Raw genomic sequence first — 72,089 nt, 5'->3', positions numbered from 1 at the left:
CTCCTGTACCAATGAATTCTAGGGTCTTCCCCAATTTTTCTTCTAACCAATTTAATGTGTCTGGTTTTGATCCACTTGGACTTTAGTTTTATGCAGGGTGTGGATCTATTTGCATTTTTCTACGTGTAGATATCTAGTTGGACCAGCACCATTTGTTGAAGATGCTATCTTTTTTTTCCATTGTATGGTTTTGGCATCTTTGTCAAAGATCAAGTGTCCATAAGTGTGTGGGTTTATTTCTGGGTCTTCTGCTCAGTTCCATTGATCCACCATTCTGTTTCTATGCCAATACTGTTGCTCTATAGTACAGCTGAATATCAGGGATGGAGATACCTCCAGAAGATCTTTTATTGTAGAGGATTGTTTTAGGTCTTTCCAGAGACTTATACTCCAACCAAGTACCATGCATGGAGATAACCTAAAACCCCTGCACAGATGTAGCCCATGGTTGCTCAGTGTCCAAGTGGGTTCCATAGTAATGGGAAGATGGGCTGCCTCTGACATAAACTGATTGGCCTGCTCTTTGATCACCTCCCCCTGAGGGGAGAGCAGCTCCCAGGCCACAGTAGAGGACAATGCAGCCACTCCTGATAAGACCTGATAGACTAAGATCAGAAGGAAGGAGAGGGGGAACTCCCCTATCAGTGGACTTGGGGAGGGGCATGCGTGAAGAAAGGGGAGAAAAAGTGGGATTAGGAGGGGAGGAGGGAGGTGTTTATGGGGGAATACAAAGTGAATAAAGTGTAACTAATAAAATTAAAAAAAAAGAAAGAAAACTGAGTCTTTCCTTGCCTGTAACTCTGTGTGTGTGTGTGTGTGTGTGTGTGTGTGTGTGTGTGTGTGTGTGTGTTTGTCTAGGCTTACTTTCTTAGGCTTAGGTTCTGGTGGGATAGCGATTGTGACAGAAGCCTTCTATATTCCTCTTTCTCAGCTGTGACTCTGCTCTAATGGATATTAGTGCAAATGTAGCTTTCTTGTCTTTTACAGTCAGCAGGAGTATGGATCATGGAATTCCACATGGTTTATGGCAACAGTATGGACCATGGACATCCATGTGATCTCCAGCATCAGCGCATGCCACAAATCTTAGCAGGGTCTCCATGGTAGCACAGACCATGAACATTAACACAGCCCTCTGCTGAAGCATGGGCCAAAGACTCTATCATTGCTCTTGTAGGCAACAAAGGTAAAGGAAACCAACATTACCTGAAGTGGCATCACAGGCTAGTCACATCAATATGGTCCCTGGAGGCAGCATGACTGGTGGACATCTACATGGCCTCTTGTGGCAGCACAGACCATGAATCTTGGCCAAGTTAATAAAAAGACCATGGCCTTCAGTGACAACACAGGTCACTGATATCAACACAGCCACAGTTGAAATAGGACCACAGATTTAGACAGCCCATGAACATCAACATGGTCTCTGGATACAGCAGGACTATACACCAAACATGGCTTTCAGTAGCAACATGACCTCAGGTGGGTGCACAGGCCACTCAAATCAACATGCTACTACAAGCCATAGCAGGACCATGAAAAAACTTTGTTTTTAATCATAGCTTAATTAAATTGTTCTGATATATGTTTATATAAACACACATTCTGTAGTTCTATTGCTGCATAATTTCTGAGTTAATGAGAGTAAGAGTTAAATGCTTGTCCTCAGCAGGACATGAGAATCCTAAATGAGGAGATAGCCTCCAAAATAAGACACATGAAGTCTATGAAGTCTTTTTCTTCACATCTGCTAAGAGTATGTACATTTAAGCACCCAAGTTTCTACCATACTTTCTTTTTCCAATTACACAAAATACTATTTTTTCTCCACATTCATATTGAGCTTTTTATATAATATTTACAATCATTTCTCTGCATCATCTGTGCCAGATATTTCTTGAGGTAAGGCTGTTCTTTAGTTTTCTGTTGATATGGTAGAATAACTTGACAAAAACCAACTACTAGGAAAAAGGGTTTACCTTGCTTGCATTCCAAAAGAGGATAGAGTTCATGATGGCAGTGAAGGCATGGTGGCAAAGTGTATGGATGGCATGGCAGTCAGGAAGCACTGATCACATTTCACCTATACACACAAAGTAAAGACAAATAACAGGAAGTAACATACTTCCTCCAGATATTTCCAATACTTCACCTCCTAAAAATTTCATAACCTTTATAAACAGCTCCCCCATCATAAGAACATATATTCCCATTCATAAGTCTGTGGAGGACCTTTAATATCAAAATACATACCAACATATGTTTGAATACTAAATATGGACTATATGCATATGTACACATATATATATATATGTATACACACACACACACACATATATATATATATATATATATATACACAATTACTGTTGACAATGAAAAAACAAACAAGTTAGAGAAATAAAGAATCTTTCTGCAAGATCTTTCAATCCTTTCTTGATGCTTTATGTTCCATTTTTTTCTACATATTCCACTTGGATCTTTCATATGTTGAAAGCGTACCAAGTGGGAATTCATTTTCACAGAGCTGTGTAGCTATTCTCAGTGGAAGTCAAGCCATACTTATTCTACCTTATTTTCTTTTTCAAGGTCTATCAATATACATCATACTCAAGTTACAGGCAAAAGGAATTTTGCCCCAAATCCCAGCACTTTATATAATACAGCATTGAAATCTATAATAAAGCTATGGAGGGAGGAATGCTGGTTTGTTGCATTTTTAAACATGAAACCAAGACTCACAGAATTGAGATAAGTTACTGAAGCCTGCATTGAATTCTAACTATCATATTTTACTTCCAAATCATTGTACCTCTCTGCAGAGATTAGTTGAAAGGAGGTAAATATATTTATTTCTACTACAGTGTATAAATGGGATAGAACTATTTGAGTCCATAGTTTATAAAAATTGCATGCAGGATATATCAAAACAACAATTGTTTCTTTGCTTTTTAATAAATCTTTCTTTATCTACTCTATGATACTAATTATACCAAATTTGGGGGGGGGGCTGCTGCTATTATTATTGTCATTATTTAAGGAGAAGGATAAAGAAATAAAATTTAATTCCTCTTGTCTCATATAAATAGAACTAAATCTAAGATCAGAAAGTAAAATGGAAGTATATATGTATATGTATGGGGAAATATATATGATCTGAGCACAGAAAGCAAGTTATTATTACCTACATTTATCATGTATGCAATTGTATAATATCTACTTGGTAAAAAAACAAGTCCCCATATCTGATGACTGGTCTCTTGGTTTTATTAGGGAATATGTTGATACTGTTAGCTTTCTCAGGAAATTATACATTTGATTTCTTTATCTATATGTTACATGAAATTCTGCAGTAAAAAACATTTGTCCCTTTAATTGTTAAGTAAATTTTGTTGCATAGCACTAGTAACTCTTTACTTTATAAAGATTTGAGGATAAAGGGATATAAGAGTAGTAAAATACTGTGTCAAGGCATGTTCTTCTCAAGTTGTGAATTTGGTCGTCATTACAGCTAGCTTTCCTTAAAATCACAAATTAGACTGAGGCTTCAGATATTTTTTATTAGGTTAATGTTATTTTTAAAGCTTTATTTTCTTAAATTCAGAAAGTTATACTCAGTTTTGTGTGTGTGTGTGTGTGTGTGTGTGTGTGTGTGTGTGTGTGTGTGAAAGAGAGAGACAGGTACAGAGAGAGGGGACAACTGGTTAATTTTTAATTCACTAGGTATATTGATTATTTTATTTAGACATGGTATTAGAGGAAAATTATAAGAATCATTATAGAACGAGACTGCAGAGTGAATGAAAAGGGTTCCAAGCAGGAAAACCAATTCAACAAAGATCTTATATTGGCTCAAGATCTGGAGAGAGAGATGCCAAGACTAGGAGTAGCACAGGTCTTTTCCCTGCCCTTTTTATTTTTCCGAATAAACTAATGTAATAGCCATTATTTGGGGATTAGCAAGGCTGGTAGACTTTGAAAGTCAAGATAGGGAATCACCTGGAAATAATTCTCCATGGTGGTAAGAGCCTTGACATAAAAAGACTTGAATTGAACACATAATGTACATTTGATATAAGAATATAAAACTTCTGCTTTCAATTCATAATGAGCATATAAATAAAACCACTACTTTAAACTTATAGTAAACAAATCTGCTTTGATTTTAGGATCAATAGTATTACTGTAGCTCCTTTCCTTCTCCCCTCCTAAACACATCCTCTCTCCCCCTTCTCCACCCATACCCCTCCCCCAGTCCACTGATAGGGGAAGTCTTCCTCCCCTTCCTTCTGATCCTAGTCTATCAGGTCTCATCAAGAGTGGCAGCACTGTCTTCCTCTGTGGCTTGACTGAATAAGACTTTCTGCTGTCTTTTCATTTAGAGGCTTTGGTGACCAGCAGCCCCAGGAAGTTAAACTGTATATTGAGTTAAACTGCACATATAGAATTAAACTTTTTATAGAGAAAGCCACAAATAGCAAGGCTACCCATCCTATAAATCTAAGAGTTAAAGTGTATATAGAGAGAAGCAAGGGTGTCAGAAGAAAGATTAAGAGTTAAAATATAGAAACACCAACTATCAGCTGGTAATTGCAGACTCTGTGACCAACCTTGGTTAACCATGTGTGCTAGAGCTGGTCTCTAGCAATATCATAAGCAAACATATCTGATAAAAACAGATAAAAATATTTTAAAATACATATGGACTGAATTAAAGAATACAGTAAAAATATATATCATGATCAAGTCATCGTCATCCCAGTGATACAGTGATGGTTTAACACAAAATCTACCAAATAAATAGACTATAAAGGACAGGAACTACATGATCATTTCATTAGATACAGAAAATTCCTTTGACAAAACCCAACACCACTTTGTAACTGAAGTCTTGGAGAAACTAGGGAGACAGGGACATACCTCAACAAAATAAAGGCAAATTACAGCAAGGCCACAGTCAACACCAATCTAAATGGAGAAAAATGGAAAGCATTTCCACGTATAACAGAGAAACCACAAGTATGTCTACTCTTGTTCAACATTACACTTAGTGTTAATTAGAGCAATAAGATTACTAAAGGTAGTAAGGATGATACAAGTTGGAAGGTAAAAAGCTAAAGTATTTTTAACTTCAGATTATAAAATTATATATGTAGAAGACTTAAAGGCTCCATCAGAAAATACCTACAGCTGATAAATATATTCAGTGAGATAAGAGGATACAAAATTAACACACACAGACACAAACATGGCTACCACCATCCCCACCAATAATAACAACAACAAAAACAAACACATAGATAATTAAACAAAAATATCTAGCAGTATACTTCACAGATATAAGCAATACGCATATTAAGAAAGAAATCAAGGACATAATAATACTCACAAGTGTACCAAAACGTCTTGGAATAAATAAAAACAAAGAAATTAATGATATGAGTAATTAAACTTTTAATAAAATTTTATAGAAATTTTCATATAGAAATAGGGAAGACTCAAGGAAGCTAAAACAATTTTGAATAAAAACATGGATGAATTATTAACATATCAGGTTTTAAATTACAACACGTAGATAATCTAATGAAAAATGATGTATTTAGCATAAAAATAGAATCATCAAACAACCGAACAGAATTGAAGATCCACGGATAAACCCACACTCCTACCATTTTCTTTGTATGTGTGTGTGTGTGTGCTTATTTTCTTTTTCCCTTTTATTTCTTTATTTTATCAATTTACTTCCCTATCACAGCCACCTCCTTCCTTTCTTCCCAGTCCCACCCACACCACTCCTCCTCATATTCTCCCATCTCCTTCTCCCCAAAGAAGAGGAAGCCCCCATGACTAAGGGCATTGAGCATTTCTTTAAGCGTTAGTTTGCCATTCGATATTCCTCTACAGAGAATTCTCTGTTTAGCTCTGTACCCCATTTTTTAATTGGATTACTTCCTTTGTTGCTTCGTAACTTCTTGAGTTCTTTATATATTTTGGATATTAGCCCTCTGTCAGATATAGGGTTGGTGAAGATCCTTTCCCAGTCTGTAGGCTATCATTTTGTTCTGAGAACAGTGTCCTTTGCTTTACAGAAGCTTTTCAATTTCATGAGATCCCATTTATTGATTGTTGATCTTAGAGCCTGTGCTGTTGGTATTCTCTTCAGAAAGATGTCTCCTGTGCCAATGAGTTCAAGGGTATTCTCCACTATTTACTTCTAAGAGATTTAGTGTGTCTGGTTTTATGTTGAGGTCTTTGATCCACTTGGACTTTAGTTTTGTGCAGGGTGATAAATATGGATCTATTTACATTTTTCTACATATAGACATCCAGTTAGACCAGCACCATTTCTTGAACATACTGTCTTTTTGTCCATTGTATGGTTTATCAAAACAACATTGAGATTTCAACTTAAAACAGTCAGAATGGCTAATATAAATACCTCAAGTGACAATACATGCTGTAGAGGATGTGGAGAAGGGGAAACTCCTCCATTGTTGGTGAGAACATAAACTTGTACAACAAATTTGGAAACCAATCTTGCACTTCCTCGGATGATTAGGAACAGTGTTTCCTCAAGATCCAGCTATACCACTTCGAGGCATATATCCAAAATATTCTCAAGAATACAACAAGGACATTTGTTCAACTATGTTTGTAGCAGCTTTATTCACAATAGCAAGAACCTGGAAACAAGCCTGATGTCCCTCAACAGAGGAATGGATACAGAAATTGTGGTACATTTACACAACAGAACACTACTTAGCAATTAAAAAGAAGTAAATCATGAAATTTTCAGGCAAATGGTGGGATCTAGGAAAGATCATCATGATTGAAGTATCCTAGAAGCAGAAAGACACATATGGTATGTACTCACTTATAAGTGTATATTAGATATATAATATATGATAAACATATTATAGTCTGTATACCTAAAGAAGCTAAGCAAGAAGGAGGACCCTGGGTAATATGAATAATTCTTACCCAGAAAGGCAAACAGAATGGAAATAAGAAGAGGGAGAAAACAAGGAACAGGACAGGAGCCTACCACAGAGGGCCTCTGAAAGATTCTACCCAGTAGTTTATCAAAGCAAATGCTGAGACTCATAACCAAATTTTGGGCAGCTTGCAAGGAATTTTTAGAAAGGAGGGGGAGATAAAAAAGGCCTTGAGGAGACATGAGCTTCACAAGGAGAGCAACAGAACCAAAACAAAAAAAATCTGGGCCCAGGGGTCTTTTCAGAGACTGATATTCTAACCACGGGCCATGCATGGAGATAACCTTAGAACCCTCGCATATGGCAGTAGACCATGAGTAGCCCATGGCAGCTCATTATCCAAGTGGATGTCCTATTAAGGGGAACAGGGATTGTCTCTGACAAGAACTCATTGGCTGGCTCTTTGATCACCTCCCCCTGAGGAGGGAGCAGCCATACCAGGCCACAGAGGAAGACATTGCAGCCAGTCCTGATGAGACTTGATATGCTAGGGTCAGATGGAAGTTCAGGAGGACCTCACCTATTAGTGGACTGGGGGAGGGGCATAGGTGGAGAAGAGGAAGGGAGGAAAGGATTGGGAAGGAAAGAAGTTTGGGTCTATATCTGGGATACAAAATGAAAAAATAATTGTAATAAATAAAAAATATAAATAAATAAATTATGAACAAACAATCTTTTAATTGCTCTTTGGCTGAGTTTCCTTATGCTGAAAAGAAATGATTTAATCTAATTTACTGTCCGGGCCTGCAAAATGCCCCCTTGAGTGTTTTCTGAAGCCAAAAGGCTTAAGTTGCCTATCTCTTGTTGATCTGCACTCATTCATCCAATGGCTGCCTTTCCCATACCTTCTGCATACTACTGAATGCTAGGACTTTCTTTTTGGATTATCTCTAGGAAAACCCTTGTTTCTAAGAAAGCCTTCTCTACAACAACTTTTCAAATGTATAGGATTCTTTTAGCTATTCTATTTTTTTCCATATGAGACTAAAAATTGTTTTTTCAAAGTCTATAAAGAATTGCCTTTTTACTTTGATGAGAATTGCATTCAATCTGTACATTGCTTTTGGTAAGATGGCTATTTTTACAATGGTAATTCTACTGATACATGGGACATCTTTCCATCTTCTAATATCTTCTGCAAGGTTTTTCTTTAGAGACTTGAACTTCTTGACATATAGGTCTTTGATTTGCTTGTTTAGATTTACAGGAAGATACTTTATGTTATCTGTGTCCATTATAAAAGCTGCTGTTTCCCTCGTTTCTTTCTCATTTTATCATTTTTATTTCAAAATAAGAGCCACTGATTTTTTTTTATTTGATTTTGTATCCAGCCATTTTCCTGCAGGTATCTATTAGCTGTAGGATTACCTGGGTGCAATCTTGTGGGTCACTATATACTATCATATCCTCTGCAAATAGAAATACTTTGACTTCTTCCTTTCCAATTCATATTCTCTTGATCTCTTTTAGGTGTTTTATTGTTCTAGCTAGAACTTCAAATACTTTATTGAAGAGATATTGAGAGAGTAGACAGCCTTGTCTTGTCCTTGATTTTTGTGGATTTGCTTTAAGTTTCTCTGCATTTAATTTGATGCTGGCTAATGGCTTGCTGTATATTGCCTTCATTGTGTTTTGGTATGGGCCTTGTATCCTTAATCTCTCCAATACTTTAAACATGAAAACGTAAAATGTGTTGAATTTTGTGGAAAACTTTTTCAGCATCTACTGATATGATCATGTGTCTTTTCACTTTTGTTTTTCTTTGGGTTTGTTTATATGGTGGATTGCATTGATGGATTTTTATATATTGAACCATCCCTGCAGAACTGGGATGAAGCCTACTTGATCATGGTGGATAAGGTCTTTGATGTGCTCTTGGATTCTGTTTTCAAGTATTTTATTAAGCATTTTTGCACCAATGATATTAAGGGAGATTCGTCTGAAATTCTTTCTTTGTTGCATCTTTGTGTTTTAGGTATCAGGGTGACTGTGAATTCATAGAATGAGTTTAGCAATGTCCCTTCTGTCTCTATTTTTTGGAATAGTTTGAAGAGTACTGGTGTTATCAAAAGACAGCATTTTCAACAAGTGCTAGTATTCAAACTGTACAGCTACATGTAGAAGAATGAAACTTAGTCATCACCTCTCACCTGGCGTAAAACTCAACTTCCACATAAGACCTAATATTTTGAACCTTATAGAGGATAAAGTCATGAATATATTTGTACTTGTTGGCATAAAAATGAATTTTCAGAACAGGACCATAGTGTCAAAAATAAGAACAACAAATAGAACTTAATGAAACTAAGAACTGTATATACAGCAAAGGACTTAATTGGTTGGGAAAAGTTGTAGTTTACAGAGTAGGGACAATATTTTCCAAGAGGTTATGAGTTTAAAAGAACTAAAAAAATTAATCATCAATTAAATACCCCAATTTAAAAGTTCTCCATAAAAACAAAGATCTCTCAAAAGATGAAATACAAGCAACTGAGAAACACTTTAAAGTGTTTAACATCTTTATCTATCAGGGAAATTACAAACTACTACTACTGTGAGATTTTATTTTACTCGAGTCAGACTCTCTCAAATGATAAAATTTGTTGGTTTAGATGGAGATTAAAAAGAGCTCCCTTTTACCAGTGGTGAGACTATAAACTGGTATAGCCACTGTGAATATCAGTGTGGATTCAAAAGGCCAAAACAAAACAAAACAAAACAAAAAAACTGAATCTAGCACACAATTCAGCTATATGACTCGGGTATACAGCCAAAAGTCTCCTTATCCAATGTTAAACAAGCCTCATTCCCATCTATCGCTGCTCTATTTACAATAGTCCATAAATTAAAACAACTTAGATTGACATAAACTGATAAGTGAACACTGAAAATGTGACACACACACACACACACACACACACACACATATATACACACACAATGGAATATTATTCAATGATTAAGAAAAATGAAATTGTGAAAATTTCAAGTAAGCGGAGAGAAATGTAATCATTCTGAGTGAGGTAACCAAGGTCCAGAAAGCTCAAAGACACATGTTTTCTCACATCTGTTGTTGTTAGCTTTGAATCTTCAGACATTTGTGTTTTATTTGAAATGTCCATAAAGTGATAAAATTACGACGTGGACAAAGGAAGGAATGTTCAAAGGAGAGGAAATATAACAAAGTAGTATAAAGAGTAAAAAATAAATTATTCCACAGCATAAGTTAGTCTTGGATGGGTAAGTAGAGGATAAGGTAGAAGACAAAGTTTGGGCATAGATAAGTAACACTAAGATACACAGACTTGAAGCTTCAATATATACATATACAATACATATACACATCTTCATATATACAGATAGTAGAGTTACCCTATATTCTAGAGGCTAAAAAATAATATCTCAGTGCCAATAACAGGTTAATTCTATTGAGGTTGTTGGAAATTGCTGGCCTATAGACCTTCAAACATTATAGGCTATTATTACCATTGTTATTGATTATACTCCAAACCCTATTGCTGAGACAACCACATATTTGTTTTAGAGAACATCAAAAAAATTACAATGATGTTGACCTGGAAGCTTATCCCATACCGGCTAGCATTCATAGTGCGGGAAGTACTATTTAAATTTAGTGGAGGATAAAAGTAATCACCCACTGTGAATGGTGAAAGCTAAAACAATCACTAGGTGGGTAAGATATACTCACTGGTACAATAGCTACACAAAAAAAATGTGAGTAATCAACCCCTTTCTCAGTGGATTTAAGCTCCACTACACAAAATGAAACCTATAATTGGGCCAAGAACCTATGGCTAGACAGTTCATAGACGCTAGAGGAGAGCCTATTATTAATATTTTTATATATTCATAGTACTTTATTAACTCCTAATAATCTTTTGTCCACATTAATCAATGCAACTCTCAACTCTCATCTGAGCAGCTCAGCTTCTATTTGCCTTAGATTATAATTAACATGGTTACCCACAGCTAGATAGTGTACAGATAATATGGGGTGTCACAATGCTCAGACTTAATCAGAGTATATACTGCAGTCTCCTTGGCCAGGCTCAAAGGCCATTTTGGAAAAGAGGGCCAATAGAGTATAAGAGCAACAAGTGGAGGAGATCCAGGATGGATGCGCCAGGAGGACACTGTGTCTGAGTAGCAGGACAGCAGTGTAGGTACAGCCACCAAAAGACTGAACTCTGGGCCCTAAAATAACAGTGATCATGTCTCTGAGGTGAGAGGAAACTCCATGGTGTGGGAATCAATTGGGTCCCTTCTCATTTCACCCCACAAAAACACCAAAAATATCCCAGGTACCCGCAGGCACAGCCTTCAGCCCAGAGCAGGGCTCCAGCCAGGAGCACAGAGACCTGCTGAGCGCTGAGACTCTCCCCCACAAACAGAACTGTGTGCCCCAGGGCACCAGAGACTGTGTTTCTCTGTCAGAAGAAAACCCCACAGCAAGGGAAACAACAGGTTCCAGTTTAGAGCACTCAGCCAACCCCACCACCCCCACCACACATGGAAAAGTTGTCAGGAAAAGTTCCCAGGTTCCTGTACAGTCAACAGCTTGGAGGCACCAACTGCTGGTGACTATGCACTCTACGTGCCACCCCAAACACCACAGACTGGGTCTCCTTATTGAGAGGAAACCCCATAGTGGGGAAAACGTCTGACCCTACCTCAGGACTCCCAGCTCCGGAAAAGTTTCTAGGTACCGGAAGACTCCAGGCTCTAGCCTCCTACTGCATACCTGAAAACTGTGCTCACCTGCCACTGATTACCATTGGGTACTAGGGCTAAGAGCTCCAACCTCAGAAATACAGAAGCCTGGGATCCCTGAGATCAACCCCAGATAATGTTCCAAGGGGCAATCAGTTATCCCTAACTAAATTGACCAAACCTCAGGGAGCCCAGGTTGAAGCAGTAGCTCACTAAATTTACAGCAAGAAACTCAGAAGCAGAGCAGCTGTCTTCAGGACTTCTCTGGGTGAGAGGAGAGCCTCCTCGACTAACAAAGTCCACAGTTACCACTCAGGTCTATATGCCTGAGGTGAGCTGTGGCAATTCCTAAGAAACACTGGCTTTCAATGACCATACACACACACACACACACACACACACACACACACACACACACACACAAAAAAAAAAAAAAAATGAGGAAGCCTCCTTCAGGAAAATTCATCTTTCTGCCAAAGCAGTTCTCCCCACCACTGGATTCCAGGAACTAACATCCAACACCTAAGATAGCCCAATGGGTAGAGGCCAGCGTAGAAGCTCAACCAACAAAAGACAGAGCAATATGTCATTTCCAGAACCCAGCTATCCAGGGGCAAGCAACCCTGAACACCCCAGCATAATTGAAATTCAAGAAGATGACCTTGTATCTATGCTTATGAAGAGGATAATAGAGGAAACAAATAAAACACATAAAGAACTAGAGGAAGATAGAGTCAAACAGAATATGGCCATCCATAAAGAAATACAGATGCAGCCAAATAGTTTGTGGCCTTTAGAGAGGAACTACTTAAATCACTGAAAAGAAACAGAGGATTGTTCAAACAACTGAAGGAAAAACAGGAAAATACAGTCAGACAGGTGAAGGAAATCAACAATACTGCTCAAGATCTGAAGATAGAATTGGAAAAATTAAAGAAAACACAAACTGAGGAAATCATGGAGAGAAAGTTCTTAGGGAAGGAAACAGGAACTACAGAGGTAAGCATAACCAACAGACTACAAGAGATGGAAGAAAGAATGTCAGATATGAAAGATATAATGGAAGAAATCAATGTATCCATCAAAGAAAATGTTATATCTAAAAAGTTTCTGATGCAAACAGTCCAAGAAATCCAAAACAACATGAAAAGACAAAACATAAAATTAATAGGAATAGAGGAAAAAGAAGATTCCTTCCTCCCAGGCACAGAAAATATTCTCAACAAAATCATAGAAGAAAAAATTCCCTACTTAAAGGAGAGGCCTATAAGAATACAAAAGCCCTACAGAACACCCAATAAATTAGACTAGAAAAGAATATACTTCTGCCATATAATAATCAAAACAGTAAGTATACAGAACAAAGAAAAAGTACTAAAAGCTACAAGGGAAAAAGGCCAAATAACATATAATGGCAAATCCATCAGAATCACACATGACTTCTCAAGAGAGGCTATGAAAGCCAAAAGGGAATAGACACATATCATGCAGACCCTAAGAGAAAAATATGTCAGCTCAGGCTACTAAACCCATCAAAACTTTCAGTCCTCATAGACAGAGTAAACAAGATATTCAGCGACAAAAATGAATTTCAACAATACCTACACACAAATCCAGCAATACAAAAGATGCTAGAAGGAAAAATACAACCCCCAAAAACTTACTACTTTCAAGAAAACACAGAACATAATTAGCTTCACTACAGCAAAACAAAAAGAAGCCAAGCACACAAACACACTACAACAGCCAAAACCAAAATCAAGGACTCTAACAGCCACTGATCATTAGTATCTTCAACAGCAATGGACTCAATTCTCCATAAAAAGACACAGGCTATCAGAATGGATGCATAAACAAGACCCAACAATCTGTTGCATACATGCAACACACCTAAGTCACAAGGATAGACATTACATGAGAGTAAAAGGCTGGAAGACAGTTTTCCAAGAAAATGGACCCAAGAAGCAAGCAAGAGTAGCCATTCCAATTCTAATAAAATAGACTTTCAACCAAAATTAATAAAAAGAGATAGGAAAGGACACTTCATACTCATCAAGGGAAAATTCCACCAGGTAGATATCACAATCCTGAACATCTATGCCCCAAATATGGTAACACCCACATTTGTAAAAGAAATATTAATAAAATTTAAACCATACATACATCCCCACACATTAGTAGTGGGAGACTTCAACACCCCATTCTCAGCAAAGGTAAGTTCAAGAAAACAGAAATTTAAAAAAGGAACAATGATTCTGACAGTAGTCATGAATCAAATGGACCTAACATACATCTACAGAACCATTCACCCAAACACAAAAGAATTTACCTTCTTCTCAGCACCTCATGGAACCTTTTTTAAAATAGGCCATATAGTTGGTCACAAAGCAAGAGTCGACAGTTACAAGAAGATTGAAATAATCTGTTGTATCTTATCTGATCACCATGGACGAAAGCTAGAGTTCAACAACGACAAGAATAGCAAAAAGCCTACACACACGGAAACTGAACAACTTCCTACTAAATGACAGCTGGGTCAGGGAAGAAATAAAGAAATTTAAGTCTAGATAGTATTCAATGAAAATGAAGGCAGAACATACACAAAATTATGGGACACAATGAAAGCAGTGCTAAGAGGAAAGTTCATAGTACTAAATGCCTTCTAGAAGAAATTTGAAACATCTCATTCAAGCAACTTAATGGCTCATTTAAAAGCCCCTGAAAAAAAGAATCAGACACACCAAATATGAATAGATGACTGGAAATAATCAAACTCAGGGCTGAAATCAATAAATTAGAAACAAAACAATTCAAAGAATCAATGAAACTAAAGAGCTGGTTCTTTGAGAAAAATCGACAAGATAGACAAACCCGAAGCCAAACTAACAAAAAGGCAGAGAGATCCTATCCAAATAAACAAAATCAGATTTGAAAGCGATATGTAACAACAGACATTGAGGAAATCCAAACAATTCTTAGGTCTTACTTCAAAAGCGTATGTGCCACATAATTTGAAAATCTAAATGAAATGTATAATTTTCTCGATTGATTCCACTTGCCAAAAATGAATCAAGACCAGGTAAATCAATTAAATAATCTATATCCCCTAAAGAAATAGAAGTAGTCATCAAAATTCTCACATGCAAAAAAAATCCCAGGGCCAGATGGTTTCAGAACAGAATTCTACCAGACCTTCAAAGAAGAGCTAACACCAATACTCTTTAAACTATTCCACAAAATCAAAACAGAAGGAAAACTACCAAACTCATTTTATGAAGCCACATTAGCCTTGGTAGACCCAACAAAGAAAGAGAATTTCAGGTCAATCTACCCTCATGAACATTGATGCAAAAATACTCAACATAATACTTACAAACCGAATATGAGGACACATCAAATATATCATCCACTATGATCAAGTATGCATCATTCCAGGCATGCAGGGATGGTTCAATATCAAAACAACCATGAGATATCACTGTACACCCATCAGAATGGCTAAGATCAAAAACTCAAGTGACAACATGTATTGGTGATGTGTAGAGGAAGGGAACCCTCCTCCACTGCTGGTGGAAATGTCAACTTGTTCAACAGTTTGGAAATCAATCTGGCACTTTCTCTGATGATTAGGAATAGCATTTCCTCAAGATCCAGCTATACCACTCCTAGGCATATAAACCAAAAAATGCTCAAGTATACATTACAACAAGGACATTTGCTCAACCATGTTTGTAGCAGCTTTATTAGTAATATAACCAGAAGCTGGAAACAACCCAGATGTCCCTCAGTTGAGGAATGGATACAGAAATTTTGGTACATCTACACAATGGAATATTACTCAGCAATGAAAAAAAAGAAAGAAAGAAAAGAAAATCATGACATTTGAAGGCAAATGGAAAAGATCATCCTAAGTGAGGTATCCCAGAAACAGAAAGGCACACAAGGTATATCCTCACTCATAAATTGATATTAGAAAAATAATATAGGATAAAAATACTAAAATCTGTACACCTAAAGAAACTAATCAATAAGGAGGACTCTGGCTAAGATGTTCAAACCCCATTCAGAAAGGCATAAGGATGGACATCAGAAGACGGAGAAAACGGGACACAGGACAGGAGCCTATCATAGAGGGCCTCTGAAAGGCTCTACCCTGCAGGGTATCAGAGCACATGATGAGATTTATAGCCAAACTTTGGGGAGAGAACAGGGAACCTTATGAAAGACGGAGGAGATAGTAAGACCTGGAGAGGACAGGATCTCCACAAAGAGAGCAACAGGACCAAAAAATCTGGGCCCAAGGATCTTTTCTTAGACTGTTACTCCAATGAAGGACCATTCATGTAGATAACCTAGAACCCCTGCACAGATATAGCCCATGGCAGTTCAGTATCCAAGTGAGTTCTATATTAATGGGAACAGGGTCTGTCTATGGCATGAAATGATTGGCCTGTTCTTTGACCACCTCCTCCTGAGAGGGAGGGAGCAGCCTTACCAGGCCATAGAGGAAGACAATGCAGCCACTCATGATGAGACCTGATAGACTAGGATCAGAAGGGAGAAGAGGAAGATCTGCCCTATCAGTGTACTTGTGGCGGGATATGGGTGGAATAGGAGGAAGGAGGGTGGGGTTGGTAGGGGAGAAGGGAGGGAGCTACAGAGGGGATACAAAGTGAATAAAGTATAATTAATAAAATTAAAATTAAAAAGTTAATAAAAAATTTAAAAAGGGGCCACAAGTGGTAGATTACTACTAGGAAACATCTTATGAAAACATTATGGCAAAGAAGAGTCAGTTTTTTCTATTAATCGAATTCCTAGTAAGGTAAACATGTTCCTCTGGAGATTGCAAATATCCATGAATATTTGTCTTGATGGTTTAAAAGGACAAGATGTTGGGTAGATAGGAAAGGCAAATAGAGCTGAAAAGAGTTGAGAAATGTTGGTGAATATGATCAAAACACATTTCACAAAAACATTTTTAAAAAGACATAAGTATTAATAAAAATGTAAAAATAACAAAACAGCATAAATGTTTTGTATTCTTTTAATTATTAAAATTCCTTTATTATGCCTAAAGCAATTCAACCTGTTTGCATAGTATCAACATCTTACATTTCATATTTAGATGATACTTAAAAAATTCATGTGTATAGAATATTTTGTGGTATTTCCAATCATGTATAAATTATATAATATTCATTATGTTTAAACTATTTCCTCAAAATAAATAATTTTTTTTTATTTTTTTATATTTATTCATTTATTCACTTTGTATTCCAGCTGTAGCCCCCTTCTTCATTCCTTCTCAATCCCAGCCTCCCTCCCTCTTCTTCTCCCATGGCAAAACAAAAAATGAATTAACAAAAATCTAAGATATCTAAATGGGACTCTACAAGTATGTGAGTAAGTTTTGTTCCTCTTTGTTTTCTGCTTCAATTCCTGCATCCAGTTTTCTACCTTGTGTTCTTACCCTAGCCTTCCAAATTTTTGGACTGTAAACAGTAAGCCAAATAAATACTTTTTTTCCCAAGTTCCTCTTGGTTAGTTTTTAACATATCAACAGAAAAGTAAACAAGAGAATCATATATATATATAATTGTTAAAGTCGATAATCTCAAAATATTAACATAAAGCATCATTTGCTTTATTTACTATCTGTGGTTTCCTTCAAAATATATCATTATCTCTGTTTGCTCCTTTACATGACTTTTATATTCATTGAACAAAATGTTGCTACTTACTAGTCTATTTATTTCTATTGTATCCATTATTCACTTTTTAAAAGTAGCAGTTGAATTGATAATATATTTGAATATGAATAAAAATAACATTTTCTTTTAAAATAAAAAATTCAAGATGACTTTCAGTTGAATAATTATGATGTATTAGGATTCTCTGTATAATATCCTTACAAACATAATACATTGCTATTAAAATTTTTTTGCAATATTACATTACTCTCAAAGTACTTATATATATATATATATATATATATATATATATATATTTCAGAAAAAAACAATGTAGTTAAGTTCACTTTTTTTCACCAATGTTAATCTGAGTTGACAATAATTAAAAGGAGAACATGTCATTTGACTGATCTATGAAATATTCCCCCTTTTTAAAATTTCTTTATGTGTATCAGTGTTTTACCCATGTAGCAATTTACATGAGTAATGGGTCCTGGAAATATGATGAGGAGTAACTAAGATTAAGAAGAACAGAAACAAGTAACATAAAACTGAGATCAACTGGATGGTATGCTTTAGGGACACTCACCAGCAGCAACTCAAAGTTTTGTTATATTTATTATATACATCGAAACACAGGAGAGGCCAAATAACCTTAGTAGGGATTTCAACAGGAGGTTGCAATGTAACTTTGGTTGGCACATTCTGAACATACTGCTTGCCTGCTTAAGTTTAGCAGTTAACCAAACATGCTATTTCAGCAAACATTGCACTTTTATATAAGAGGGAACTGCTTTGCTCATATAAAGAATGCACAGGCATGTGGGGATCCATTTGCTACCTACAAATGAGACTGTTTCCACTGGTTCAGCTATTTGAATCATTGGTCCCCAGTTGGTGACAATTTTGTGGGGGTAAGTTTAGGAGATTCATTCTTGTTAGACTGAGAACATCACTGGAGGCAGGTTTTGAGTTTAAAGACTGCATACCACTTCTGGTACACTCTCTTTACTTCAAGCTTATCATTCAAAAGGTGAACACACACATAGCTGTTTCTACTACCATGGATGTTGCATGTTCTGATGTCTTTACTACCATGGACTCTTATTCCACTGGAGATATAAAGAAAGAATAACATTTTTGTTTGTTAAGTTGTCTGTGCTCATGATGTGTAATCACAGCAACAAAAATGCCACAAAATAGAGCAAGCTTATATGTATAGCATATGCATGTTTGTTACTTTTAGAAGCCTGAAGAGGAAGTTGGATTAACTGGAATTGTAGTTATAAGAGGCCAGTGGAATAGGTGGATGGGACTGGGAGGAGATGGGGGGTTTCAGCAGGGATACAAAGTAAATAAATCATAATAAATAAACAATAAATAAAAAGACCTTCACCAAGAATATAAGACTATTTTTATTAAGGTTTATCAAAAAGGAATTTATTGGAGAAAAAAAGTTGTGAGCTGCCTGAGTGGCAACTTAGAGCAAAATGAAGGTTCTCTTACAGAGCACCAAGTCTTCATAACTGCTCAGCCATCTTTCCAGCCCCAAGAATTCTGTTAATACCTTTTTCATTACTGATTCAATATTTTTTATTGATTGTATTATATATTTAATATATCTACTTTTTCCATACTTCCAAAAAGTAAATATCAAGCTGGCTTGTTAGTATTTTAATGAGGCTATTAAAATAGTTAGTTTAAGAAATATTTGATGAAGAAATTGGTTTCTAAAGGTTAGCTCAGAATTATTCTAAATAAATTCAATAAATCTGACTCTAGTGTTGGAGATTTTAAAACCATTGCTCACGGACTTACCTAGCTCATGGGTGGGTCTTCTATGTGCTCAGCCTTTATCACGCTATCTGGATCCTTTCTGCCCAGTTCCCAGGGCACTTAAGAATTTTCAAATTTGTATTGTTATGAAACAAACACAACATCAGTCAGGGAATTTCTATCCCCGATACCAGATAATTTTTAAATTCATTTCCTCTCTGCTTATTGAGACTTAGATCCAAACATGTTCTTTTACCCCTATAATTACACAGCATCTATCTCAAGTTTTTTACTCTCCTTTATACTCCCTACACCCCAGCCTTACCACCTATCCCTTAAACCCTGTCTTATCTCATTTCTTTAGCAGAAAAGAATTAATTCTACTCTTCAAGGTTCAAGATCCTATCTTTCCATAAAAATGCTAGTTTCTTCAAATTTATGTTTTACCATTTAATTGGTAAAGGAGAATAATCTTTTCAGAAAGCAAGTTAAAGAAGAAATAAAAGTCATAGTTCACAATGCTACCAAATGACAGCTATGGCAGTGAAAATCAAAATGTAGATAATAATAATAATAATAAAAAACATTACTAGGTACAGAAATAATGACAGCACATTACTTACCTTAAACCCAAACCTCATCCATCTAGTCAAGCTACTTAGGCACATAATACTCCTAAAATCATTTATACCTAAATTTACATGAATTATATGTTTGCTAAATTGAACATAAATTTGAGTTTACAATATTCATGTTTACCTATTAGTTCATTTAATAAAATCTCCCATTTTATGTTCAGCATAATTAATATATTTTATGAAACCTAATTATGTATTCAAAACAAAATATGTCAATTTTTGCATTTTCCAGGGTTTTTAATATTTGACTTTACAGAACAGAGTTAAATTCTTATATGTATTCTGAATTTTCTATGTTATAGAACATGCTGCTTGAAAAGAACGATGACAAAATACTGCAGAACTAAACGTTGGAAAGTGATATTATAAAAGTAGTCACAAAGTAAAATCAAAATAAAAAATAATTTACATACTCTGTCACACAAAAGAACATTTTCTGTTTTTTTTTTCAATATACAATTTGTCAGTTCATAAACATGTAGTGTCATCCTTTAGTCATTTGGAAAATTCAGTGAGTTATGTATATCTCTCAAAAGTTAATTTAGTTTCTAACTTGATTTATAAATATATCACATTTGATAATATCACTAGCAAAGTTATTATGCAATTTCTGGAATATGGCAAAGGTATCACACAGGATGGCAAATAGTATTTTAAAATTAATTCATTTTTTTTATTCACTTTCCATCCTGATTGTAGCCCCATCCCCCTTCCTCTCCCAGTCTTACATTCCCTCCTTCCCCTCTATTCCCTCTCTACCCCAGCTCATCAAGCTGTATCAGGACTGAGCTTGTCTTCTTTACCTGTGGCCTGGAACAGCAGTCCCAACAGGGGGAAGTGATCAAAAAGCTGACAAGTGAATCTATGTCCTATTTAGTCCCCACTTCCCTTACTAGAGGACCTACATGAAGCCTAATCTTCCCATCTGCTATATTTTTTGCGGGGCGGGGGGAGGGCTAGGTCCAGTTCTTGCATGGACCTTGGTTGATTCTTTAGTCTCAGCAAGACCCACTGAGCCATGGTTAATTGTTTCTGTTGGTCTTCTTGTAGCACTCCTATCACCTCTAGCTCTCCCTCCCCCCCAGACTTTTCCATAAGACTTCCTACTCATCACCCAATGTGTGGCTGTGAGTCCTAGCATCTGTTTTGTGGCACTGCTGGGCAGAGTCTTTGAGAGGACAACTATTACAGGCTCCTGTCTGCAAGTTTAGCAGAGCATAGTTGATAGTGTCAGGGGTTGACAGTCTCCCATAGTGTGGGTCTTTGGTTGGGCCAGGTATTAGTTGGGCATTCCTTCAGTCTCTGTTTCACCTACTCTATTTTTATCCCTGCACATCTCCTAGGCACAGTAAATTTGGGGTCTATGTTTTTGTGAATGGTTTGGTGTTCCCCTCTCTACACTAAGAGACTAGTCTAGTTAGAGGGTGCCTATATCAGTCTCTATGGCCCCTGCTACCAGTAGTCTTTGCTTGAATCCCCCTCATATCCTCCCAGGAGCCAACCCTGACTTTGGTCTCCAGTTTGTCAAAAAGACACCCACCTTCATTTTCTCTTTTCTCTACAGGCCTTCTGTTGTCTCCCTTTTGCTCTCCCCAGGTCTGATCTCCACACTCTTAAATCTCTGTGTTCCCTCTTCCAACTCTCTTCAGCCACTACCTCTGTCCGATCAGTCTCTCCTTCCAAGTAAGATTTACACATTGCCCCTTGGATCATCTTTGGATCTTTGACTAGTAGTATGCCTATCCTGTACTACATGGCTAAAATACACTTATAAGTGAATACATATCATGTATGTCTTTCTGAGTCTGGGTAACCACACTCAGGTTGATCTTTTCTAGTTCCATCCATTTTCCTGAAAATTTCATGATTTTTTTGTTCTTGTTTTGAATAGCTAATTAGTATTTCTTTGTGTAAAAATGCCACTGTTCCTTTAGACATTCTTTGGTTGAGGGGTATCTAGGTTGTTTCCAAGTTCTGGCTACTATAAATAAAGCTTCTATGAACATAGCTTAGCAAATATCCTTGTTTTTTGGTGGAGGGTCTTTTGAGTATGTATCCAACAGTGGTATACCTGGGTCTTGAAGTAAAGCTATTTCATATTTTCAGAGGAAGCATCAGATTGATTTTCAAAGTAGCTGTACAAGTTTACATTTCCTCCTGCAATGGAAAAGTGATCCCCTTTCTACAGACCCTTGCCAGGAGATGCTGTTGCTTGAGATTTTAATCTAAGCCATTCTGACTTGTGTGAGATGGAATCTCAGAGTCATTTATTTTTGTTTGATCCCCCTGCTCAGATGCAACCCATAGACAACTCAGTCTCCATGCGGGCTCCCTAGTAAGAGGGGAAGAGTCTCTGACATGAACTCTGTTGTCTGTTCCTTGGTCACTTCTGCCTGGTTGGGCAACCTAGCTAGGCAACAGAAGAAGACGATCCATGAAGTCTTAATGGGACCTGATAGGCTAGGGTTAAACAGTGAACTAGGGAAGAGGGATAGGGAAGAAAAAGGGAGGGAAGGTGAGACTCGGAAGAGATGAGGGAAGGAACTACAACTGGGATACAAATTGAATAAATTATAAAATGATAATAACAAGAATAATAATAAAGAAAAAAAAAAAGGTGGTTGTGAAAGGAACAAGTTAACTTTACAGGTTTCTTTATACATCTTATGCCACCTATTTAACTAAGTTCTCCCAGTACTTTTCCAGAAAGCAGAAGAAGGAAAGGAGAAGTGGGTGAATTGAGACAAGACCCACCTTGTTGAAAAGGAATGCCAAAGGTCGCCACCCCACTGTGGAGGAATGTCCAGATATTCAGTACTAGATAGAGTTGCCTGGCAAATAAGGGGTGGGACTGACTGGACTCGGCACCTAAAATAGACCAATCATTTCAAAAGTCAACTACCCTACCCAATCAAGTGCTGCCAAGCTTGCAACCATCTCTTCTGGGTTTTTTTTGTTTTTTGTTTTTTGTTTTTTTTTTCCTTTAAAAACCTCAGTCTTTTGTCTCTTGGTGCTGTTCCTCGCTGATTTGGGGGTCATCCACATCACGTGAAGGCTTGAATAAACCTCTTTTGTTTGCATTGATTCAGGTCTCCTAGTTCCCTTCATCTGTCCCCTCAGAGATTAAGCTTCCACTGGGCCTAACAGTTGAAAATCAGGGAAATCTGCATAAAGGCCTTGTTAAAGTAACCTTATCAACCTGTACACTTTTCAGTTCATCTAAATACACTAGTATAAAACTGGTTGCCTTATATCATTTTCATAATTTACTAGACTTTGTGAAGTCAAGTATGTAAATGCTCACCTGTATCCAAATCACTTGGTCTTTCATTTTCCTCAGAAAGGTTCTCATTCACTCATGTAATTATCTATGTAAATCATTGTGGAGACAAAATATTTGATAAAATTGGCTTAAAGATGAACAGGCTTAATATTACATTATGGCAGAGGTAGCAAATGTCAGATGGAGTAATTGGCTGTATCTGTAGTCAAGAAACTAAAAGTTATTAATACACGTGACAACTTTCTTTATATGTTTTATGTGCTTTGTGGGACCTCAGATCATGGAATGGTTCCATTCATATTTACTGTGGGTATTCCCAAACCTAGATTCTCCAGAGGTAGGTTTCTATAGTGTTTCCAAATTTTAGTTAGTTGACAATGAATGTTAATCATCAAATGAAATAAAATCTGTGCAGTTTCTTCTTTATGTATATCTTGTGAATATTTAAAAATTAAAGCTTTCCCAAAACAATAACAAAAACTCAAAAACAAGAACAAAAAAACTTAACTATAATAACAACAAATCAAATTCCAAGTAGACAGAAGTAAATTTTGCATCTTCAACAAAAATTAATATCACTATGACAAACAATGATGTTTAAATAAAGGAATATATCATTACTATATATATGTATAACTTCTAAACTATTAGTAACAAACATGCCTGAACTGTGAAAATTTTTTGGTAGAAATAACACACATGTTTCTTAAAGAAATTCTCTCATGTAACAATTCAGCATGAATTTCTGCTGCAAAAGGGATGAGTAAGTAAGGAAAAATAAAAGCAATTAGTAAGGCATTGTGTATGTGAGAATATGTCTGTCTTTATATGCTTTAAGTTTCCTACCTATAGAAATGAATCACTTTCCTTACTTTCTACAAATATTTTTATTAAAATAAAAGTTGTGCTAACAAAGATTTTAAGAGCTGCTTACAATAACATATATTACAGTACATTATACATTACAAACACATTAATATAATATTATAATTTAATATAAAAATAGTATAATATATATATTATGTTGTTATTATTATATTATATTTTATGATATAATATAATAAATCTGTAGCTAAAATACTTCTTCAGTGATCCTAAACTAAGAGAGTTGGTTAGACAGACAGGCTTCCTACTGAAACCTAACTTAAAAGACTAACTTTAACACAGGTTCATTTGACCAATAATAGAGATTATATATAACACAATGCTACAGTAATTAATACCAATGAAATTTAACCTCCAACAAGTATCAAAAAGATATTCAAGATGATTAGCATTATTTGAATTATATTTTCCCTAAGGATACATTCTTGAAAAGTGATTTTGGTTTTCTTAATAGACATATGTTCTATTATATTTCAGTAACAGAGACCTCAATAACAGCAACTATTCTTTGACATCATGATTAGATTCTTAATTTGTTACAGTGAAATCTGTATGACTTTATTTAGAGATACAGTTCAAAATTGATATGCATGCTCACTGTTTTTAAATGGTAGTTGTTAGCTTTGGAACCTTCTCTTGAAAAAATATAAACTAATGAATAAACTATAGGTATTCATTTACTTCAAAAATTACTCAGTGCTGAAAAGAAATATTAGAAGCATAGGTGCTTTGGCCTTCAGACACCACTGCATTTAACATTACATTAAAGACTATTCACAATGACTGATCCTCATTAATATTTTATAAGGTCAAACTTTATACTGATCCTCACCTTGCAATTTAGTTACCTTACATATACTTAGAGGGAAAATAGAATGTGTAGTTACATTCTGTAGTAAATAGTGTTTTGCCACAATTATTAAGCTACTGCTTAACTTATTTTTCATTCAATTAAACTGTAGGTTCAATGTAAAAAAAATTCTTTAAAAGTACTAATTCTAATGTGAATGAAGCACCAAAGACAAAGATAAGATTTGAAACCATTGTACTGACCCAAGATCACAAATTACAAAGTAGTAATCTCTTCATCATTACCATATATATGACCCATCTAAGGAAAGACATTTTTTATTGTCATGGGTCATCTGCATATAAATGGATACATTATGAAGAAAGCATTAACAGCACAGGATAGCACTTTTCTTTTAGGGAGTATAGATTTAGTGCATTTTACTCTTTTCATTTAAGTAAATGGATTCACATACTTTGAATAATACTTGTCCTGTAAGAAATTCAAGTATCTTGAAACAAACAAACAAAAAAGGCTGGAAATGTAAAACTTTGTTTTAGGCTTATTTATTTATAATTCAGTTAGGGTTGTTAAAATTCAGAAAGTGACATCCAAAAGTAAAGGGCCTCAAGATAGCCCATCAGGAAGTTTTCCTCAAACTTCTTTCTCCTTTCTAGCTCTCACGTTCATTCTTCCTTGAGGTAAGCCATAGGAAGAATTGTCCAAGTTTTCATAGACATCATAGCCTTGTTTCCTCAAAGCTAGGAATAAAACCAAAATGCATTAGTTTAATTTTCCTCTGCCTTTCTCTGAAATAGTTGACCATGAAGAACTTCTTTGTAGATTATAAAATCTCTTGTCAAGAGAAGTATAAATCTGGGGGCTGGAGAGATGCCTCAGAGGTTAAGAACACTTGCTGTTTTTCCGAAGGTCCTGAGTTCAATTCCCAGTCAACTACATGGTGGCTCAGAACCATCTATAGTAAGATCTGGTGTGCAAGCAGAATGTTGTATAAATAATAAATAAATCTTAAAAAAAGAGAAGTATAAATCCTTACTGAAAAGTACTAAATGTTGTACTGCTAGGCCAAGAAGATTCTGAATATATAGACTTTCTTTTGGTTTCTGTCCTCAGTCTATTATTACTACACAATCCCCTTTATCCTTTCACATTCCTAAAGAATTGCATGCTTTATATAATTTAAGCACAAAAATGGATAGTCTTTTGGTCTTTAAGTGGAAATATCCTATATCATTTACAATTATTATCAAATTAATTTTTTATGCTTTTCTGTTCCTCTGTGGAGAATTTACTTCACCAGCCTCAAACATGTCTTAAAATGAAATTTTTGAATTATTCTTTACAAAGATACAAATTGTATGTGGGTTCTTATTTGTGTAGCTTCCTCAATGAAACATAAATAAGTAAAAAAGAAAATCCAGGGAATATTTATATATATACTGATATATGTATATACTCATATGTATATATATGAACAAGGTTTCCTTTAACATTGGAATTCATTGGAATTTTGTTGGTATAATGTTCTTGTGGAATATATATACAATTTACCTGTGTTCATTCAAATGCTGATTTCTTTACCTCACTATCTGGTTTTAATCTGGACATTACATTGTGATGCTTATTCTAAGCATCACCAGTCTCAAGTTTGTGTAAACCTGATACCATTTGTTCTCTGTATTGCCAATAAAAACAACCAGCCAAGGCTGAGCAATGGAGAGAATTGGATGGGTTATCCTGGTCCAGAGGGGAGGAGAAAGAAGTGAGTGCGAAGAGAGGAGAAATCAGAGAGGAAAGAACTTGGAGACACCAGAAGAAATGAATGGGACCTAACATTATACTAAAAAGCAGGTATAATGTAGGAAATCTGAATGGGAGAAAGCTGTGTGGGCATGGAGTTTTAGGATGGAGTAATTATTACCTAGCATTGTGAGGTAGGTTAATTAAATAAATCCTAGTCTTTCTGTGGTGATTTAGGTATACAGATGGTTTAGGAATAACCACTGTTTAACTAAACGATAAATCAATAATAAATAATAATCACCATCAACAAATGGTGTATCAATCTGTGGCAGAATTTACAGTAATCTAGCCTAATTTACAGTAATCTAGCAAGAACGTACATAGAAAGTAAAGCTATAGAGCAGTTCTTTAGTTCTGTCCTTAAAAACAAAGCAAAGGCAGTTCCTAAACTAGGAGATCGCAGATTCCTGTTCAGACAGATACAGAGCAACCAGATCAGCAAGGCCTCCAGCAGGCTACAGTAAAAGAAAAATTGGTAGAAAAATATTTTAAAGGTGGCTCTTTGACAAGCAAGCTTCTTAAAGGCCCTACTTTGCTAGCCAAAGCAGAAAGCAAAATCCCTTTGAGAAGGGATTCTTGCTGGTCTGAAGAGCAAACATTTGTGGACCCCATAACTTCCCAGAGTGAAGAAAGGGTCAGGATCCAGTGAGGGAGAGAGAAAAAAAATTCCTCTCCCTGGAAGCAGGAGCCTCATCTCAAGCACCTGATCTGGTAATATCTAGAAGGTTAGCTGGGCCTAAGAAAGTAAAGTCCTTAGATATAGGTTTTGAGATTTAAAAATATTATTTTTTATTTTGAAAATGGAGGAAGACACAGTGACACAGTGCTCCCGAATACCGTTTGAATTTTTTTCTCTTAGCATACAAATTATTATTTCAGTGACAATTTCAGTTTTATGTAGCCTATTTAGGAGCAATCAAGATAAGACAGACTTGAAGAGACTGAAAAAAACTTTAAATTAAAGGTCATAGAACAGAGGTTATGGAAATCTCTGAAGCAAAAAAATAGCCTTCAGAGAAATTCAATCAGGAACTTAAAATAAAAACCAAAAGTGGTAGTTCCAGATGGATAAAGTCCACAGCGACTTGAAGATATTGCAAAATGGCAGCCCATTGAAATGCTGGAAAAAAAAGTCTTTAGCAACAGGTGAAATTTGATCACACTGGAGATTGTGTGTCTATTGTTAAGGCTCAATTGCTAGATAAAGATGCTAAAGTACAAATTCAGATCCAGTTCAGTGTTGTCTTAGAACAAGGTCTGACAGTGGCTAGTGTTAGAGAACTGAAATATATGCACCATGCCATAGACTCATATTCAGAATTCCAGTGAGATCTTTCCTTAAATTCTGGAGAGCATGATCCTAAGGTTATACATTTGTTAGTGATAGTGAATGTTTTGGAGATGCCCTTGCAAATTGGGGCTGATATCATATATATCCATCCAACAATATTTTAGACATTATGACATGAAATATGTTACAGGTCAAACAATTCTGAAATATATAACAGTAATTTTTAAAAGATGGTCACGAAGCAGAAGGGAAATATAATATCTCCACAGCATAGACTAAATAATTACTTATCAATTTTAAAATGTTTAAATGAGATAAGTATCATACCTGCTAAGACACAATGGAATTTAGAAAGAACTGCTGAATTAGAGTACCATATAAAGGTCCTAATTTCAAAATGGAGAACAGGGAATGTGTTATGCTGAGGGAAAAGTTTTGCATATGTTCATACAGGAGAACAGAAATTACGGGTTCCATTAAAACCAATAAAAAGCAGAAATAACAGATGGAGATAACCTGCAGACCTTGCCCATATATAAGAAGAGAGAAATCAAGAAGACTAAATAAAACAGGTAACATAAGTTGATGATCCCTTCACATGGGAACAACTCTGAAACTGACTGAATCATAGAAATGTCTCCTTCCAGAACTTCAATAATATATGGCCAATAAATCCTTGGCTACAATATCCTCAAATATTATTATGTCAATCTTTTAAATGGCAGAGATGAAATTGGTTTAATTTGGTTCAATTATGCACATTTCATATATTTATAATTTTAGGACTGTATAATACTTGTAAGAAACTACATATTTGCAGAACAAAAGGACCAGAAACTGGAGATGCTGGATCAAACCTGAAAGAATTTATCCTTGCAGCATGCTGAGACATTGACACATCTGTTCCAGCATCTTCCATATACCAGCATTCTCCTTGTTCCTACCTCAACTGCTTCAATTGCTGTTGCTCATTAAAGCCTGATCCCAAGAAAGTTTTGAAGAAACCTTCTAGTCTTAATTGGTCCAGCATTTAAGACAGTGCTAAGCAGGCTTCTATTAAGCCAGAAATTTCAGCATTCAAAGCAAGTACCACAAAAGTTTATGCTTGTGAAATTATTCATTTTTCCACAAAATTCCTTTGGACCCCTTAACAAGAGTTCTACAATTCCAAAAAATGAGCTATAAAAAATCCATGAGAGATATCATCCAACATGACCAAGTAGGCTTCATCCTAGGCATGCATGGTTGGTTCAATATACAGAAATCTATCAATGTTATCAAACATATAAACAAACTGAAGGAGAAAAACTACATGATCTTCTCCTTAGATGGTGAAAAAGCATTTGACAAAATCCAACACCCATTCATGTTTAAAGTATTGGAGAGATAGGGGATACAAGGCACATACCTAAACATAGTAAAGACAAGATATGGCAGGCCTATAGCCAATATCAAACTCAATGGAGAGAAACTTAAATCAATCCCACTGAAATAAGGGACAAGGCAAGGCTGCACTCTCTCCATATCTCTTCAACTTAGTACTTGAAGTCCTAGCTAGAGCAATAAGAAATTAAAGAAGATCAAGGGGATACAAATTGGAAAGAAAGAAGTCAAAATATCACTACTTGCAGATGATATGATAGTATACATGAACAACCCCAAAAATTCAACCAGAGAACTCCTCCAGCTGATAAACACCTTCAGCAAAATGGCTGGATACAAAATTATCTCAAAAAAAAAATCAGAAGCCGGACTGTATAACAAAGATGAATGGGCTGAGAAAGAAATTAGGGAAACAAGACCCTTTACAATAACCACAAATAACATAAAGTACCTTGGATTAACTCTAACCAAGGAAGTGAAAGACCTGTTTGAGAAAAACTTCAAGTCTCTGAAGAAAGAAATTGAAGAAGATATCAGAAGATAGAAAGATCTCCTGTGCTCATGGATCAGTAGGATTGACCTAGTGAAATTGGTCATTCTGCCAAAAGAAGTCTACAGAATCAATGTAATTCCCATCAAAATACCAACGTTTTTTTTTTTACAGAACTTGAAAGAAAAATTTTCAGCATCATATGGATAATTCAAGAAGCCAGAATTGATAAAACAATCCTGCACAAGAGATAGTCTAGAGGCATATCCGTCCCTGATCTCAAACTATACTACAGAGCATTAGTAATAAAAACTGCATGGCACTGGCCCAGAAACATAATAGTAGATCACTGAGGTAGAATAAAAGACCAAGAAATAAACTCACACACCTATGGATACTTGATTTTGACAAAAAAGCCAAAACCATACAATGGAAAAAAGACAGCATCTTCAAAAGATGGTGCTGGTCTAACTGGATGTCTACATGCAGAAAAATTCAAATACATTCATATTTGTCACTTTGCACAAAACTAAAGTCCAAGAGAATCAAAGACCTCAAGATAAAACCACACATGAAAAATCGGTTAGAAGAAAAAGTGGGGAAGAGCCTAGAACTCATTGGCACAAGAGACAACTTCTTGAACAGAACACCAACAGCACAGGCCCTAAGATCAACACTCAATAAGTGGGAACCTATGAAACTGAAAAGCTTCTGTAAAGCAAAGGACACTGTTGTCAGAACAAAATGACAGCTTACAGACTGGGAAAGAATATTCACCAACCTTATATCTGACACAGGGCTAATATCCAGAATATACAAAAAACTAAAGAAGTTAAAAAGCAACAAATCAAGCAATCCAATTAAAAAAAGGGGGGGGTATGGACTCTTGGGGAGGCGGGGCAAGATGGCGGCACCAGGAGGACTCTCATTCTGAGCAGCAGCACAGCAGGATTGGCACAGTGACCAGAAATCAGAACTCGCGGCCATAAAACACAAGTGATTATGTTTCATAGGTGAGAGAATACCCCATGGTGGGGCATTCAATCAGCTTTAACTCACCCAACTAAACTGAGGAAGAGATCCTGGTTCCACCAGGCGCTTGGTCACCTGCCCAGAGCTACAACCCGGTGTGATCTGATCACTGTCTTAGACTGAACTGTGGGCCCAGAACATCACAGACTGGATTTTCCAGTCGAGAGATAACCCCACAGAGCAGGAAATGATTGGGACTGACCTTAGGTCACCCAGACATCTCCTGGAAAAGACTCGGGTTCCATGGGCGCCCCAGGAGCCAGCCCGGAGCCAGAGCCGCAGACCCAGGTGCCTGCACAGAGCCCTGCCTGCGTGCCTGATTCGCCTTCTCAGATATAACTGTGGGCCCCAGAGCCCCAGGGCACCAGAGCACCAGAGGACTGTGTTTCACTGTCAGGTGCAAACCCACAGGGAGGGAAACAGCTGGTCTGATCTCAGAGCACTCAGCCGACACCCCCACCCCGTAAGGTCTCCGGAAAATTATCCAGTTTAGGCAGACGCCCAGACTCCCAAAGGCCAGAAAGGCAGAGCCACAGGCGGGCATCTATGACTGTGGGTCCTACTCGCCACCACAGACAGAACAGCGGTCCCCAAAGCAAATACTGGGTGTCTCTGGCAGGAGGAAACCCCCCAGCGGAGGGGATCATCAGGTCTAATGCTCAGCAAACCCAGCACCAAAAGACTTTCTGGATTCACGCAGACTGAAGGCTCTAGCTTTCTAATGCAGGCAGGAGCGCTGTGCTCAGCCGCCATTATTGAGTTCCCCTAGGGCACTGGGACACACAGCTGCATCCTCAGACCTGCAAAAGGCAGAGAGCCATTACAGCAGCCCTCAGATACTGTGCCAAGTATCAACCAGTTATCCCTAGCTAGACTGACAAAACTGTGCGAATCCCTGGTCCTTCAAGAGGGCTGCACCCACAGCGTCTGGACCAGAGCAGTTTCTGCAGCCACCATCCCAGACAGGGACACACAGCTTCTGGTCAAGGGTGAGACACCCAGCCTCCAGACAAAAGCAGCGCCCCCAGGCACCAACTCAACCTAGGTGCACATTCTTCAGGCCCAGAGCGGAGCACTCAGCCTCTGGCCCAGAGGCTTGCTGGACACACCTCTCACTTTCCCGGACAGAACTGTGTACCCAAGGATAACAGACTGAGTTTCCCTGTTGGGAGAAAACCCCACAGCCAGGTAATCAGCAGGTTCTTCAAGAGGACTGTACCTGGAAAACTGTAACAGCAGCAGCTCAATAAATTTATAACGAGAAACTCAGAAGTGGGGCAGCTGTCTTGAGAACATCTATGGGTAAGAGGAGATCCCCCCCGCCTAACAAAGACCAGAGCTATACACCTGAGATGAGCAATGGCAATTCCTGAGAAACACTGGCCATACAGTGACCATAACCAAAAAGCAGAGGAGGACTCCTTCAGGAAAAATCATCTTCCAGCCAAGGGGATTCTCCCTACCTCAGGATTACAGGAAGCACAGAAACTAACAGCCAACACCTAAAACAGCCCAATGGGTAAAGGTGAGCATAAAAGCTCAACCAACAAAAGACAGAGCAATATGGCATCTTCAGAACCCACCCATCCAGGGGCGAACAGCCCTGGACAACACAGCATAATAGAAAATCAAGAAGATGACCTTATATCTATGCTGATGAAGAGGATAATAGAGGAAACAAATAAAATACGTAAAGAATTAAAGGAAGATAAAACCAAACAGATCATGGTTATCCGCAAAGAAATGGAGGAAGTTAAAGACAAGCAGATTATGGCCATCCATGAAGAAATACGGGAAGATGCAGCTAAACAGCTTGTGGCTTTCAGAGAAGAAATAATTAAATAACTGAAAGAAATAAAAGAAACAGAGTTGAAGGAACTAAAAGAAAAAGAGGAAAATACAACCAGACAGTTGAATAAAGTAAACAAAACAACTCAAGACCTGAAGATAGAACTGGAAAAATTAAAGAAAACACAAATGGAGGAAATATGGAGAGGAAGAATTTAGGGAAGAAAACAGGAACTACAGAGGTAAGCATAACCAACAGAATACAAGAGATGGAAGAAAGAATCTCAGGTGTAGAAGATCCAATGGAAGAAATCGATGTATCTGTCAAAGAAAATGTTAAATCCAAAAAATTCCTGACATAGACCGACCAAGAAATCCAAGACAATATGAAAAGACAAAACCTAAGAAAAATAGCTATAGAGGAAAAAGAAGACTCCCTTCTCCAAGGCCCAGAAAATATTTTTAACAATATCATTGAAGAAAATTTTCCCAAGTTAAAGGTGAAGCCAATAAGGATACATGAGGCCTACAGAACACTCAACAGATTTACCAGAAAAGAAAATCCTCTGCCACATAATAATCAAAACAGTAAGTATACAGAACAAAGAAAAAATACTAAAAGCTGCAAAGGAAAAAGGCCAAGTAACATATAATGGCAAACCCATTAGAATCACACCTGACTTTTCTTCAGATACTATGAAAGCCAGAAGGGCCTGGACAGATATCATGCAGACCCTAAGAGAACACAGATGTCAGCCCAGGCTACCATTCCCTGCAAAATTCTCACTCCTCATAGACGGAGAAAACAAGATATTCAATGACAAAAACAAATTTCAACAATACCTACACACAAATCCAGCATTACAGAAGATACTGGAAGTTAAAATACAACCCAAGAAAATTAGCTTCTGTCAAGAAAACACAGGAAATAATTAACCTTACTACAATAAAACAAAAAGCAACCAAACACACAACCTTATGACAACAGCCAACATCAAAATCAAAGGACCTAACAGCCACTGGTCATTAATCTCTCTCAACAACAATGGACTCAACTCTCCCGTAAAAAGATACAGACTAACAAAATGGATGCATAAACAAAACCCAGCAATCTGTTGCATACAAGAAACACACTTAAGGCACAAAGATAGACATTACCTGCGGGTAAAAGGTTGGAAGACGGCTTTCCAAGCAAATGGACCCAAGAAACAAGAAGGAGTAGCCATTCTAATATCTGATAAAATAGACTTTCAACCAAAATTAATAAAAAGAGATGGGGAAGGACACTTCATAGTCATCAAGGGAAAATTCCACCAGGAAGACATCACAATCCTGAACATCTATGCCCCAAATACAAGAGCACCTACATTTTTAAAAGAAACATTGATAAAATTTAAACCACACATAGATCCCCACACATTAATAGTGGGAGACTCAAAACCACACTCTCAACAAAGGACAGGTCAACAAACCAGAATTTAAACAAAGAAACAATATCTCTGAGAGAGGTCTTGAATCAAATGGACCTCACAGACATTTACAGAACTTTACACCCAAACACAAAAGAATTTACCATCTTCTCAGCAACTCATGGAACCTTCTCCAAAATAGACCATAATGTTGGTCACAAAGCAAGCCTCAACAGATACAAGAAAACTGAAATAGTCCCTTGTATCTTGTCTGATCACTATGGAATAATCTGGACTTCAACAACAACATAAATAGCAAAAAGCCTACACACACATGGAAACTGAACAACTTGTTACTAAATGACAGCTGGGTCAGGGAAGAAATAACGAAAGAAATTAAAGTCTTCCTAGAACTCAATGAAAATGAAGACACAACATACACAAACTTGTGAGACACGATGAAAGCAATGCTAAGAGGAAACTTCATAGCACTAAGTGCCTTCAAGAAGAAATTTGAGACAGCTCATTCAAGCAACTTAATGGCCCACTTAAAAACCCTAGAAAAAGAAAAAGCAGACACACCAAAAAGGACTAGATAGCTGGAAATAATCAAACTCAGGGCTGAAATCAATCAATTAGAAACAAATAAAACAATTCAAAGAATCAATGAAACCAAGAGCTGGTTCTTTGAGAAAATCAACAAGATTGACAAACCCTTAGCCAAGCTAACTAAAAGGCAGAGACACCACCCAAATAAAAAAAATCAGAAATGAAAAGGGGGATATAACTACAGACACTGAGGAAATCCAAACAATCATTAGGACTTACTTCAAAAGTCTATATGCCACAAAATTTGAAAATCTAAATGAAATGGACAATTTTCTTGATCGATTTGACTTACCAAAGCTGAATCAGGACCAGGTAAAACAATTAAATATTCCTATATCCCCCAAAGAAATAGAAGCAGTCATCAAAATTCTCCCATGCAAAGAAAGGCCAGGACCAGATGGCTTCAGCGTAGAATTCTACCAGACCTTCAAAGAAGAGCTAACTCCAATTCTCTTCAAACTATTCCACAAAATAGAAACAGAAGGAACATTACCAAACTCATTCTCTGAAGCCACAGTCACCTTGGTACCTAAACCTCACAAATACTCAACAAAGAAAGAGAAATTCAGGTCAATCTTTCTTATGAATATTGATGCAAAAATACTTAACAAAATATTTGCAAACCGAATCCAAGAACACATCAAAGATATTATCCACTATGACCAAGTAGGCTTCATCCCAGGTATGCAGGGGTGGTTCAATATACGGAAATCCATCAATGTGATCCACCATATTAACAAACTGAAAGAAAAAATTCACATGATAATCTCCCTAGATGCTGAAAAAGCATTTGACAAAATCCAACATCCATTCATGTTTAAAGTACTGGAGAGATCAGGGATACAAGGCACATATCTAAACATAGTAAAGGCGATATACAGCAAGCCTATAGCCAACATCAAACTGAACTTAGAGAAACTTAAACAATTCCACTGAAATCAGGAACAAGACAAGGATGCCCCCTCTCTCCATACCTCTTCAACATAGTGCTGGAAGTCCTTGATAGAGCAATAAGACATTTGAAGGAGATCAAGGGGATACATATGGGAAAGGAAGAAATAAAATTATCACTATTTGCAGATGATATCATAGTATACATAAGTGACGCCCAAAACTCTACCAGAGAACTCCTACAACTGATAAATACCTTGAGCACAGTGTCCGGATACAAAATTAACTCAAAAAAATCAGTAGCACTCCTGTATACAAAAGACAAAAGGGCTGAGAAAGAAATTAGAGAAACAACACCATTCACAATAGCCACAAATGACATAAAGTACCTTGGCGTAACCCTAACCAAGCAAGTCAAAGACTTGTGTGAAAAAAATTTCAAGTCTGTGAAGAAAGAATTAGAGGAAGATATGAGAAGATGGAAAGATCTCCCATGCTCATGGCTTGGCAGGATTAACATATTAAAAATGGCCATCTTACCAAAAGCAATCTACAGATTTAATGCAATTCCCATCAAATTGCGAACACAATTCTTTACAGACCTGGAAAGAAAAATTCTCAACTTCATATGGAATAACAAGAAACTGAGAATTGCTAAAACAATCCTCTCCACTAAAAGATCTTCTGGAGGTATCTCCATCCCTGATCTCAAGCTGTACTATAGAGCAACAGTTATAAAAACTGCATGGTACTGGCATAGAAACAGAATGGTGAATCAATGGAATCGAACAGAAGACCCAGAAATAAACCCACACACTTATGGACACCTGATTTTTGACAAAAATGCCAAAACCATACAATGGGAAAAAGATAGCATCTTCAACAAATGGTGCTGGTCTAACTGGATGTCTACATGTAGAAAAATGAAAATAGATCCATACTTATCACCCTGCACAAAACTGAAGTCCAAGTGGATCAAAGACCTCAACATAAAACCAGACACATTAAATCAGCTAGAAAAAAAAAAGTGGGGAATACCCTAGAACTCATTGGTACAGGAGAAAACTTCCTGAACAGAACAACAACAACACAGAGTCTAAGAGCAACAATCAATAAATGGGATCTCATGAAATTGAAAAGCTTCTGTAAAGCAAAGGACACCTTCATCAAAACAAAGCGACTGCCTACAGATTGGGAAAGAATCTTCACCAACCCTTTATCTGACAGAGGACTCATATCCAGTATATATAAAGAACTAAAGAGGCTGAAATGCAGCAAACCAAGTAATCCACTTAAAAATGGGGAACAGAGCTAAACAGAGAATTCTCTGTAGAGGAATATTGAATGGCAGTGAAGCCCTTAAAGAAATGCTCAACCTCATTAGCCATTAAGGAAATGCAAATCAAAACAAACTTGAGATTTCATCTTACACCCATTAGAATGGCCAAGATAAAATACACAAGTGACAACTCATGCTGTAGAGGTTGTAGAGAAAGGGGAACCCTTCTCCACTGCTGGTGGGAATATAAACTTGTACAACCACTCTGGAAATCAATCTGGCGCTTTCTCAGAAAACTAGGAATAGCACTTCCTCAAGATCCATCCATACCACTTCTAGGCATATACCCAAAAGAGGCTCAAGTACACAATAAGGACATTTGCTCAACCATGTTTGTAGCAGCTTTATTTGTAATAGCCAGAAGCTGGAAACAATCCAGATGCCCCTCAACTGAAGAATGGATGCAGAAACTGTGGTTCATCTACACAATGGAGTATTATGCTACAAAGAAAAAATAAGGAAATCCAGAAATTTGCAAGTAAATGTTGGGACCTGGAAAGGATCATCCCACCTTGTCCCAGAAGAGAGTGTCCCAGAAGCAAAAAGACACACATGCTATATACTCACTCATATAAACATACAACATAGAATAAACCCACTAAAATCTGTACATCTAAACAAACTAAGCAAAAGAGAAGACCCTAAATAAAATATTCAATCCCCATCCTGAAAGGCAAAAAGGATGGACATCAGAAGAAAAAGAAAACAGGACACAACTAGGAACCTGCTACAGAGGGCCTCTGAAAGCCAGAAGAAAACAGGAAACAACCTTTTAACCTGCCACAGAGGACCTCTGAAAGCCTCTGCCTTGCAGACTGTCAAAGCAGATGCTGAACCTGATGGCCAGCTGATAGGCACAGTGAATGGAATTTTGAGGAAGAATTGGGAGATAGTGGGAGCTGGAGAAGATGGGAACTCCACAAGGAGAGCAACAGAGCAAGATAATTTGAACCCAGGGAACTTCCCAGAGACTCATACTCCAACCAAGGACTATCTGTGGAGATAACCTAGAACCCTGACAATGCAGCCACTTCTGATGAGAACTGATAGACTAAGATCCGAAAGAAGGAGTGGAGGACCTCCCCTATCAGTGGACTTGGGGAGGGGCATGCATGCAGAAAGGGGGGGGGGAGGGTGGGACCGGGATGGGAGGAGGGAGGGGCTTATGAGGGGATACAAAGTGAATAAAGTGTAATTAATAATAATAATAAAAAGAAAAAAATGGGGTATGGATCTAATCAGAGAATTCTCAGTAGAGGAATATAGAATGTCAGAGAAACACTTAAAGAACTGCTCAATGTCTTCAGCCATCAGGGAGATGCAAATTAAAATGACCTTCAGATTTTGCCTTATACCCATCAGAATAGGTAAGATTAAAATCCAAGTCACAATACTTGCTGTAGAGTCTGTGGAGAAAGGGGAACTCTCCTCCATTGCTTGTGGGAATGTCAACTTGTTCAACCACTTTGGAAATAAATCTAGCACATTCTCAGGCAATTAGGAATAGTGCTTCCTCAAGATCTAGCTATACCACTCTTAGGCATATACCTAAAATACGCTTAACTACACAAAAAAGAGATTTGGTCAACCATGTTCATAGCAGCTTGATTTGTAATAGCCAGCACCTGACTTCCCTCAAAGGTAAAATGAATACAGAAATTGTGGTCCATTTACACAATGGAATACTACTCAGCAATTAAAATCAAAGAAATCGTGAAATTTGCAGGCAAATGGAGGGATCTGAAAACGATCATCCTGATTGAAGTATACCAGAAGCAGAAAAACAAACACAGTATATACTCACTTTTAAGTGGATGCTCAACATATAATATAGGATAATCATAGAAAAATCTGTAAACCTAAAGAAGCTAATCAAGAAGGACAAAACTGGGTAAGATTATCAATCCTCACTCAGGAAGATAAATGGGATTGATACTGGAAGAAAGAAAAAAAAAACAGAAAACAGGACAAGAACCTACCACAGTGGTCCTCTGAAATACTCTGTCTAGCTTTGTATCAAAGCAGATACTGAGACTCATAACCAGACTTTGGGCAGAGTGCAGGGACTCTTATGAAAGTAGAGCGAGATAGTAAGACCTAGAGAGGATAGGACATCCAAAAGGAGAGTAACAGAAACAAAAATTCTGGGCACAGGAGTCTTTTCTGAGACTGGTACTACAACCAAAACCATTCATGGAGATAACCTAGAATCCTTGCAAAGATGTAGCCCATGGTATTCCAGTATCCCCTAGCAAGGGGAACAGGGACTGTTTATGACATGAACTCCATGACTGGCTCTTCAACTACCTCCCTTTGAGGATGAAGCAGCCTTGCCTGGCCACAGAGGAGGACAATGCAACCAGTCCTGATGAGACCTAATAAGTTAGGGTCAGATGGAAAGGGAGGAGGAACTCTCCTATCAGTGGACTTGGATAGGGTCATGGCAGGAGATTAGGGAGGGAGGTAAGTTTGGGAGGGAATGAAAGATAGGGATACAGCTTGAATAAAAATAGAATAAATTGGAAGGGACAAGATGGCGGTGCCAGGAGAACACTGCATCTGAGGAGCAGGACAATATTTTCTGTACATCAATCAAGAGACTGAACTCTGGGCCCTAAAACAACAGCGATCATGTTTCCCAGGTGAGAGGAAACAGCCACAGCGTGGGAATCAGTCAGGTCCACTCTTAAGTCACCCAGCCAGAACCCAGAAGAGATCCCAGGTCTCACAGGCACTAGGTTTCCAGACCAGAGCCACACACCTGAGTGTCCTGATCACTTTCCCAGGCTGATAGGTAGGCACAAAAAACACCAGAGACTGGGAGCAGTAGTCGTGAGAAAACCCCACAGGGAAGGAAGGAAACTGAACTGACTTGGGTCACCCAGTCTTTCCCTGGAAAAAGTCTCGCAGACCAGTGGGTATGAGCTGCCATCACTTAACTGGGCTCCAGCTGCAAGCACAGACAGTTGCTGCATTCCCAGCTCTCTGGCACAGACAGAATGGGAGGGCACGAGAGAATGGGAGTCACTGTCAGGAGAAATCCTCACAGGGAATGAAGCAAAGCAGACTGACTTAGGCCACCCAGTATATCCCTAGAATAGGTACCTCAGACTGGCCCATCCCAGGTACCTGTCGTGCGCCAGATAGCCTGATATTACAAAAAGAGCGGTACCCACCCGCCACAGATTACTGCTTGTGCGCTGGGCACAGAGCCCCAACCACAGACCTACAAATGCCTGGAATCCCAGAGATCAACCCCCAGATACTGCTCCAGGGGCAACCAGCTATCACTAACAAAACTGACCAAACCACAGGACACACAGGGTACAGCAACAGATCACTAAATTTACAGCAAGAAACCCAGAAGCAGGGCAGCTATCTTCAGGACTTCTCTGGTTGACAGGAGAGCTCTCTCCTCTCGACTAACAAGGACCACAGTTACCACTCAGGTCTCTATGCTTGAGGTGAGCAGCAGCAACTCCTGAAAAAAAAAAAAAACAAAAAAAAACAAAAAACAAAAAACAAAAAAAAAGGGCCATCCAGTGACTATACCAAAAAAAAAAACTGAGAAGGCTTCATTCAGGAAAAATCAACTTCCTGCCAAGGAGATTCTCTCCACCACAGGATTCCAGAAACGAACAGAAACTAACTCCAAACACCTAAGATAACCCAATGGGTAGATGCCAGCATAAAAGCTTAACCAACAAAAGAAAGAGCAATATGACATCTCGTGAACCTAGTTATCCAGGGGCAAGTAGCCCTGGACACCCCAGCATAATTGAAATTCAAGATGATGACCTAACATCTATGCCCATGAAGAGGATAACAGAGGAAAACATTAAATGCGTAAAGACGTAGAGAAAGATGAAGTCAAACAGATTATGGCCATCCATGAAGAAATAGAGGAAGATAAAAACAAACATGTTATGGCTATCTGTAAAGAAATACAGAAAGTTGTAGCCAAACAGTTTGTGGCCTTTACAGAAGAAATGTTTAAATCACTGAAAGAAATAAAAGAAACAAAGGACTGTTCAAACCAACAGCTGAATGAATTGAAGGAAAAACAGGAAAATACAGTTAGACAGGTGAAGGAAATAAACAAAACAGCTCAAGATCTGAAGATAGAATTGGAAAAAGTAAAGAAAACAAAAATGGAGGAAATTGTGGAGAGAAAGAACTTAGGGAAGAAAAAAGGAAATACAGAGGTTAGCATAACCAATAGACTACAAGAGATGGAAGAAAGAATCTCAGGTGTAGAATATACAATGGAAGAAATAGCTGTATCAGTCAAAGAAAATGTTAAATCTAAAAAATTCCTGACACAGACCATCCAAGAAATTCAATACAACATGAAAAGACAAAACCTAAGAATAACAGGAATAGAGGAAAAGGAAGATTCCCTGCTACCAAGGCCCAGAAAATATTTTCAACAAAGTCATTGAAGAAAATTCCCCCAATTTAAAAGAGAGGCCAATAAGAATACAAGAGGCCTATAGAACACCCAATAAATATGACGAGAAAAGAAAATCCTCCTGCCACATAATAATCAAAACAGTAAGTATACAGAATAAAGAAAAAATACTAAAAGCTGCAAGAGAACAAGGCTTAATAACATATAATGGAAAACCCATTAGAATTACACCTGACTTTTCAACAGAGACTGTGAAATCCTGAAGTGCCTGGACGGATATCATGCAGACCCATAAGAGAACACAGATGTCAGCCCAGGCTATTATACCCAGCAAAATTCTCAGTCCTCATAGACGGAGAAAACAAGATATTCAATGACAAAAACAAATTTCAACAATACCCACACACAAATCCAGCATTACAGAAGATATTAGAAGGGAAAATAAAACCCAAGAAAACTAACTACTTTCAGGAAAACACAGGAAATAATAAACCACACTACAGAAAATCAAAAAGCAACCAAGCACACAACTTTATGACCACAGCCAACATCAAAATCAAGGGATCTAACAGCAACTGGTCATTAATCTCTCTCAAAATCAATGGATTCAATTCTCCAATAAAAAGACAGAGACTAACAGAATGGATGCATAAACAAAACACAGCAATCTGTTGGATACAAGAAATGCACCTAAGTCACGGAGATAGACATTACCTGAGGGTAAAGGGAAGGAAGACGGCTTTCCAAGCAAATGGAACCAAGAAACAAGCAGGAGTAGCCATTCTAATATCTGATAAAATAGACTTTCAACCAAAATTAATAAAAAGAGATGGGGAAGGACACTTCATACTCATCAAGGGAAAATTCCACCAGGAACAATCCTGAACATCTATGCCCCAAATACAAGGGGACCCACATTTGTAAAAGAAACATTGATAAAATTTGGACCACACATAGATCCCCACAAATTAGTAGTGGGAGACTTCAACACCCCACTCTCAACAAAGGACAGGTCAACAACACAGAAATTAAACAAAGAAACAATGTCTCTAACAGAGGTCATGAATCAAATGGACCTAACAGACATTTACAGGATTTTACACCCAAACACAAAAGAATTTACCTTCTTCTCAGCACCTCATGGGACCTTCTCCAAAATAGACCATATAGTTGGTCACAAAGCAAGCCTCAACAGATACAAGAAGACTGAAATAATCCCTTGTATCCTGTCTGATCACCATGGAATAAAGCTGGACATCAACAACAATAAAAATAGCAAAAAGCCTACACACACATGGAAACTGAACAACTTGTTACTAAATGACACATGGGTCAGGGAAGAAATAACAAAAGAAATTAAAATCTTCCTAGAACTCAATGAAAATGAAAACACAACATACACAAACTTGTAGGACACAATGAATGCAGTGCTAAGAGGAAACTTCATAGCACTAAATGCCTTCAAGAAAAAATTCGAGAAAGCTCATTCAAGCAACTTAATGTCTCACTTAAAACCCTAGAAAAAGAAGAAGCAGACACACCAAAAAGGAGTAGATGGCTAGAAATAATCAAACTCAGGGCTGAAATCAATCAATTAGAAACAAATAAAACTTTAAATAAAAGTTTAAAGAATTTTTTTAACAAATAAATTTGTTAAATTTTTTTAAACAAATAAAACTTTAAAGAATCAATGAAATCAAGAGTTGGTTCTTTGAGAAAATCAACACGATAGACAAACCCTTAGCCAAGGTAACTAAAAGGCAGATATACAATATCCAAATCAACAAAATCATAAATGAAAAGGAAACATATCTACAGACACTGAGGGAATCCAAACAATCATTAGGACTTACTTCAAAAGTCTATATGCAACAAAATTTGAAAAATTAAATGAAATGGACAATTTTCTTGGTTGATTCAACTTACTAAAGCTGATTCAGGACCAGATAAATCAATTAAATAGTTCTATATCCCCTAAGTAATGAGAAGTGGTCATCGAAAGTCTCCCATCCAAAAAAAGCCCAGGACCAGATGATTTCAGTGCAGAATTCTACCAGACCTTCAAAGAAGAGCTAACTCCACTTCTCTTCAAATTATTCCACAAAATTGAAACAGAAGGAACATTACCAAAATCATTTTGTGAAGCCACAATCACCTTGGTACCTAAACCTCACAAAGACCCAACAAAGAATGAGAATTCAGGCCAATCTCCTTATGAACATTGATGCAAAAATACTCAACAAAATACTTGCAAACCAAATACAAGAACACATCAAAGATATGAACAAGTAGACTTCATCCCAAGTATGCAGGGGTGGTTCACCATACGGAAATCCATCAATGTGATCCACCAAATTAAAAAACGGAAAGAAAAAAAAAACACATGATAATCTTCTTAGATGCTGAAAAAGCATTTGACAAAATCCAACATCCCTTCATCTTTAAAGTACTGGGTAGATCAGGGATACAAGACACATATCTAAACATAGTAAAGGCAATATACAGCAAACCTATAGCCAATATTAAACTGAATGGAGAGAAACTTAAAGCAATCCCACTGATATCAGAGACAAGACAAGGCTGTCCACTATCTCCATACCTCTTCAACAGAGTTCTGGAAGTCCTTGCTAGAGCAATAAGACAGTTGAAGTAGAACAAGGGGATACAAATTGGAAAGGAAGAAGTCAAAGTATCACTATTTGCAGATAATATGATAGTATATGTGAGTGACCCCAAAAACTCTACTAGGGAACTCCTACAGCTGATAAACACCTTCAGTAAAGTGGCTCGACACAAAATTAACTCAAAAAATCAGTAGCCCTCATGTATACAAAAGACAAAAGGGCTGAAAATGAAATTAGGGAAACAACACCATTTAAAATAGCCACAAATGACATAAAGTACCGTGCTGCAACACTAACCAAGCAAGTCAACGACTTGTATGAAAAAAATTTCCAGTCTCTGAAGAAAGCATTTAAAAAAAGATATCAGAAGATGGGAAGGTCTCTCATGCTAATGGTTTGGCAGGATTAACACAGTAAAAATGGCCATCTTACCGAAAGCAATCTGCAGATTCAATGCTATTCCCAGCAAATTACCAACACAATTCTTTAAAGACCTGGAAAGAAAAATTATCAACTTCATATGGAATAACATACACACACACACACACACACACACACACACACACACACACACACACACACAAAGCAGAATTGCTAAAACAATCCTCGACAATAAAACATCTTCTGGAGGTATCTCCATCCCTGATCATAGGCTGTACTATAAAGCAACAGTAATAAAAACTGCATGATACTGGCATAGAAACAGAAGGGTGGATCAATGGAACCGAATAAAATACCCAGAAATAAACCCACACACTTATGGACTCCTGATTTTGACAAAGATGCTAAAACCATACAATGGAAAAAGATAGCGTCTTCAACAAATGGTGTTGGTCTAACTGGATATCTACATGTAGAAAAATGCAAATAGACCCATACTCATCACCCTGCACAAAACTGAAGTCCAAGTGGATCAAAGACCTCAACATAAAACCAGACATATTAAACCGGTTAGAAGAAAAAGTGGGGGAAACCTTAGAAATCATTGGTACCGGAGACAACTTCCTGAACAGAACACCAACAGCACAGGCTCTAAGCGCAACAATCAATAAATGGGATCTCATGAAACTGAAAAGCTTCTTTAAAGCAAAGAACACCGTCATCAAAACAAAACGACTGCCTATAGATTGGGAAAGAATCTTCACCAACCCTTTATCTGACAGAGGGCTAATATCCAATATATATAAAGAACTAAAAAAGCTGAAAAGCAGCAAACCAAGTAATCCAGTTAAAAATTGGGGAACAGAGCTAAAAAGAGAATTCTTGACTGAGGAATATCAAATAGCAGAGAAACACTTAAAGAAATGCTCAACCTCATTAGCCATCGGGGAAATGGAAATCATAATGACCCTGAGATTTCACCTTACACCCATCAGAATGGCCAAGATGAAAAACTCAAGAGACAACACATGCTGGAGAGGTTGTGGAGAAAGGGAAACCCTCCTCCATTGCTGGTGGGAATGTAAACTGGTACAACTACTTTAGAAGTCAATCTGGTGTGCTCTCAGACAATTAGGGATAGTGCTTCCTCAAGATCCAGCTATACCACTGCTAGGTATATACCAAAATTTGCACAATTACACAACTAGGACATTTGTTCAACCATTTTTGTAGCAGCTTTATTTGTAATAGCCAGAACCTGGAAACAACCCATATATCCATCAATGGAGGAATGGATACAAAAATCGTGGTATTTTTGCACAATGGAATACTACTCGGCAATCAAAAATGAGGAAATCTTGAAATTTGCAGGCAAATGGTGATATCTAGAAAAAATTATTCTGAGTGAAGTATCCCAGTAGGAGAAAGACAAACATGGTATTTACTCACTTATATACACCTTTAAAATATGATATACATAATGAAATCTATACATCTAAAGAAGATAAACAAGAAAGCAGATATGGGGTAAGATGATCAATCCTCACTTAGAAAGACAAATGGATTTTGCATTGGATTTACATCAAAATTTTATTGCAGAAGGCATCTGAAAGACTCTACTTAGCAGTGTTTCAAAGCAGGTACTAAGACTCATAAGCAAACCTTCGCCAGAGTGCAGGGAATCATATGAAAGAGGGGAGTTAGTATGACATGGAAATAATAGGAGCTCCACAAGGACCAAATATATATGGGCACAGGCGTCTTTTCTGAGACTGATACTCCACCAAGGACAGTGTATGGATATAACCTAGCACTTCTGCTAGGATATAGCCCATGGTAGCTCAGTAACCAATTGGTTTCCCATAGTAAGGGGAACAAGGACTCTTTCTGACAGGAACTCAATGGCAGGCTCTTTTACCTCCCCACCCCGCAAGGGAAGAGCAGACTTGCTAGGCCAAAGAGTAGGATTTTGCAGGCAGTCCTGAAGATACCTGATAAAACAGGGTGAGATGAAAGGGAAGGAGGTTCTCCCCAATCAGTGGACTTGGAAAGGGACAGGGAGGAGATGAGGAAGGGAGGATGGCATTGGGAGGGAATAAAGGAGTGGGATACAGAGTTAATAAAATGTAACTAATAATAAATGAAACAAAATTTTTTAAAAAAAGCTGAAAAGCAGCAAACCAAGTAATCCAATTAAAAAATGGGGAACAGAGGTAAACAGAGAACTGTCATTAGAGGAATATCGAATAGCAAAGAAACACTTAAAGAAATGCTTAACATCATTAGCCATTAGGGAAATGCAAATCAAAATGACCCTGAGATTTCACCTTACACCCATCAGAATAGCCAAGATGGAAAACTCAAGTGACAACACATTCTGGAGAGGTTGTGGAGAAAGGGGAACCCTCCTCCATTGCTGGTGGGAATGTAAACTGGTACAACCACTTTGGAAGTCAATCTGGTACTTTCTCAGACAACTAGGAATACTGTTTCCTCAAGATCCAGCCATACAACTCATAGGCATATATCCAAAAGATGCTCAAGTACACAATAAGGACATTTGCTCAACCATGTTTGTAGCGACTCTATTTGTAATAGCCAGAACCTGGAAACAGCCCAGATGCCCCTCAACTGAAGAATGGATGCAGAAATTGTGGTACATCTACACAATGGAGTATTACTCAGCAATGAAAAATAAGGAAATCATGAAATTTGCAGGTAAATGGTGGGACCTGGAAAGGATCATCCTGTGTGAGTTGTCTCAGAATGAGAAAGACACACATGGTATATACCCACTCATATAGACGTATAACATAGGATAATCCTACTAAAATCTGCACACTTAAAGAAACTAATCAAGTGAGAAGACCCTGACTAAAATGCTCAATGCCCATCCAGAAAGGCAAAGAGGATGGACATCAGAAGAAGAAAATAGGAAACAACCAAGGAACCTGCCACAGAGGACCTCTGAAAGGCTCTGCCCTGCAGACTATCAAAGCCAATGCTGAGACTTATAGCCAACTGTTGGGCAGAGTGCATGGAATCTTATGTAAGAAGTGGGAAATAGTAAGATCTGGAGAGGACAGAACCAGAGCAAGGAGAACAACAGAACCAGAAAATTTGAACACAGGGGTCTTCCCAGAGACTCATACTCCAACCAAGTACCATGCATGGAGATAACCTAGAACCCTTGCACAGATGTAGCCCATGGCACTTTAGTGTCCAAGTGGTTTACATAGTAATGGGAAGAAGGACTGCCTCTGACATAATCTGATTGGCCTGCTCTTTGATCACCTCCCTCTGAGGTGGGAGCAGCCTTACCAGGCCACAGAAGTTGACAATGCAGCCACTCCTGATGTGATCTGATAGACGAAAATTAGAAGGAAGGGGAGGAGGACCTCCCTCATCAGTGGACTCAATGGTGGGCATGTGTGAAGAAGGGGGAGGGAGATTGGGACCAGGAGTGGAGAAGGGAGGAGCTTATGGGGGGATAACAAAGTGAATAAAGTGTAATTAATAAAATAAAATAAATTAAAAAATGAAAAAAAATGAATATACTGTAATTAACACAAAAAATTTAAAAAATCTATGAAAAAGATGTCCAATTTCTTTTAAAAAGTGTTGGGTAGTTTTTTGATTGTTTTCTGGGGATATGAATCTTTATTGCAATTGGGAGATGGTTATATATTATTAACGATCTTATTCAAAGAGTATAAATAAGTTTAGGATATTAGATAATGCAAGTTAATTTTTAGTTAATCAACTTATAGTCATGTCAGACACTAGTCTAATTTATCACAGCAGTATACATCCTAGTTTTAACAGATAGATATGATTCTATATACTGGTAGATTATGTAAAGGTAGGTAAGTATTCAAAAACCCCAGAGACCTACAGAATATGGCATTCAATAATGTTTTTCATTATTTTAAAGATTCTTTAACAATGACACAGGTCATCTCCTGGCAGCACCCAGCCTACCTTCAAGAAGATGATAATCATCAAGGAACTTCCATATGGAAGATGACTTCAAATGTGGCAAACCATCCACTTGGGTAAAGAAAATACCCTTGCTTTGTGACAGACAGAATTTTGCCAAAAATTTCCAAGTTTAAATGCAGGAAATGTTGACTGCTAAACTCTGTCAAGACAGGGTAAGCAAGTCCTAAATAGTTCCTGTTTCATATATATGTCTGTTAAATATACTGAGCCAGAAGGCTGAAGATGATGCTACAATATTGTAGACAGTTTTGGGTGACTGCTCAGGCAGCAAACTCCCTCTGTATTTTTTTCATATTTTGGAAAATGCTAAAATGCACTTTCTATTTACTCCAGTAACTAATTTTATAACTTCTCAAGTCTCTCCTGAGGATGAAGATTAAGTATTTATAGTTCCATAATTAAGCTTAAGTTGTTTAGAGTTTAAGAAAATATTTTTAGATAGGTAATACCAATAAGAATAAAAATTAATTTAGTTATAGAACTCTAAAATTGTTAAAATAGGATAGATTATTAAGTACTTTCTCCTAAATTGCCAAATACACATGGATAAAATTTTGCCTAATAATTTTCATAACTGTTCATGAATTATTATTGTATTAAAGTAAAAAAGAGCCTTTTTTGGACTTAATTGGGGCAATTTGCTATAATGTTCTTGTAGAATGTATATAATTTACCTTGATCATTCAAATGCTGATTTCTCTAACCCACTACCTGGCTTCAATCTGGACATTGCATTAATTCTAAGCATCACCTGTCTAAGTTTGTGTAAACATGCTACCATGTGTTCTCTGTATTGACAGTAAAAACAACTAGCCAGTGCTGAGCAATGGAGCTGGTCCAGAGGGGAGGATAAAAAAAAAGTGAGTCGGAGGAGGTTTCTGAGAAGAGAGATCTGAGAGGAAAGGACCTAGAAACACAAGAGGAAAGGACCTGAAATGAATCAGACCTAATATATTACCAAAAAGCAAGAATAATGTGAGAAATCTGAATGGGAGGAAGTTATTTGGGCTTGGAGGTTTATGATGGAGCAATTATTGCCCTGCTCTAGTTTAATTAAATAAATCCTAGTCTTTGTGTGGTGATTTGGGTATAAATATGGTTTAGTAATGGCCATTGTTTAACTAAAAGATAATTCAATAATAAATATTAATAATAATCGACAGATTTTAAAAAAGCATATTATTATCCTTTCAAGTAATGATAGGCTTTTAAGCAACATTCAGAGGACATTGATCTGTAATAATATTGGAGAAGAACAAATTCATTTTATTCTATTATCAGAATTTTCTAAAATACTGAAATATTTAACTCTTTAATCTAGAACTGAGAGTTACTCCTCAAGAATGGAAGGAATACAAAGTTCACTTTGAAGACAAACATTCAACATAAAACACATCAAAATCACCAGAGAGTGACTGAGGTAATCCCCCCTTTTTTTTCCCTCAGGTGGGAAACATGCATACATTTATTTTTAAATTCCCAATAAAGGCAAAAATTCAACATCAGCAAAACTGTGATATTTTATTTTATTTTATTTTATTTTATTTTAGTCAATTGTATTCAAAAGTGCTCCATAGTTTTAATTTCTCAAGACAAACACTCAACCTTACACCCACAGCACACCCTGCTTCAATGGTATTTCTGGTCAACATCCTATTTTTCCCCTTACAGGAAGTTAATGGCTCAGAAGGACCCTCCTACAGAATGTACCATCATTAACAAACTGTTTAGAGATCTAAAGAAGCTAACATGCAAGGTTCTTTCCCTGTGAGATTAATGAAAATCCCCATAATGGCAATAACTTCAAGCGGACACCACAATAAAGCACTATCAATTAAGGAGCTTGATTATAAGATATACCTCACCTTGCTTGGTTCAAAGTGATTGTGCTCAGTGGAAACCATGTTACTTGGCTATAGGTAAAAAGAGGGAACTTAGCTCTGGAATTGAGTATGACATGCATTGTTCAATGTAGTCTATGTTCTTCATGATTCTGAAAAATAATTGTACCACGTCTTCTGATTTTACACCACTTTGTATCCCTGTCTTTCTCAATACGTGTCTCTCTCTGCCTCTGCCTTTCCTTCTGTCTGTGCCTCTGTCTCTGCCTTTCTCTCTCTCTTTCTCTGTGTGTGTTAAAGGTAAAAGTGCCATTCAGGTAGTATATAATTCCTTAAAAATAGCTGGAGAGATTGGGAACACTGTTAGAAAGAAAGAGCTCTGCATGATGTGGTGGCTGTGGTAAAAAACATACCTGTAATCTCAGTACTGTCAAGGTGCAGAGAGAGGCATGTAGAACTCTATGAATTGAAAGTCAGCCTGGCATACATAGTGAAGACAACCAGGACTCCATATTGAAATCCTGTCTCAAAGAGCAGTAATATCAGAACAGTTGTTTATCTTGGCCAGTATGTGTTAAAGTCTAATGGCCATACAAGAATCTCTAAATTCCCTCTAAGCCCCAGTTAGTATATAAAATCAGTGCTTACAAGTCAGCAGAATCTACCATTTGAGCTCTGGAATTACTGTCTTTTTTTGGGGGGGGTTTAGAAAGGGTACATCTTTAATTCTGTTGAGAGAGTGTAACATGAAAAATATCAAGCATTGGTGAGTTTCTGACTGTTGATTTTAAGTTTTCTCAGTCTTCCTACACACACTGATATGGTTTCAGAAGCCATTAAGCCAGTAATAAAAGATTAGTCAGGAAAACTTTGGTTTATTAGTTCATGTAGAAAATTAGGATAGTGATAGGGATTTCATGTATCTTCTAAGGTCAGGTTCACTAGTATATACTGAAGTATATTCTAAAAAATTTAGTATATACTGTCTTAATCTGATGGTCAACACTGACCTTTCTTGAATGGCAATAGGGACAAAAAGAAAACATTACATCTCTGAATGAAAAGAAAGAAAGAATGAAAGAAAGAAAGAAAGAAAGAAAGAAGAAAGAAAGAAAAGGAAGGAAGGAAGGAAGGAAGGAAAGGAAACATAACATGACTGCTCCCACGTATGGTGGAGGAGAAAGTTTATTATAGATATGTGGGAGAGAATAACCAGAGGCAGACACATCTGGGAGAGCCCAGAATGGTCATGACCCTGAAACATTTGGAGAGAAGCAGAGGGAAAGGGAGAGAGAGGAACCAAGTACAGCAGCCAGGAGGCCAAAAGAAAGGGCAGGGAGAATACATAACTAAAATATGTGGATTATATAGGGAAGAGCCTCTGGTAAAAAACAATCCAGAGTCTGGACTGGAAAGTTCAGGGTAAAAAGCTAGATATTCTAGTCATAGGAAGAACACTGTGGGACTGAGGGATCCTTGGAAAGCCTGGTGATCAGGTCCATTTTAATATGTAAAATAAGCATTTCTACCCCTTGATCTGCATTTGAAACTTAACGACCTCTTTTTGAAAATGCATATAAATTAAATTAGCATGAATACAACAGAAGTACAAGTGAAGTAAAAGCAAAGGATCTGAAGAAGAAAGCCTGAAAATAAGAAAGTAGGAAAGAAACTAGCCAGGTGCAGAAGTGTACACAGAGGAAAGTAACAATTGGGAAGACCAACATTCAATGGTCTCAATGTGCAGTATCAGAACCTGTGACTTACCACAATGAGGATCATAAAACTTCATCACAAATTTGTAGAATCAATCAAAAGTTGTCACTGTTTTCTATCTATGAACTCTCTCCATTTAATCTCAAAGATTTCAAATGAGACACAATATAGTATAGAATGCAGATGGAACTTAGTACAAAGTAAAGTGAAATGCTTCCAAAATATCAATTCTATACCCAGTGCATAGACTCAGATTTCATTGTTTTGTTTGTTTGTTGATTTGTTTGTTTTGTTTTAGTTTGTTGGCCACAATTTGTTTAGAAGTTAGTATCTTTTCCATCTTCTAATCCTTTCCATGTTTCCCTCCTTTATTCCCTGTTTAATTCATGGCCTCTTGTTCTTTTTATTATCACAGGCACACACACACACACACACACACACACACACACACACACACACACCAAGACAAGCGAACAAACAAACAACAGCAACCCCTGCTCTTCTTTGGACCAGTAATCAGTTTCATGTGCTGATTGTATTATTTGATGGTTATGAGGGAGGAATTCATGCACAGAGGCATTCAAGTCAGTTAATATGTGCCTTGCTACCAAAAATATTTATTATTTTTTTAAAATAGTAATGAAACCTGTGCTTTAATTATTTTTCTCAAGTTTAACACTTGATGTAAACCTACATTGTTTTCCACAGTGGATACTTGTGCACAGAGGTCAGTATGCACAACTTCCATAACATGCACATTTGCCCACTTATACACACATATATAAACATACTCTCATTGAATAAATTGAGATGATATATAAATATAGTAAGTGGCCATCCTGCAAAAAGCAATCTACTTATTCAATGCAGTTCCCATCAAAATACCAACACAATTCTTTAAAGATCTTGAAAGAACAATTCTCAATTGAGACAAACAAAAAATGAGAATATGGACAAACAAAAATCCAGAATTGCTAAAACAATCCTGTACAACAGATCATCTGGAAGTATCTCCATCTCTGATTTCAAACTGTACTACAGAACAATAGTAATAAAAACTGCATGATACTGGCATACAACCAGAATGGTGGATCAACAGAATCAAATAGAAGACTCAGAAAAAGACACACACACACCTACAGATATTTGATTTTTGACAAAGAAGCCAAAACCATATAATGGAAAAAAAATACAGCACCTTCCTCAAATGGAACTGGTCAACTGGATGTCTATATGTTAAAAAAAGAGAGAGAATAGATTCATATTTGTCACCCTGCAAAAAACTAACCTCCAAGTGACTCAAAGACCTCAACATAAAACCAGACACACTAAACATTTTAGAAGAAAAAATGGGAAGAAAAAAATGGTGAGGAATCTTGAAGCCAATGGCACAGGAGACAACTTCCTGAACAGAAAAACAACAGTACAATAAATAACCAACAATCAATAAATGAGATCCTATGAAATTGAAAAGCTTCTGTAAAGCAAAAGACACTGTCATCAGAACAAAACGACAGGCTACAGATTGGAAAGGATCCTCACCAACTCAATAAAGAGAGCGAATATCTAGAATGTATAAAGAACTAAAGAACTTAAAAAGCAACAAACCAAGTAATCTCATTAAAGAATGTGGTACTGAGCTAAAAAGTGAACTCTCCATAGAGTGGCAGAGAAACACTTAAAGAAATACTCAAAATCCTTAGTCACCAGGGAAATGCAAATCAAAATGACTCCAAGATTTTACCTTACATCCATCAGAATGGGTAAGATAAAAAACTCAAGTGACAACACATGCTGGAGAGGATGTGAAGAAAGGGGAACACTTCTCCATTGCTGGTGGGAATTTGCACAAACATTTTGAAATCAATATGATGCTTTCTCACACAATTAGGAATAGTGCTTTCTCAAGATCCAGCTATACTACTTTTGGCATATATATAAAATATGCTCAAGTACACAGCAAGGACATTTGCTCAACCATGTTCATAGCAGCTTTATTTGTAACAGCCAGAATCTATATGAGGAATGGATACAGAAATTGTGATACATTTACACAATGGAATACTACTCCAATAAAAGCAATTAAAAGCAAGGAAATCCTGAAATTTGCAGGAAATGGTCTGAACTAGAAAAGATCATCAAGGGATAAGGTATCCCAAAATCAGAAAGACACACATGGAAGATACTGCCGTATAAGTCGATATTACATATATTATATAGGATAAACATACTAAAATCTGCACACCTAAAGAAACTAAGCAAGAATGAGGATCCTGGGTAAGATGATAAATCCTAATTCAGAAAGGTAAACAGGATGGACATCAGAAGAGGGAGAAAACAGGGAACAGGACAGGAGCCTACCACAGTGGGCCTTTGAAAGATTCTAGCCAGCAAGATATGAAAGCAGATGCTGAGACTCATAGCTAAACTTTGGGCAGAGTGCAGGGAATGTATTTAAAGAAGGGGGAGATAGAAAGACCTCGAGTGGACAGGAGCTCCACAAGGAGAGCAGCAGAACCAAAAAATCTGGGCCTAGGGGTCTTTTCTGAGACTGATACTCCAACCAAGGACCATTAATGGAGATTACCTAGAACCCCTGCACAGATGTTGCCCATGGCAGCTTAGTCTCTAAGTGGGTTTCCTAGTAAGGGGAACAGGGACAGTCTCTGACATGAACTCAGTGGCTGGCTGTTTAATCAGCTCCCCCTAATGGGGGAGCAGCCTTACCAGGCCACAGAGGAAGACAATGCAGCCAGTCCTGATGAGACCTGATAGGTTATGGTCAGAGGGAAGGGTTGGACGACCTCTTCTATAAGTGGGCTTGGGGAGGGTCATGGGAGGAAATGAGAAAAGGAGGGTTGAGTTAGGAAGGTATGAGGAAGGGGATTACAGCTGTGATAAAGTGTGAACAAACTAATTTATTAAAAATAAATAAAAAAGAATAAATATAATAAAAATATTATCAGTTCACATTACAGATTATATTCTCTTATACATTCTATGTGTTGAATGGCACATCCATATGTAGACTTTTAATATCTGCTTATATTTCTTTATCATGAACTTCTTCTAAAAGAGTCATTACTTTATCTTATTTATATCATTCCTCTAGTACTGAATACAGTATGTATTAGATAAGAAACTCTATACATTTTAACTAGAATAAGAAATAATTGTGCAGTTTCTGAGAAAATAAACAATTAATTTCATATCCAATTGAAATATTTAAGTTTATATAAGAATTCAGTGGCTCAAAATTTTTCAAATTTAATGATCTTAACAGAGTATGTAAACCGTCATTTAGATAATGAAACAAAGATTAAAAACATAGTGACAACATGGTTATTCTGAATGTAATAATTCAGTACAAGAGTAAATGCTTCCTTATTATAAGGTTTCTACAAGCTCCCACACAAGGTTTCCCACAATTTTTCTAGGCAGTCTATTCACTTTACATTCTTTCATCTCCAAGAAACCATATTAGGCATAAAATACTGTATTTTACACATAAAATACAGTGGAACTTCACATTGGTAGGGAGAAGAGCTTAGGCAAACAAAATTTGCTGGTCATGGATTTTAAATATAAAGCTGCCACGGTCAACTAGAAAGCCTTATAGTTTTTTAGATATTGTGTTTATGTGATTAGGATCAGGATTAAACTTTTGTATTTACAAAATAATACTTCAAAAATATGTTTTGAAGGTTTTCTCACACTGAATGAAGTTCAGATAATAAGAATAAAAAGTAAAAAAAAAGACATTGAATAATTGATTTACTGCTCTAGCAAGTTCGGTTTTACCCTTCAAGTAGTTAATAATAGGGCATCAGAGAAAAGTTTTAAGCTCATATGTGATTTATGCCCAGACTAAGAAAATATATATTTTAATGATTATTAAAAGTCAAACATCATGCAGACCCTAAAAGAACACAGATGTCAACCTAGGATACTGTACCCAACAAAACTCTCCGTCCTCATAGATGGAGAAAACAAGATATTCTACGACAAAAACAAATTTCAACAACACCTACACACAAATCCAGCATTACAGAAGATACTGGGAGGAGAAGTACAACCCGAGAAAACCCAAGAAAACTAACTATTTTCAAGAAAACACAGGAAATAAATAAGTTCACTACAGCCAAACAAAAAGTACCCAAACACACAAACACACTATCATAGCCAACATCAATATCAAAGGATCTAATAGCCACTGGTAATTAATCTCCCTCAACATTGATGGACTCAGTTCTCCAATAAAAAGAAACAGACTAACAGAAAGGATGCGTAAACAAAACCCAACAATCTGTTGCATACAAGAAACACACCTAAATCCAAAGATAGACATTACCTGAGAGTAAAGGGCTGGAAGACGGTTTTCTAAGAAAATGGACGCAAGAAACAAGCAGGAGGAGCCATTCTAATATCTAATAAAATAGATTTTCAACCAAAATTAATAAAAAGAGATAGAGAAGGATACTTCATACTCATCAAGGGAAAAATCCACCAGGAAGATACACAATCCTGAACATCTATGCCCCAAATGCAAGGGCACCCACATTTGTAAAAGAAACATTGATAAAACTTAAACCACACATAGACCCCCACACATTAATAGTGGGAGACTTCAACACCCCACTCTCAACAAAGGACAGGTCAACAAAACAGAAATTAAACAAAGAAACAGTAACTCTGACAGAGGTCATGAATCAAATGGACTTCACGGACAGCTACAGAACCTTTCACCCAAACACAAAAGAATTTACTTTCTTCTCAGCACCTCATGGAACCTTCTACAAAATAGACCATATAGTTGGTCAGAAAGCAAGTCTCAACGGATACAAGAAAACTGAAATAATTCCTTGTATCTTGTCTGATCACCATGGAATGAAGCTGGAAGAAAAGAGCAAAAGGCCTACAAACACATGGAAACTGAACAACTTACTACTAAATGACAGCTGTGTCACAGAAGAAAAAAAAACAAAGAAGTTAAAGACTTCCTAGAATTCAATAAAAATGAAGGCACAACATACCCACACTTGTGAGACACGATGAAAGCAGTGCTAAGAGGAAAGTTCATAGCACTAAGTGCCTTCAAGAAGAAATTCAAAACATCTCATGCCAGCAACTTAATGGCTCACTTAAAAGCCCTAGAAAAAAAAAGAAGCAGACACACCGAAGAGGAGGCTGGAAATAATCAAACTCAGGGCTGAAAACAATCAATTAGAAACAAAACAATTCAAAGAATCAATGAAACTAAGAGCTGGTTCTTTGAGAAAATCAAGAAGATAGACAAACAATTACTTAGCCAAACTAACTAAAAAGCAGAGAGACACTATCCAAATCAACAACATCAAAAAGGAAAAGGTGATATAAACACAGACACTGAAGAAATCCAAATAAGCATTGTGTCTTACTTTAAAAGCTTATATGCTGCAAAATTTGAAAATCTAAGTGAAATGGACAATTCTCTTGAATGATTCCACATACCAAAGCTGAATCAAGACCAGGTAAATCAATTAAATAGTCCTATATCCCCTAAGGAAATAGAAGCTGTCATCAAAAGTCTACCATGCAAAAAAAGCCCAGGGCTATATGGTTTCAGCGCCGAATTCTACCAGACCTTCAAAGAAGAGCTAATACCAATAATCTACAAACTTTTCCACAAAATAGAAACAGAAGGAACACTACAAAACTCATTCTATGAAGCCACAGTCACCTTTGTACCTAAACCTCACAAAGACCCTACAAAGAAAGATAATTTCAGGCCAATCTCACTTATGAACACTGGTGTAAAAATACTAAACAAAATACTTGCAAATGGAATACAAGAACACATCAAAGATATCATCCATGATGACCAAGTAGGCTTCATCCTAGGCATGCAACGATGGACAAATATATGGAAATCCATCAACGTGATCCACCACATAAACAAATTAAAAGAGAAAAAAGAAGAAAAAAACTACATGATCATCTACTTAGATGGCGAAAAAGCATTTGACAAAATCCAACATCCATTCATGTTTAAAGTGTTGGAGAGATCAGGGATACAAGGTACACACCTAAACGTAGTAAAGGCAATATACAGCAAGCCAACATCAAACTCAATGGAGAGAAACTTAAATCAATCCCACTGATATCAGGGACAAGGCAAGGCTGCCTACTCTCTCCATATCTCTTCAACATAGTTCTGGAAGTCCTAAGCTAGAGCAATAAGACAATTGAAGGAGATCAAGGGGATACAAAATGGAAAGGAAGAAGTCGAATTATCACTATTTTCAGATGATATGATAGTATACGTGAGTAACCCCAAAAATTCTACCAGGGAACTCCTACAGCTGATTAAGACCTTCAGCAAAGTGGCTGGATACAAAATTAACTAAAAAAAAAAAAATCAGTAGCCCTTCTCTATACAAAAGACAAAAGGGCTGAGAAAGAATTTAGGGAAACAACACCCTTCACAATAGCCACAAAAGACATAAAGTACCTTGGTGTAACCCTAACCAAGCAAGTCAAAGACTTGTATGAAAAAAAAAATTTAGTCTCTGAAGAAAGAATTAAAGAAGATATCAGAAGATGGAAAGATCTCCCATACTCCTGACTTGTCAGGATTAATAAAGTAAAAATGGCCATGTTACCAAAAGCAATCTACAGATTCAATGCAATTCCCATCAAATTACCAACACAATTCTTTACAGACCTGGAAAGAAAATTTCTGACCTTCATATGGAACAACAAAAAACCCAGAATTGCTAAAACAATTCTCTCCACTAAAAGATATTCAGGAGGTATCTCCATCCCTGATCTTAATCTGTACTATAGAGCAACAATACTAAAAACTGTCTGGTACTGGTATAGAAACAGATTAGTGGATCAATGGAATCGAATAGAAAAACCTGACAAAAACCTACACACTTTTGTACACCTGATTTTTGACAAAGATGACAAAACCATTCAATGTAGAAAAGACAGCATCTTCAACAAATGGTACTGGTCTAACTGGATGTCTACATGTAGACCAATGCAAATAGATCCATACTTATCACCCTACATATAACTAAAGTCCAAGTGGATCAAAGACCTCAATATAAAACCAGACACACTAAACCGCTTAGAAGAAAAAGTGAGGAAAAGCCTTGAACTCATTGGCACAGGAGACAACTTCCTGAATAGAACACCAACAGCACAGGCTTTAAGAGCAGCAATCAATAAATGGGACTCATGAAACTGAAAAGCTTCTGTAAAACAAAGGACACTGTCATCAGAACAAAACTGCCTACAGATTGGGAAAGGATCTTCACCAACCCTATATTTGACAGAGGACTAATACCAGTATATGTAAAGAACTCAAGAACTTAAACAGCAACAAATCAAGTAATCCAATTAAAAAACGGAGTACAGAGCTAAACAGAATTCTCGATAGAGGAATATCGAATGACAGAGAAACACTTAAAGAAATCCTCAATGTCCTTAGCCATAAGGGAACTGCAAATCGAAATAACCCTGAGATCTCACCTTAAACCCATCAGAATGGCTAAGACCAAAAACTCAAGTGACAACACATGTTGGAGAGGTTGTGAAAAAAGGGTAACCATCCTTCACTCTTGGTGGGGATGTAAACTTGTACAAACACTCTGGAAAGCAATCTGGCTCTTGCTCAGACTATTAGGAATAGTGCTTCCTCAAGATCCAGCTATACCACTACTAGGCATATACCCAAAAGATGCTCAGGTACACAACAAGGACATTTGCTCAATCATGTTTGTAGTAGCTTTATTCCTAAAAGCCGGCATCTGGAAACAACCGAGATGTCCATCAATGGAGGAATGGATATAGAAATTGTGGTATATTTACACAATGGAATACTACTCAGCAATTAAAAACAAGGAAATCATGAAATTTGCAGGCAAATGGTGGGATCTGGAAAAGATCATCCTGAGGGAGCTATCCCAGAACCAGAAAGACTCACATGGTATATACTCACTCATATAGACGTATAATATAGGATCAATCTACTAAAATCTGTATACCTAAAGAAACTAATCAAGAGGGAAGACTCTTGCTAAAATGCTCAATTCCTGTACAGAAAGGGAAAGAGCATGGACATCAAAAGAAGGAGAAAAGAGGAAACAAGTCAGGAGCCTGCACAGAGGACCTCTGAAAGGCTCTGCCCTGCAGACTATCAAAGCAGATGCTGAGACTTATGGCCAACTTTTATGCAGAATACATGGATTCTTATGTAAGAAGTGGGAAATAGTAAGATCTGGAGGGCACAGGAACTCCGCAAGGAGAGCAACAGAACCAAAAAGTCTGAGCACAGGGGTCTTTCCTGAGACTTACTCCAACCAAGAACTATGCATGGAGATAATCTAAGATCCCTGCACAGATGTGGCCCATGGCAGTTTAGTATCCAAATGGATTCCATAGTAATAGCAACAGGGACTGTCTCTGACATGAACTGATTGGCCTGCTCTTTAATTACCTCCCCCTGAGGGGGGAAGCAGCATTACCAAGCCACAGAAGAGGACAATGCAGCCACTCCTGATGGGACCTAATTGACTAGGATCAGAAGGAAGGAAAAGAAGTCCTCCCCTATCAGTGGACTTGGGGAGGGGCATGCATGCAAAGGGTAGAGGAATGGAGGGATTGAGATGGGAGGAGGAATGGAACCACAGGGGGATACAAAGTGAATAAAGTATAATTCATAAAGAATTTTAAAAAATTTAAAATAAAATTCAAACATTTGTAGTACATTTGAAAGTACACATTTGTACTTTCAGCAATCTGGAAGCAAAGACAGGAGGAACACTGCAAATTTAAGGTGACTCTGGTCTATACAGTGTGTTTCTGGTTAGATTGATATATATTGTTTGACCTTGTCTGTAAAAGTAAAACAAACATATAAAGGCCTAATAAATGCATCACATAAACATAGTCTTTTAAAATGGTTTGTTATCATTTCTTCTAACTGTTTCTTATGAAGTTAGTGCTAAGTTTAATAAGCCATCCCTAAACTTCTATTAATTTTGTTTTTAGTGCTGCATATGGTGCACTGACTACTGCTAATTTAATGACAGTCATGGCTGCAGCTTTAAAAGCTACTGTTTATCGGTACTTTTCTTATCCCATGATGCTAGCCATGGAAATCCATTGCTCTGATGGAATGTCATTGCTCTGATTATTATAAATGACAGACTATCATTGCTATCATCCCTCAGGATTCATCACCTGCATTCTGCCAATGCCTCTCATCTTTTTGGATGCTTTTAGCCAATAAAGGAATGTGAGAATAGCAAATAATTTTTACCTGTTGGCTGGAAAGAGGGATTTAAGAGTACTTTTGCTTTTCTGCCAGAGTTGACTGGTCAGCACTCATTTCTGGCATCTTACTACCATCCATAACTCCAGTTCCTGAGGCTCTTACACTTTCTTCTTGCTTCTGTGAGCACCAGCATACACACCACACACACACACACACACACACACACACACACACACAGCACAGCACACAAACTTACTCACATGCATACACAACACACACACACACTTAAAAGTAATATATAAAAAAGTAGTAGTGACCTCACAGTTTCCTAAATTTCAACATGTGAACTACTGTCACTTTCAGGCTGTAATTTGAAAACCACTAACCTATTGTTTTTAATCTAGAAAAATTCACTCAATTCTGCTACATGTTTACTGTCACAATCACTATTATCATAAGATAATTAATTGGAAGTTCACATTAGTAAGAAAGAGTGTGCAATTACAATGTTAAAAAAGAAAGGATATTACGAAAAGAAATATAAAACTTCCACCATGAATTTTAGATGCCCAGAATTTTCCTAGTGACAATGAAGATATGGAAGAAACAGGAAGATATATAGTAGTCATTACTGATTAAACAAAGCCAAACAGTAAGTATTGAGAAAGAAATGGATGTATAGTGCTATAGCTATTTAAGGGATCTCTGCCTTCAAGAGAAAAACATGGCAATATTTTTTCTTATACAAAATATCTATTCAGTGCATGAGAAAAACTACCCAAAAGGAATGTATTGTCTTCTTCCTTCATTTGAAGTGACAAAAGCTGTCACAGATAGCTGTAAGAATAAAATTATTTTAATGGTTATTTATTTTATTTTATGTGTAGATTGTGTACTTAAATATATGTATGGACAGCAAATATATACTCAGTGCGTGACAGAGATCAGAAAAGGCCTTATATCCCTTGGGTCTGGATTTACAAATGATTGGGAGCTGCCATGTCAGTATTGGATCCAAATCCTCAACATCTGCAATAACACTAAGTGCTGCTCTTAACTTCTGAGCCATCTATTCAGCCTGAGATTTAAATGTTTTGCTTTATTATTACTTTTTTGAGATAGGGTTTCTCTGTGTAGCCTTTGCTGTCCTAGACTTGCTATGTTGGCCTGTGCCTCCCCAAGTGCTGAGATTGCAGTTGTGCATCACTATGTTTGGCTTAAATGTTTGTAATGTCAAGGAAAAACTTTTCTAAGAATGAGTCAATAAAATTTAGTGAATATATTATTGTTATTGTTGTTATTATTATTATTAATGTATGTATTTTCTCATGCTTAGAACTCACAAAGAGAGATGACTTTATGGGATAATAACCACTCTCTTATATTGCTGCAGTGTTATTGTCATGCAACAGTCTGTGCTAATGGCCCCAATAAATTTCCAATAGACACAGTCTAGGCTGCTTTAGGGAGAGACCATATATGAGCCATTACTTCTCATACATTTAGCTTCTGAATAGCAGCATTTATTGAGTTGAACTATGAAAAAGTGTGTGTGATTTTAGTTATATGAAGTGTATCCATACTTCAATTTGATTTCCTAGGGAGAAATTTTCCCAGATAATTTTAAAGCAGTTCTATTCTCTTGGTATCAAAAGGCTTTTATACAGTAAAACAAGAATGGTACCTCTTCACAAAGTGTTTTTTGGTGACTAGCATGATTCATTATAAGGCATAGCTCAGAAATAAAATGGGCAAATCAGAGAATTACTTTTATGAATAAAGTCTTAGTAAGAAAAATTATTAATATTATTTCATGCATTTATATTTTGGTAGCACACAATAAGTAAGGGTCATTCTGAAATAGTCTGAATTATTAATCAATAGTAAGATTATATAGATATTACATCAAGCTGCTAGGGCAAAATAAGGGATTTCGATTTTGTGAATATGATCTAATGTTCTTGCTTGATAACATCTGAAATTCTGAGCAATAACTCCTACTGGTAATGCAAAACCTATGAAGATTAAAACATTCCAATGATTCAGTAATGAAATGTCCTGCTGTGCACATTTGCTAGCTGCCTCAGTCCTGAGTTATCCCCAGAGAGTATACACTCACAATTCAAGGATACTATCATGATGATTCACACATTTTTCAGTGAGATAGAGATGTCCTCTAGGTTTCCTTATCTGCCTGTTATTTTATTATTCTATAATTAGATAAATTTAAGAACATATAAAGTGAGAAATATGTCACCTCTATATTTTCTCCCTTTTCTCTTACCCAGGCTTCAAATAATTTATATATGGTATTGATTCATGAGTGGAAATTTAAAATTTATATTCCTATTTTTAATTTTCAGTTGAGTATCTACTGTTAATAATCCTAGAACAATACTCTGTATCTTGAGTGAACCAGAGGAATAAACAAATCATGTTTCTAAAGATACATTTCTTCTCATTGTCAGAAAATTATATATTCAAGTATTCTGAAAATTGTGAATGTCACCATTATTTGTAACATGCCATCCAATCAAAATTGATGCCTGTGTTGAGGATGATGCTCCATTAATACTGAAGGTATGTAGAAGCAGTTCTTTGATTTCCAGTAATATATTCTTCTGTTTCTCTCATCCTAAATTATGTAAGGTTCTAATATATTGCTCAATCCAAATAGCAAAGAAATATCTTTGATTTTATCTTTCACTTATTCCCAATGCAGAATCTACCAGCAAGTTGTATCAATTTTATATACAAAATCTATTGCAAGTTATTTTTCTATGTCCATTAGTCTTATCTAAAATATTATCATCACTCTCTCTCTCTCTCCAATACTTAATTCTGTCTCATTCTTGTTTTCCTCCTTTACATCTTTTTTACATAGCAGTGAAAGACTTGTAGAGAAAATCAAAAAGTAATCTGGTCATAACATGAACATTCTTACCAAGCACATGATACAGAGTAAAATGCTTTTATTCTTCTCCCTCAGATTTATCCATTGGGAAGTACAAATTAACTTACAAAAGATGAATAGGCTCGTGTCCTGTTCCTTGTTCTTCTCTCACTTCCAATGTCTATCCAATTTGCCCCTGTGAATGAGAATTAAGAATCTTATCTAGAGTCCTCCTTGTTCTTTAGCTTCTTTAAGACTATATATTTCATTATGTTTATCCTATATTATAGGGTAATATTCACTGATAGAGTATATACCATGTGTGTTTTTGTGCTTCTTGATAATATGATTCAGGATGATCTTTTCTAGTTCCATCCATTTGAAGAGAATTTCATGATTTTCTTGCTTTTAATTGCTGAGTAGTATTCCATTGTGGAAATGTCCTACAATTTCTGTATCTGTTCCTTGGTTGGGGGACATCTAGGTTGTCTCCAGACTCTGCTATTAGAAATAATACTGCCATGAAGATAGTTGAGCAAATGTCCTTCTTGTATGGCTGAGCATCTTTTGGATATATGCCCAACAGTGGTACAGCTGGATCTTGAGGTAGCACTATTCCTAATATTCTGAGAAAACACTAGATTTATTTTTAAAAACTTTTAAAAGTTTACATTCCTACCAGCAATGAAGGAGGGTACCACTTTCTACACAACCTCTCCAGCATTTGTTGTCACTTGAGTTTTTTTTTTTATCTTAGTCATTCTGATGGGTATAAGGCAGAATTCAGAATCATTTTTATTTGTATTTCTGTGATGACTAAGGGCATTGAGTATTTCTTTAAGTGTTTCTCTGCCATTTGATATTCCTCTATTGAGAATTCTCTGTTTAGCTCTGTACCCCATTTTTTCATTTTAATTTTTTATATTAATTACAGTTAATTCACTCTGCATCCCAGATGTAGCCTCCTCCCTCATTTTATCCCAATCCTACCCTCCTTCCCTCATTTCTTCCCATGCCCCTCTCCAAGTCCACTAATAGGGGAGTTTCTACTCCCCTTCCATCTAATCCTAGCCCATCAGGTCTCATCACAACTGGCTTCATTGACTTCTTTTTTGGTTCTAGGGATGCTCCCCACTCATGGAGAGGTTATCAAAAAGCCAGACAGCTAAGCAAGAAGGAGGACAATGGGTAAGATGATCAATCCTCACTCAGAAAGGCAAACAGGACAGACATTGGAAGAGGGAGAATACAGGAAACAGGACAGCAGCCTACCACAGAAGGCCCCTGAAAGACTCTACCTATTAGTGTATCAAAGCAGATGCTGATACTCATAACAAAACTTTGGACATAGTTCAGAGAATCTTATGAAAGAAAGGGGAGATATAAGACCTGGAAGGGACATAAGCTCAACAAGGAGAGCAACAGAAGCAAAAAATCTGGGAACAGAGATCTTTCCTGTGACTGAGACTCCAACCAAGGAACATTCATGGAGATAACCTAGAACCCATGCTCAGAGGTAGCCCATGGCAGCTCAGTATGCAAGTGGGTTTCCCTAGTAAGGGGAGCAGGGACTGTCTCTGACATGTACTCAGTGGCTGGCTCTTTGTATTCCATATTTTATTTGGATTACTTGATTTGTTGGTATTTAACTTACTTCAGTTTTTTATGTATTCTAGATATTATCCCTTTGTCAGATATAGGATTGGTGAAAATCCTTTCCCAGTCTGTAAGCTGTCTTTTTTTCTGTTTATAGTGCCCTTTGCTTTTCAGTTTCATGAGGTTGAATTCCTGATCTTAGAGCCTACACTGAAGGCCTCTGAAAGACTCTACCCAGCAGAGTATCAAAGCAGATGCTGAAATTCATAGCCCAAATTTGGGCAGAGTTCAGAGAATCTTAAGGAAGAAAGTGGAGATACAAAGACCTGGAGGGGACAGAAGCGCCACATGGTGACAAACAGAGACGAAAAATCTGGCCCTCAGGTGGCCTAAAATGATGGATAATTCAAACAAGGGCCATGCATGGAGAGGACCTAGACCATCGGCTCAAATGTAACCCATAGGCTCAGATGTAGCTCAGTCTCCCAATGGGTTCCCTAGTAAGGGGATTAGGGACCGTCTATGACATGGACTCAGTGGCCTGCTCTGTGATAACCTCCTGCTGGGGGGTGGGGGGGTGGGCGGTACAGTATTGCCAGGCCACAGAGGAAAAGATGCAGCCAGTTCTGATGGGACCTGATAGGCTAAGGTCAGATAGTAGCAGAGGAGGACCTCCCCTATCAGCAGACTCCAGGCAGGGCACAGGGGGAGAAGAGGGAGGGAGGGTGCGACCAGGAGGAAAAGAGGGAGGGGCCTACAGAGGGGATAAAAATCGAATAATTTATAATAAATAACAAATAAATAAAAAAATTAAAAGATGAATAGATAAAAGATAGATTTAGTCATTTACTAGATATGAAAGTTCACAGAAAAAAAATGATTCAAGAACGTGTTTACAATTTCAGGCTTTTATACAATCTTCATAGAGGAAGTGGATGGGGAAGAAGACCACTTAAAGGAAACCAAATGACATCTTAATAGGGGAAGAGGTATAAACAAATGACACTTATGGGAAAGGAAATGACTGTTAGGATTGATAAATGGACCTTTAAGGCAATAGATAGTAAACATTGATAGTTTTGTGACAAATCTATTTTGAAATGATATGGGAAATTCTCGTTTCAGGAGATAAGTGTCCAACTTCCCTAGCTGATGAGGAAAGGGTATTTATGTAATTGAGCTCATTTGTGCTCTTGTTGAAAGATCTGCTTTTCAATAGATAAGACATTTTAGAAACTCATATATCTCATGCTCAATATTACTGTTATGCTGCAGTAGCATATTCTGGGGCTCTTCATCTGCAACATGATAATTTTCAGACAGAAGCCTTCACAGGGAACAGTATGTAATATCTGTCCCAGGTAATTTGTGAACAGCGTGGCCATGTAACACTTTTGTTGTGTTCCATTCCCTACTGAATTAAGACCAAAATGGACCCAAGTCCTTTTGATGTTCTCATTTACTGCTTCTAAACTTCATCTTACATAATTTTCCTCTCATTGTTTAGAAATGTGTTTTTCACAAATCATATTAATCTAATTTGAAAATATATTTAACTTCCCCCTTTTTACTTTTCATCTATTTATTTCTTCACCTCATCTTATCTTATATCATCAATCAATCAATCAATCATCTCTGTACTTACATACATACACATCTACCTACCTACTTACCTACCTAACTTAATTGGAAACTTAGTTACATATGAAATCAACTAAACTCCAAGCAGCTGGGTATGTATGTAACTGGATTTTTGACTGGATACTTTGAGGTCAGAAGACCCATTCTATATATGTATCACACATTTTGGTAGAAGCCTACATAAAGGACATGGACAAAACAAACTTTTGCGCTTTTTTTCCTGCTTGCCCTCACTTTCACTGTCTAGTGCATCTATTCTGTGGCTAAGGCATTCTTTCAATAATATTAGAGTTAATTTCTTTTTCAAATACATTAGAGTTTCAATGTAGGCAAAAGACCAGCAGTTCTCTAAGAATCCTCTAGAACTCTACCATTAAACTGAGACTACTAAAATATCCAGGTTTATGGACCGAAAATTAACTGGATTTGTAGTCTTCCTTTTTTGTAAAACCAACAATGTATTACTCAGTCTACAATTTGTAAGCCACTCTAATAAATAACATATATATGTGTACATATATATGTAAATATACAAACACATGTTTACACATATATACACATACATGTATCCATATATATATATGAATTATTTACTAGAGTAGCCAGATAAATATTATATAATATATACATTATATATAAAACACACACACACCAATTTAGTTCCTTTAGAGATCCTTGAATAACGCCTGTGTGTTTGTATGTGTGTGTTTGTGTATATTTCACTTAACTTTGTGTTTCTACTTCTTGAAATCTCTTACCTTTGAATCTTATCCTTCATTTTCTCTTGAGGATGACCTTTAAAAATGATTGTTTTATTTTCATAAATATGCATTTTTGTTTTCTATGATGTTAATATGAATCCAGTATGGAGCTCCTCATCCCTAGCTTTATTTAAGTTCCTCTCCTTCAGACTGTCCAAGACATATTGAGAATAAAACTTAAGACCTGTCTTAGTTAACATCAGATAGTGGACTCAATGAATAATTATGATAAGTGAATTTTAAAGAGTAAGATAGGTATGGAAAAAGTAATGAATTTGTGGTTTGGTATGGGTATCTCAATAGGTAGAAAGCTTGCTTTAAAAGCCTGGTAAACTGATTTCAGTCTTTGGGAATCTACATAAATTTGGAAGGAGAAAAATGACTTTTACAGAGTTGTCTTCTCACTTCTATGATGCATATTTTGGTAAACATGTACTCACATACATATACACCAAAGTAATAACAAATAGCCTTTTAAAGTGTTAAATATGAGTTGACTATAGAACTAATTCATAAAACATGAAGCAAAATTGTTAAAACTCTACTTTTAAAAAATAATTCACATTATCTGTTTTCTCACTGGATTTGAGAAAGTTATTTGAATGAAATTTGGTTTTTTAAATGCACATTTCCTAATTTTGAAAAGATTGTAGGATATTTTTCTGTTTGACAAGCATATTAGGAGACTGAATATGGACTTTTCTTACATTTAAGCCTGAAAACGAAAAGAAAAACAGATGAGAGAAAAAATAATTACATTTATATTTAGCCTAGAGCTAGCTTAAAGATTTGATCCATGAAGCTATGAAGATTTGACCATTTGCTTACCACGCTTCACTAAAACCATCCACATGAGACCCTACATAGTCTAGTGATACTATTTTGAAACACTCACCTCCTTTTCCTTCTGGAAGCCAAATGTAGTACTGTTAAGTAACTGGTTTTAAAGTATTTGAATAAGAGTATATCATTGATAGTCTCACAGCTAATTAGCTTGTATGTGTTCCTTGTAGCTTTTCCCCAATATGCCAAGACTCTTATTTGTTTAATTTTGGAGATAAGATCTTACTATTTAGTTATGACTTTCCTGGAATTTGCTGTGTAGACAGAACTGTTCCCCAATTTACAGAATCCTTTGTAAGTGCTAGGACTGAAGTTGTTTGACATCTTGCTCAACATATAAGATTACTGATTAGTTTAATTCCATTACTCGTGGGTCTCTGTAAATTTGAGCCAAATTTACATTAAGGTCAAATTTACATTAGGACCCTACCTAGCAGTGTTTCAAAGCAGACACTAAGACTAATAACCAAACCTTCGGCAGAGTACAGGGAATCATATGAAAGAAGGGGAGTTAGTATGATGGGGAAAGAATAGGAGCTCCACAAGGACCAAATATATCTAGGCACAGGGTCTTTTCATAGACTGACATTCAACCAAGGACCATGTATGGATATAACCTAGAACCTCTGCTCAGATGTAGCCCGTGGTAGCTCAGTAACCAATTGGTTTCCCATAGTAAGGGGAACAAGGACTATTTCTAACAGGAACTCAGTGGCTGGCTCTTTGACCTCCCCACCCCCCAAGGGAGAGTTCTGTGAGGCCACAGAGGAGGACTTTGCAGACCTTAACAAACAAGGTCAGATGAATGGGGAGGAGGTCCCCCGCATCAGTGGACTTGGAACGGGACAGGGTGAAGAGGAGGGAGGGAGGGTGGGATTGGGAGGGAATGAGGGAGCGGGATACAGCTGGGATACAGAGTTAATAAAATGTAACTAAAAAGAAAAAAAAGACCTTGTTAAAAAAAAAAAAAAAAAAACAAAAACAAAAAAGTGGGAATTAGAGAGAAGGCTTAGCTGTTAAGTGTGTCTACTGTTTTTGTGGAAGATCTAAGTATGATTACCAGCCCCTATGTGAGGAAGGTCAGAACTGTCTAATATGAGATTAATTAATTTTTTATGAAACTGATAAAACTAGGCATCATCCAAAGAAAGAGAACAGACAAAAACATTTTTTCTTTCTTTTTTTATGACTATCAAATGACTTTTTGTTTTTTTTAATTAATTTTTAATTTATTACAAGTATTTTACACAGTGTCTCAGCTGAAACCTACTCTATCATCCCCTCCCAATCCTGCACTCTCTCCCTCTTCTCCTTCTATGCCCCTGCCCAGTCCACTGATAGTGGAGGTTCTCCATCCCTTCCTTGGGAACCTACCCTATCAAGTCTCATTGGGACTGTATGCATAGTCTTCCTCTGTGGGCTAGTAAGGCTGCCTCACCTCAGAGGGAGATGAAAAGAACAAGCCACTGAGTTCATGTCTGAGAGAGTCCCTGTTCTCATTACTAGGGAACCCACTAGGAGACTGAGATACCATGGGCTACATCTGAGCAGGAGTTCTAGGTTATATGCATGAATGGTCCTTGGCTAGAGTATCAGTCTCAGAAAAGACCCCTGTGCCCAGATTTTTTGGTTTTGGTGCTCTCCTTGTGGAGTTCCTGTCCTATCCAGGTCTTACTAGCTCCCCTTTCTTTCATAAGATTCCCTGAACTCTGCCCAAATCTTGGTTATGGGTCTCAGAATGTGCTTCAGTACCCTGCTGGGTAAAGTCTTTCAGAAGCCCTCTGTGGTAGGCTCCTGTCTTGTTCTCTGTTTTCTCCCTCTTCCATTGTCTATCCAGTTTGCCTCTCTCAAAGAAGATTGATCATCATACCCAGGTTTCTCCTTTTTGTTTAGCTTCTTTAGGCGTTCAGATTTTAGTATGGTTATACTATATTATATATCTAAAATCTACTAATAAATGAGTGTATTCAATGTGTGTCTTTCTGCTTCTGGGATACCTCAATCAGTATGATCTTTTCTAGTTCCTACGATTTGCCTGAATTTTTTCATAATTTCCTTGTTTTTAATTTCTGAATAGTATTCCATTGTCTAAATGTACCACAGATTCTGTATTCATTCCTTCGTTGAGGAACATCTGGGTTTTTTCCAGGTTCTGGCTATTAAAAATAAAGCTGCTATGAACATGTTTGAGCAAATTTCTTGTTGTAACTTGAGCATCTTTTGGATATATGCCTAGAGTGGTATAGCTGGATCTTGAGGAAGCACTATTCCTAACTGTTTGAGAAAACACCAGATTGATTTCCAAAGTGGTTGTACAAGTTTACATTCCCACCAGCAATGGAGGAGGGTTCCCCTTTCTCCACATCCTCTCCAGAATATGTTGTCAGTTGAATTTTTGATCTTAGCCATTTTGATGGGTGTAAGGTGAAATACAAGGGTAGTTTTTATTTGTGTTTCCCTATGACTTAGGACATGAAGCATTTCCTTAAGTGTTTCTCTGCCATTCGATATTTCTCTATTGAGAGTTCTCTGTTTATCTGTGTACCCCATTTTTTAATTGGATTACTTGATGTTTCTGTATAACTTATTGAGTTCTTTACATATTCTGGATATTTCCCTGCTGTAAGATACAGGATTGGTGAAGACCCTTTCCCAGTCTGTAGGCTGTTCTGCTGACAGTGTCCTTTCCTTTACAGAAGTCAGTTTCATGTGGTCCCACTTATTTATTGGGATCTTTATTGTTGATCTTAGAGCCTGTGCTGTTGGTGTTCTGTTCAGGAAGTTGTCTCCTGTGCCAATGAGGTCAAGGATCTTCAGCAGTTTTTCTTCTAAAAGGCTTAGTGTGTCTGGTTTTATTTTGAGGTCTATAATCCAGTTGGACTTTAATTTTGTGCAGGGTGATAAGTATGGATCTATTTGCATTTTTCTACATGTAGGTATCCAGTTAGACCAGCACCATTTTTGAAGATGCTATCATTTTCCATGGCATGCTTTTGGCAGCTGTCAAAATTCAGGTGTCTATAAGTTTGTGGGTTTATTTCTGGGTCTTCTATTCTGTTCCATTGATCCACCAGTCTATTCCAGTACCAAACAATATTTACTACTGTTGCTATATAGTACAGCTCGAGATCAGCGACAGAGATATATCTTTTATTATAGAGGATTGTTTTAGTGATTCTGGGTTTCTTTATATTCCATATGAAGTTGAGAGTTCTTTTTTCACGGTCTGTAAAGAATTGTGTTGGTAATTTGATGAGATTTATATTGA

This window comes from Psammomys obesus, unplaced genomic scaffold (genome assembly GCF_907164565.1).
Source record: "Psammomys obesus unplaced genomic scaffold, mPsaObe1.curated_primary_1811, whole genome shotgun sequence".
Taxonomy (NCBI): domain Eukaryota; kingdom Metazoa; phylum Chordata; class Mammalia; order Rodentia; family Muridae; genus Psammomys; species Psammomys obesus.
This window is presented reverse-complemented; position numbering follows the sequence as displayed.